The sequence below is a fragment of the Rhodamnia argentea genome, chromosome 6, assembly GCF_020921035.1.
Source record: "Rhodamnia argentea isolate NSW1041297 chromosome 6, ASM2092103v1, whole genome shotgun sequence".
Lineage (NCBI taxonomy): Eukaryota > Viridiplantae > Streptophyta > Magnoliopsida > Myrtales > Myrtaceae > Rhodamnia > Rhodamnia argentea.
The window spans coordinates 5,936,443-6,008,531 of NC_063155.1; the positions used below are offsets into that span (position 1 = coordinate 5,936,443).

At 39.0% G+C, this 72,089-nt stretch overlaps 3 protein-coding genes and 1 long non-coding RNA gene across 4 annotated transcripts; 1 reads left to right on the plus strand and 3 right to left on the minus strand.

The window, feature by feature from the left end:
- Positions 1-30,752: 30,752 nt before the first annotated feature.
- On the plus strand, positions 30,753-33,709 carry LOC115743702 (protein MOTHER of FT and TFL1). Its single transcript, XM_030678610.2, has 4 exons — positions 30,753-31,041; positions 31,326-31,387; positions 31,601-31,641; positions 33,472-33,709. Exons 1-4 carry the CDS (start codon positions 30,847-30,849, stop codon positions 33,690-33,692), a joined length of 519 nt encoding a protein of 172 aa, XP_030534470.1. The 5' UTR covers positions 30,753-30,846; the 3' UTR covers positions 33,693-33,709.
- A 7,268-nt stretch (positions 33,710-40,977) lies between these two features.
- LOC125315671 lies at positions 40,978-43,317 on the minus strand. The gene is made up of 2 exons (XR_007198951.1): positions 41,408-43,317; positions 40,978-41,354 (listed from the first exon to the last, which is right to left on the minus strand). It is a non-coding gene; the product is annotated as an uncharacterized LOC125315671 (long non-coding RNA).
- Positions 43,318-54,349: 11,032 nt separating this feature from the next.
- LOC115743273 (transcription factor MYB8-like) lies at positions 54,350-55,641 on the minus strand. The gene is made up of 3 exons (XM_030678002.2): positions 55,383-55,641; positions 55,023-55,152; positions 54,350-54,908 (listed from the first exon to the last, which is right to left on the minus strand). The coding sequence occupies exons 1-3, from the start codon at positions 55,618-55,620 to the stop codon at positions 54,581-54,583; spliced, it is 696 nt and encodes a 231-aa protein (XP_030533862.2). The 5' UTR covers positions 55,621-55,641; the 3' UTR covers positions 54,350-54,580.
- Positions 55,642-59,954: 4,313 nt separating this feature from the next.
- LOC115743265 (transcription factor MYB3-like) lies at positions 59,955-62,338 on the minus strand. The gene is made up of 3 exons (XM_030677992.2): positions 62,085-62,338; positions 61,642-61,771; positions 59,955-60,566 (listed from the first exon to the last, which is right to left on the minus strand). Exons 1-3 carry the CDS (start codon positions 62,215-62,217, stop codon positions 60,155-60,157), a joined length of 675 nt encoding a protein of 224 aa, XP_030533852.1. The 5' UTR covers positions 62,218-62,338; the 3' UTR covers positions 59,955-60,154.
- Positions 62,339-72,089: the final 9,751 nt, after the last annotated feature.

Genomic DNA, 72,089 nt, shown 5'->3' on the forward strand with positions numbered 1-72,089 from the left:
TGGTAACACTCAAACTCCAACCTCTCAATTTGCTTCAAAACAGAATAATGATATTGTGAAAGCCAAAGTTCTGAGGAATGCTATAAGGTGTGCTAGAGTAAGTCGTACTTCTGAAGAAACATTGAATCATTTTATTAGAGAAAGTGGTTTTGCTTCAGAAAAAAAGAATTATATGTTGTATTTTCTTTGCCTCTCCGGATAATTCAACCTAGTTCTGAGAATGTTGAAAATGAAAGTAGTATAGTGGCCTCCAAGAAAGGCAAAGAGAAAGTGGGTGAATCATCTGTATTTGAAGAGATTCTAACCTTGTGTCTAGAAAAAGAAGTTTGGTCGAGACCGAAGGTGGAGATTCTCAGTTAGTTAGTAAGAGAGAGGATGATGATAAGAGGCTATTCAATAACTTCAAAAGGATACTTGAAAGGTTTCTAATAGTAGGAAATCGAAAAGAAGAACTATTCAAGTCCAAGAGCATTATGATTACTACAAATCTATGTTGACTAGAGGAGTAATGAATAATAAAACAGTTGATTGTGTGTATTGTGATAACTTTCGTATTCCTCTTCAGCATCATCTTGCCAAATTGAATCCGAAAAGTTTGTGCTCTCTCACTTCCCCTGCCTATCCCGAACTTACAACTTACTTCTACTCCAACATATCAATTCTTTCCCTCACACACTATCCTATTCTTTTTCTTTTGTGTAAATATGTGAGTATCATTAATCAGATGAGGTACAAAAGATAAGGGGAATCCCTTAGCATTATAAAGAGACTAATTATGTGTGAATATAGAGGAGGAAGCCGCTATATAGTAGCTAGTAGGACATTTATTTGGGAAGGTTTAAAATTCTGGTAAAGTGATGCCCTACCCCTTACAACCCTACGAATTCGAGCCAATAGAAGATGAACCTCAATTGACTTGTTTTGAAACCGTCTATGGTTCCGCTCCATCCAAATGCAATAGATACTCACTAAGAAAGATAGCTTGAGGAGCATCGCCTCCAAGTTTTTGCTCTTGGTGGCCTTGATCATCCATTGGAGTTTTAGATTCCAACCTCTTGCAAAAAGTTAAATCCCATTTTTGTGGAAGGATATTGCGGTATATACTGCTGGTCCAAGTGCACTCAAAGAGTAAGTGATTTTTGTCTTCTATGCCAGTCGTACTAAAATTACACTCAATATCAACTAAAGATAGTCATCTTAATATGGTTATTGCTGTCGGTAGCGTATATCTACAAACAAGCCAGCTGATAAAGTTATGCTTGCTAATACCACTAGTCCAAATCAATTGATACCAGTCCACGGCCGGTCCCTCCTATCTAAATTCCTTGTATATCTCTTTGCAACAATATATTTGGCTGGAGATGCTAGACGCTAGAGCAATTTTCAGCTTGAGAATACATCTCCAACTCCAAGCCATGCTGCCCTTAATGTCGAGTTGTATGATTGAAGTACATCCGCATTTAACATGGTGAACCCAAGTACTTCATAGGGCTGAATACGGATGATTGATGAGGCTTTAGAGTATGCGGCCAACAATACTTTGTTCCATATTTTCAAATCAAGCGGGCGTAGTCCTCCTTCCTTCTTTGGTGAGTACACTACTTTTCATGTAACTTTGTAGGATTTGTGAGTTCATACGTTTCCTGCTCATAAGAACCGCCTAATCCGATTCTTTGTTTTTGATAATGTTTGTGCTCGCAAGTGTCCCGATCTTGTAAATACTCTAGGTGTAAAGAACTATGAATTTTCACCCATTCCTATTGAGCTCGATCATGCATACGGAACTTTCTCTAGTATCTTTATCTTCGCTAGAGCTCATGATGTTGAGAAAAACCCTTAATTGATTTTGAAGTTGATAAAACAATGCGTAATCTCTCGGATCTAAGTTAACGCAATAAAATGCTATTTTGCAGATTATCCAAAAGTGCATGGATCAAGATATATAGGATTGATTCTAGGAAGGTAGGCTCACACGATGTTACGAGGGACTTAGACGATGTATCGAGCTCGGACGTTGAGCGGACAGCTCAAACATTGGAATAACGCTCAAGCTCTGATTTCATGTACAATAGCTAGATTATCAAGAGATGTATTCAAAATGATGTACTTGAAATATTACATCATCACATCGACTAGCAATAAAGATGGATTCGTAATTGGAAATTCTCATGAAGATCAATCAAGGAAGAGGATTAAAGAGAGACAAGGATGATTCACCTAATGAAGTAACCTATCTATGGAAATTCAGGATCACAATTGTTTGGGCGATTTGATCTAAAGGGAGATTCTTTCCTTTGTCGACCTCAAAGACTATAAAATCCTTTGTATATAGTCTTGTCCAAATGGGGAAGTTTGTAAGGTGATCCTATGGAGATATTGTAACGGATAGTTGGAGATGGAAGAGTATAAAAGGACACTTCAAGGCTAAAGAACAGGAGGATGAGAGAATGGAATTCAAAATTCCAAGATCATGAGTGCTTCACATCTTTCACGTCCCTTTGATCATACACTGTAATACTTAGAGGAGAACATATGAGTGCAAGAGTGTTAAACAATAAGTGTACTCACTAAATTATAACCTCCGAGCTATTCACTAGGGGAATCCAGCCGATTGGCTGCCAGCGTAAAGAAATGGACTGCTTGAACAAAGCCGAACCACTATAAATCCTCTATGAACATTCTCTTTCCCTTACTCTCTCTGATTACATAATGTGATAGTAACACTATGGACATCACTGCATCCGAGGATATCTCGGATCTTTCTAGCTAACATCATTTGAACAAAGCTCTAAGCATACTTGTTTATATTCCGCATTAATTTCTTATAAACATTATAATCACCTATTCACCCCCTCTAGGTGATAACATTAGCCAAAACAATTGGTATTAAAGCCTGGTGCTCGAATTTTTATTAAAGTGTTAGTACTTCGAAGCTAACGATCTCTATAGCTAGTAATTTTTCTCCCACATGGATTGAAAGAGGAAGCAACAACAGATCATCTTACTTCGAAGGAAAGGAGTACAATTATTGATAGAATAAATTCAAAGCATATCTTAGATGTCAAGACTTGCAGATCTGGGACGTTGTTCAAGGAGGTGTTGATCCATTTGCAAGCACTTTAGGCAGTTCAAATGTAGAGGATAACACAAATACTACTCCCATTATTGCTCTATCTACCACTGAATTAGCAAAGAGAGATGCTCTAGATGCTAAAGCCATTTATTCATTGTATAGTGCATTATCTCCCACTGAATATAAACGTATTGTATATTATTCCTCTTCAAAAGCGATATGGAACAAGCTCTACGCAACCTACGAGGGAATAGACAGAGTTAAGGAGACCAAAGTTAACATACTCCTTGGCCAGTCTGAAGCTTTCAAAATGAAGCCTAATGAAACCAGGAAAGAAATATTTGATAGATTCACCAAAATAGTGAGTGGACTTACCTATCATGGGCAACATGTGTTTGGGCCGATGCGAGTGAACAAACTCCTAAGAGCACTCACAAAAGAATGGGATAATATCAAAACATCCATTCAAGAGACTTAGAGGATCTCACCCTTATCCAATGATGAACTCATTGGAACTCTTCAATCCTACGAGGATGAAAGAATCAATGAGGAAACTCATTCAAAAGGTAAGAAATCTATTGGTTTGAAATATATTGCTGATTTTGATGTCTTGGATTCTGAAGATGAAGACGATGAGGAACTAGCACTTATGGTTAAGAAGTTCAGAAGAATGGCTAAGAAATGCATAAATTATAAAGATAAAAGATATTTCAAATAATAAGATCAGAAAAGATTATCTAGTTGCAGAGGTGAGAGCAAAGATGATATTTGTTATGAATGCAAAAAGAGAGGACACATCTAGCCTAACTGTCCTCTCCTAAAGAAGAAAGGAAGGGATTAAAAATCCAAAAAGCTTTGAAGGTAGAAACTTGGAGCGACACGTAACGTGAAAGTGATGAGGAATATGCTAACATCTATTTAATGGTCAACTCGGAATCCGAGGATGAATATGAGGTACTAATGAAAAGAAGAAACAAATGGTACTTTGATAGTGGGTGTTTTAGACACATGATTGGAAACTCCAAAGTATTTATTAATCTTATTAAGTTTGATGGACATAGTGTCTCCTTTGGCGGCAACAATAAAGGAAAAATTATTGACAAAAGAACCGTGAAAATCGGTAATCTCTTCATCAATGACATCTCATTGGTTAAGGGTTTGAATTTCACCCTCATAAGTATAAGCCAATTATGTGATATTGGACATAAAATATCTTGTAGAGGATAAATGCTCAAGTATTAGTCGGGACAACACATGCTCATTCATAGGACATAGACATGGCAATATGTATCTTCTGGGCATATCATCTAAGGATGTGAAATGTTTAGCATCCGTCAAAGACGACTCGGAACTTTGGCATAAGAAGCTAGGACACATAAGTTTCAAACAAATCTCAAAGCTTTTCTAAAAAAAGCGTGTGAGAGGACTTCTAAATACTAGATTTGAGCAAACAAAGCTTTGTGACGCTTGCACTCTTGGGAAACACGTAAGAAACTCTTACAAATCAATAATCAAGTTTCTACTGGCCATGTTCTGCAGCTTTTACACATGGATGTGTTTAGACCTATGTGAACCCAGAGCATTGGAGGTAAAAAGTATTGTCTAGTAATAGTAGACGATTATACTATATTTACTTGGGTTTTCTTTCTTGCAACATAAAAATGATGCATTTTTATATTTTGAAAATTTCTCAAAGAAAGTTCAAAACGAAAAAGGTTATTCAATTTCATGTATCAAAACTAATCATGGGGGATAATTTAAAAATCAAATCTTTATATATTTCCATGATCAAAATGGTTTTCAGCATAATTTCTCTTCTCCCTATACTACTCAACAAAACGAAGTAATTGAAAGGAAAAATAGATCTTTTCAAGAAATGCAACGAATTCTTTTGATAGAAAGGAAAGCTGCTACTCATTTTTGGGCAGAAACTATTTCTGCTACATGTTACATCATAAATCCTGTTTTCCCGAGACCATTATTTGAGAAAACCCCCTATGAGCTTTACAAAGGCAAGAAACCAAACATATTATACTTTCATGTATTTGGATGTAAATCTTTTATCCTCAAAAACTCAAATGATCGTCCGGAAAAATTTGATGAAAGATTAAACGAAAGTGTATTTCTTGGTTATTCCACCTCAAGCAAGGCATACAAAGTCTTCAACAAAAGTGCCAGAATAGTTGAAAAATCAATGAACGTGAGGTTTGAAGATGGAAATGACACTCGGAACTCAGGCGCATAAATAACTGTTTCATCTAAGCAAAACCCATCAACTAAGTAGAATCCATCATCTAGCCAGTCTTCAACATCTGAAGACAAAAGATCATCTGAAGTTACTCAAAACATGGAAGACATTCAGATGATTGCATCTTCCGAAGATGTAAATAGAGGTAAATCTCCAAAAGATAAAAATGACAAATCCAATAAGAATTGGAAATACAAATCCAGTCATCATATAGATCTTATCATTGAAAAAATAGAAGATGGGATCGGAACCGGATCCAAACTCAAGAATGCCATAAATGGATTTGCATTTGTTTCAGAAGTTGAACCCAAAGAATTAAGGAGGCTTTCGCAGAAAAAATCTGGATAGAAGCAATGCAACAAGAGCTACATCGGTTCAAACTCGGTGAAGTTTGTGCCCAAACCCATTGATCATCCAATTATTGAAACCAAATGGGTATTCAGAAACAAATTCAATGATAAGGGGAAAGTTACAAGAAATAAGAGAAGACTTGTAGCAAAGGGACACTCTCAAGAAAAGGGAATTGACTACCACGAAATATATGCTCTAGTAGCAAAATTGAAATCTATCAGATTACTACTCGCCTATGCCTACTATGACGACTTCAAACTATATCGGATGGATGTCAAGAGTGCATTCTTGAATGGCTACATCAAAGAAGAAGTATACATGAAATAACCTCCAGGTTTTGAAGATCCAAAGAGCTCGGATTATTTTTACAAACTTAAGAAAGCTCTTTATGGACTCAAGCAAGCACCGCGAGCCTGGTATGAGAGGTTAAATAATTTCCTTATTGAAAAAGGTTTTGAAAAAGGTAAAGTAGATACAATTTTATTTACTAAGAGAGAAGGTAAAAAATATCTTGCTTATCCAAATATATATTGATGACATTATATTTGGTTCTTCCAACGAAAAATTTTGCAAGAATTTTTCTCGGATCATGCAGAGTGAATTCGAAATAAGCATGATGGGAGAAGTCACCTTCTTTTTTGGACTACAAGTAAATCAAACTAAATGGAGAACTTTCATTCATCAAGAGAAGTATGCGAAGGAAATTGTGAAGAAATTTGGTCAAGATAGCTTTAAGAAAACTAAATCACCAATGTCTTCTTCATCCAAACTAGTTAAGGATGAACATGGCAAATAGGTTGATTAGAAGTTATATAGAAGCATGATCGGTTCTTCATTATATATTACTACTTCTAGACTTGACATCATTTTCAGTGAGTGTATGTGTGCCAGATTCCAATTAGACCCTAAGGAATCATACCTCTCTGCAGTAAAGATGATTACAAAATATATTGATATCAATCCTAATCTAGGATTGTGGTATCCAAAGACATTAGACTTTACATTATATGGCTATTCAGATGTTGATCTTGTAAGTTGCAAATTAGACAGGAAAAGCACCTTAGGCACATGTCAACTTCTGGGATCGATGCTTGTGTCTTGGTTCTCAAAAAAACAAAACAACGTGACAATAGCAACTGCAGAAGCTAAGTATGTAGCATTAGGGAGTTGATGTGCTCGGATCTTATGGATGAGGTAACAATTGAGGGACTTTGGTATTGAAGCGTTAAACGTGGAAATCAAGTATGACAACACCAGTGCAATCAACCTCACAAAAAATCCAATTCTGCACTCTCGAGCTAAGCATATTGAAATTAAGCATCATTTCATTCGTGACCATGTGTATAATGGTGATGTTAATATTCAATTTGTTGATTCGAAACATCAATTAGCTGATATATTCCCAAGATCTCTTGAAAAGGATTCCTTTGAATATCTTGGACAAAAATTGGTAATCACTTCTATGCTTGTCTAAGTTACCTTCTAGATAGGTTAATATAGCTTTTGAGCAAAATGTAACATTTGAGGAAAGTATATGCATCTAAGATCAAAAGCATCATCTCAGGAGGTCATCATCCGAACAACACTCATATTAGGTTTGATCATTCAAATTTTTGATGTGTAAGTAGTTATATTTGGCAAACATAAGGTACGCACGATCTCAATCTTTTTATTATTCTGTGAAATATTATGATTAATGTGATTATCTTGATTGTATTGAGTATTTCATAACATATCTTTTTAAAATTTTTATTTTTGGAAATTAGATCTCAAAATCTCTTAGCTGTCAAAAGAAGTTTCCTTTTTAGTTTAAGATAAAATTTTTGCACTGAACAGTCGTTTCTTTTAAAACCTCTCTTGTAAAGATTCAATTTTTACATTCTTTGCTCAAAACCTCTCGTCGAAAGCTTTTCTCTCAAACTCTCTCTGCAATTTCACTCCCGAACCTTCATTCTCTCCAATCTCTAAACTCAATCCCAAAATCCTTTAATGGCACCCAAGAATTCCTCAACCGCGAAGACACACGTGACCGGTTCTCGTCGCTCGAGCAAACCGGAACAATGAGGCCCTGGGACTCTAATCGACACTCTTACTTAGTATGATCTCTCCAGTTCTTCAAATAAGGAAGTAGAGATCGGGGTCCTCGAGAAACAAACAATGCTCCTCAAGCAAATGCAGCATCCAGGCTCCCATCTCAGAACCTATCTTCACGCCCGCAATGCTGAAACCAATTGAAGAGTATGTAGGTAGGAAAGCTATCTCTGCTGCTCAATAGGCTGGTTATCCTAGAGATAGAAGGATTAAGCTAGCTAGGTTGATAACTAAGTTTATTCATTCTATGAGAAAGGATGGCAGTGACGAAAATACTACAAAGTTCATGATTTTGCCAGACGGCTTCTAGAATGAAAAGGAAGCGAATAGTCTTAACTCAATGCTAGCTGAGAAAAGCTATGGAGATGGAAAAGAATGCTAAAGAAGAGATGGTTAAGTCATCTGAGTTAATTAGAAAGGAAAAGAGAAGGTTGTTGAACCTTTAAGAGAGGAGGAAATGCAAATTACTTTGACTGAAGCAATATCTAAAGGTAATAAGACAGAATAGGAAGTAAGGCCCGAGATAGTACTGGTGAGTGATCATCTGAGGGAGGATGATGATGAGATGATATATGCTCATTTCAAGGGAATGGTGATGAAGTTTTTAGCCAAGGAACGCAATGCGGACATGATTTTCATATCCAAGGAGCATCATGAATGCTACAATTCTTTAATCACCATAACTTCTATGGAAAATAGGCCTGTTGACTTCAAGTATTTCGAGAAGAATGGTTTGTAGATCCTTTCTTTACTTTCCAATCTATATTTGCAAACTCTTTCTTCTTAAATACTCCATGTTATCCTGAGTTGACTACTTATTTTTATTCAAACTTCTTTATGATCTCTTGAGATGCCATTCAGTTTTCTTTCTTTGGGTAAAACATCATTATGATCGTTGCAGAACTTGCAAAGATTCTCATTTCTGAGCTGTCTGTTTTCACTTCCATCCCTATCTTAGAAGAAAATGCCCACAAAGTTCTGTCAAGAAATCCAAACCTCTCAAGAGAAAACAAAGCTCATGTGGAACATTATCACTTTCCTCCGAGAACTCTCATTATGCATAAGGTAGTCATCAACTGCCTTAGGCCTAAAGAATCCTCCAAAACTAATGTCTCTCAATTTGAACCTAAACTCATCTAGGCCATCCTAAATGGCAAGCGTTTCTCTCTTCCACATATCATTTCTCTGCACATGTGTAGAACTGTAAGGAAAAACAAGGGGCAGTTGCCATATGGGTCATTGATCACTAGGATCTATGATTATCCGAGAATAGACATTCCATAGAAGCTCGAATCTTTACAAATTCATAAGGTAGTACTGGTAAAGCAATGTTTGTCAAGATGGGTTTCAACTTTGAAGATGGTCGGTAGAGAGACGGGAAAAAGAAAGTGGTGTTGAAAGATCTTTCTTTGGCAGAAACTATAACAGCAGAGGCTACTCGGAATGAACCTTTGCCCGCTGAAAAGTTGACAGATGTTTTACCTGTAGGACCATCCTCTAAGTCCACTCGAAAGAGGAGGATGAAAATGTTGGCTCACAAGTCCACCAAGGCTAGACAGAAGAAGAGAAAACTCGCTAAGAAGCCGCTTGACACGATCATAAGTGAGTCGGATGTGCAAACATCCGAAAGTTCCGTAGTGAGTGATAGTGAAATTGAAGAAGTTATCCGGACCAATGTGGGGTCAACTTTTGAAGATGAGGTTGCAGCTCGGATGCACCAGAAGGGAGAGATGTGTTCTAATAGCTTGATTTTCATTTTATTTACTCTAAAAGAGATGATTACACTCAAAAAGTCATGCGAAACCCAAAAGATAAAAAATTGCTTCAAAGTTCGAAGAGAGCTTCGATCATACACATTTGTCTTTGTTCGAATATAAACTACAATCTTTGAGAGGTTTTTTTTAGAGTGATTGAGTGTGAGATGATGTGGTCTATCAACTCGAGTATCATTACTCATTGTAATCTTTGATCAATTGACTAGTGGAATCCAGCTAATATGCTATTAGCATGGAGAGTGGGTGTAAACTTGATCTAAGCCAAACCACTATAAATTTTGTGTGCAATTTGATAGTACATTATGCACAACCTGAATATGATCACTATTTCTATTCGGACTCAAACTTGGTTCCAAATCTATTTATAAATGACCAAATTATGCTCTCATCAACTAAATCTATTACATTTCGATAATATCCAAAAATTAGTCACTATTTGGTGCAAATAATAAAATTATGTTCGGAGAGAAAACTTAGAGAGAGAGAGAGAGAGAGAGAGAGAGAGAGAGAGAGAGAAGTCCCAAGTATACTCTGTGACACCTTGACCCGACCTTGACTCTACGTAAGAAGCCGAAGGTCTTGGTGTCGCGAGGGAGGTTTATTAACGTCCTAGGTACGTCAACCTCATTTCGTCCCTTTTTTTCTTATATTTAATGATTCATTTATAGGGAAGCGTAGACATACTACTACTAATGAAAGAGCACTCAATTTACATAACATGCCATTTCATTAGTAGGTTAATCCCTCCTATTACAATATTTAACTTTTCGGATCGGATCTAGCATTTATAGTATAAAAAATATCCATACATATAATTATATTGATAAGACTCGATTACACCTAACGCCTCTAGTGGCGATGGTATCTCAAAAGTCAGCTTCCAAAAAGATCATCTTCTTCCTTTAATCCAAAAAGAGCAGATCCTTTATCTTCATCTCATGCATCGCGAGGCCACCCGCCGTCATTGAAATCGGGCGGTCCGTCGAAGTCGTGGATATGACCTAGCAAATCTTCTGCAAGCTTCACATACCATGCCACATAACGGTGAGGGACCTAGCGATCTAGTTCCTCCTCCACAAACAAAGTAGTGAGATAGCGCCCAAAGGTGGTATCGCTATCCAAATCTACAACATTGATATGAGTAACTTCCATGGACATTATGAGACCAAAATGTGGGGGTGGAACAGTTGCCATGCCTACAAGTCCGAAAGGTTAAAGGAATGAGAAACAACTTCTTAGCAAGTAAATGTCGAAACCCAAGTGAGGAGATTAGCTAACAAACAACTCATGTAACATGCAACTAGATCATAGCGAGCAAGATAGCTTCTTTCTCTCAATTCGATAAGCAATTGTAAGCAAGCATGCAATCACCATCGGTTTAGTTTGTCTCGTGCTTTTCGCAGGCCCACCTATCCATTCTCGGACGAGGCATCTCAATGTCCATCTTACAAATATATCGAGGCATCCCGTAGGGTAACCCATTCATGACTCAAATAAATACTTCCGTCGTTCCAATCAATTTGTCCCATACCAAATCTTATAGTCGAGATGCATATATTTGCCCATGAATGAGACAGTTCGGTTACATCATATCATTTCAGTAACCTCGACCACCATAGGTGGTGAGTCATCGATAAAAGCATGCAAGATCACAAATTTTCATGCAAGTACACAAGTTGAGCACTAGCCGCACATACTAATGAAGGTTTAAAAATTTACTTACCTATCTTATTGGCAAGAACAATAAAAAAGAAAAATGAGAAGTTGATGTACGAACAATGGTCGGCAGTCCGATGTGGACGTGAGGATGGCGGCGTGATGGTGGTGGCGGTGAAATGGTGGAGCCGAGAAAGAGAGTAGAGAAGGGAAGAGAGAGTGAACTGTGAATGGAGTGCAAATGAGAGGGTGCTTGCCTATTTATAGGCTCTCTTGACTTATTCCCCAAGTCAACAATATCCACATGTCGCTTTCTCATGCTAACTTATTCCCCAAGCCAATTTTATCCTATTCACTTTCCACGTGGCACTTTCTTATTCTAACTTGTTCCCCAAGCTAGCCTAATCATCACATGCTTTTCACTTGTCATTCTCTTGCTTGATACATAATCTCAATCATTAGAAGAGGTAATGATGGTAGTCCACATGTCATGATAGTAGCTCACCTACTTAGCCACCTAATGATGAATCTAGGGTATTAGACTAGGTATGTGTCACATGGCTATTGGTCCATGTGGCTTGGTTTATCTTCAACCATCTAGCTAGGTCTACGGAGCCTATGGTCCTAGGTGAGTGATTTATTCAATGGAAGTTTCTAGTAACACCACACGGCCCCCTATTATGTGTCCTATTTTGTGCCACTCAACTATGTGCCTAGAATTTTCTTTATCATGCCACATGCCCCATGAGGTGTTAGCCTATTATTGGTGCCTAACTAATCCAATTTTTTTTTTCTCTAATGACACTTAAGGTCCTCTAATGATTTAAGATTACCACTAATGGCAATTTTGGCATTCTAATGATATGAATCATGACTAGTAAAAAATTTGCCTAATCATTGGTTTTTAATCATTGACCATGATTTCTCTCAAGTTTCGAACCAATGAAGTGGCATAGAGTAGGCGTGGCACTCATCTCGCATTAATCAAGGCTGAATTGAGTGCTATATCACAACTCTTGGTCAGCTCACAATCGAACCACATTGGGCGTCAATGGCATCTCATCTTGCTCATTCAAATGCACTTAGTGACATAGCCAAACACATGGCTTGGCGTGTCCTAAAAATGGTCCCACTACTATTGAGGTCAATCTCTGGGTGATTAATTTGATTTGCATTGGTTTCAAGGTCATTTCACGCTTGACCTATGGTTATTGTGCCATTGGCGTTATAACCGGTTGACTTCTAGATATGGTCACCTATAGTCCTTATATGTTCAAATATCTAGCTAAACTATACCTTGTTCTTAGGTTAGTGAACTAGCTTTGATTCTAGTTATCTATTATTTCAGGTTATAGAATATCTACTACCTATGTTCAAATTAGCCCTAAAATCTAGGGTGTCACAACTCTCCCCCCTAATAAAATTTTGTCCTCGAAATTTACGGCGTACTTGATTATTAGGACAAATGTGGGTATTCTTGCCTCATTGTATCTTTGCTTTCCCACGTCACTTCTTCTATGCCGTGGTATTACCATAGGACTTTCACAAGGAGAATGGTCTTATTCCATAAGACTTGCTCCTTTCTATCCATGATCCGCACCGATTTTTAAATATATGCGTTTCTGTCATCTATCTTGATCGTTTCATAATCAAGCACGTGTGTCGGATCGGGCTCATATTTTCTTAACATTGAGACGTGAAACATGTCATGAATGTTAGCAAGTCGTAGAGGTAATGCCAATCTGTATGCTAATTCCCCGATCCTTTCTAGGATCTCAAATGGTCCTATGTACCTCGGACTTATATTACTTTTCTTTCGAAGGTGCGATACACCTTTCATAGGCGATAGCTTCAGAAATATATAGTCGCCTTCCGGAAACTCTAATGGCTTTCATCGTTTATCAGCATAACTCTTTTGTTGGCTTTGAGCTGTTCATAGTCAGCCCCTAATGGTCTGTATAGCTTCTGCAGATTGTACCAATCCTGGGCCTGTCAATTTTCTTTCCCCGACTTTATCCCAACAGACCGGAGTTCTGCAAGCCTTTCCATATAACGCCTCAAATGGACCCATTCCTATGCTTTGCTGGTAACTGTTGTTATAGGCAAATTCTGCTAAATATTAATGTTACGTCGTGACCCTCCTTCGATTTGGAATGCGAGAGGTTAATGAGCCGCGCTTCCGACCTAGTTGATAGTGGATCTTCGGTGCGCGGGTCTCTCCCAAGACCCATTACTCAAATCGCGATGTGAAGAAAATTTTATCGAGGTTGACCTTAGTGTGGTCATGTGACATGTGCATAGTGTACATGCATATGGAGTTACCACCGATCATTTTCTGGAGGGTATGATCGGGAACCCTATCGAGCGGTCGGGAGAAACCGTTCGATTTTACGAGAACCAGAGATTTGGGTCCGGGGACTTGGTTACGCCAAGATTTGCATTGACGCCCTTTCGGTTACCGAAGTTGAGTGATTTTCTAACCTAAGAATTCATGCAGATGAAATTTTGAGTGAGCTAGGCTCTAATGATCTAAGGTATCATGCAGACAGGAATTTTCTACCCTAACAGTCACAATCAGGAATTTAAATTCGCAATCAAGATAATCACAACCAAATCGAACAATCAATCAAGTAGACGCGTCTAATATGGCCCTATCGACCCACAGAATAAACTTAATTAAGTGTTGGAATGGTTCGGGAAAATTTGGGGCGGAAGGCTTAGAAAGGGTAAAATGGTAATTTTTGAGGTTCGGGACCCGAAAATCACAAAATTGGGGTCGGGCCAGTTGAATGTGGCCATTTCCTATTTTTTTTGTGATTTTTTAGAATTTTTCTAACTTTTCTAATTTTTTTGGATTTTTTATTTATTTTCCAAAAGTTGGGAATTTTTTGGATCGGTGTAGACCGACCCTTAAAACTTCAAAATTTTTCGATCCGGACTATAAGAGTCCCGAATCGACCTAAACATTTTTTAGAAAATTTTTGGGAAAATCTGGGAATTTTTATGAATTTTCTATTAATTTTGCAAATTTTTTGGATTTTTAGAAATTTTTTATTAATTTTTTATTAATATTTTCGGACCGGGTCAACCCGATCAACGACCGGTCAACCTGGTCCAAACCCGGCTCGGACTCACCCACACAGATACGGCAACGTTTTCTATTTATTGAATTTCTAAACTAATTTCTGAATATTCAGAAATATTAAAAATGAATGGACGGCCGACATCAATCCTATAATCGATCTCAACCGTCGACTCGCTCTAACTAAAAACGACGCCGCATCTGCTAATTATATGGACGGCCACGATTACACCCGAGAATCGATCTGGATCGTCGACTCACCTTTAGACAAAACGACACCGCATTGATCAATAAATGAACGGCCACGATCACACCTAAGACTCAATCTGGGCCACTCATTCCTTATAAGCCTAAAACGACGACGCATTCGGCCTGTGTCCTAAATGATGACTACTAATCAAAACGGCACCGTTTTTGCATTATTGTATTTTCTATCTAATAAAGCTAATATCCGAAAATACAAAATAAAGATCCAACGGTCCAGAATCAAACCTATCTATTTATCGCGGCCGTCGGATCAAATCCGAGTCGGCTCATTCGCACCAACGGCCGAGCCGACTTGGACGTGAACCGGACCAACCAGAGCTCGACACCTAAGCATGTTGACCCGCTGACTTGCCACCTCAGCATCGTCGTCTTCCTCGCGACGATGACGCAATGAATGGCCGAGGTTTCCCGGCGAGATCTAACGGTGAGATCTCGCCGGAATGACACGAAACCACCGCCAATCGACTCGACTCGACGTCCGGATTAACATACTCAAGAATCACACAATTTCAATCAATATGAATCGAATTCACACAGGCCTCGGCCATGAACAATGAAACAATCGAATCAGAGCATAACTATTTAATCAAAGCTTCATGGATACTCAAATCAAGTTTAGGATGCTTACCTCGAGCTCTGATTGAGCTTGCGAAGGCTAGAAAAGCCTGGCCGAAATCCGACCGGACCGAGGTATGTTGAAGGCTCGATTCGAGGTATTGGAGTAAAATCAATGCGGGAATCAAGTGCGATTATGGTTAGTGATGTTTAAGAACAAAAACGCACACACTAATTGATAGAAATATGTTCGCGAAGATGAGATGCCATTGATGCTCGGTGATGAATTTCGAAGCTCGACTTACCGATTCAGGTGGTCTTTGGCGGCGAGGTCGATGGCGATCGCTTCCTTGATCCTCGGGCGAACTTCCGGTGGTGATCTTCAAGCTCGATATGGCCTGGATCGGCCGGACGAAGAACTCACAATCTTCACCCGAACTCTCGTCAATGGAGGACGACGAGAGCTTCTCTCTCTATCTAACTCACACTCTCTCTATTTCGTTAGTTCTCGCGAGCACGAATGAACCTCTTCCTCTCTCGAATCTTCTCACCCCTTTTATACTAAGTTTTTCGAAATTTGGCTCGTCGGGCGAGAGCTCGCCGAGCTTCATTCACGTGCAATCATGTGCCAATAGGTTGCCGGACGGTGACGGAATCGGTTATGATTCCGTCCAAGTCCGTTAGGCCTTCCGTCGAGCACAAACGAGCACAAATTGTTCGCGGTTTCAAGAATGTTGACTTTCTGAGCACTGGGGCTTTGATCGGCTCCTCGGCTGTGTTCCGGCGACCATTGGCCGTGCCAATGGTGGCAATCGTCTGACACTGGGTTGAGGAACAAGACGCCCACACCAATTAACTTGATTAGGCTGAATTGCCCTTCAATTTGACCATTGAATCTAGGCCTTCAAACCTGCAACTCACGCCTCTCAATTGGGGAAGACGACACTGTTTGGTCTAGTTCGACCGGTTCGACCGGTGGTCAGACCGGTCCGAACCGGTTCAGACATTGAATTTTCAAAATTAATTAAAATTGGTGGGGAATTTTCACAATTAAACCTCAAAATTGAACTTAGGGGCCTAAATATTATCTAGAAATGTGATTTTGCCCAAAATTTTTCTATAATTGCAAATTGGGGAAAAGTTCAATTGAGTGCCAAATTGATCAAATTGGACGAAACCACCCCTGCCAATCAATTCAGAATGTATGAAAACCTAGGGAGACAGTCCAATTTTGCCACAAAAGTCCCTCAATTAAAAGTAATTTCAAGAATTAAAAGGTTGAGGGACTAAATTGCAAGAATTTTAGGAATTTTTGCCCAATTTATGCAATTCGTGCAATTGGAGGTGCAATTGATCAAATTGAAGCTAGATAGGGTTGCAATTGAATGTCTAGACTCAAAATGTGCCAAAATTGTAAATAAAAAGACTCAAATTGTATTTTTTAGGCAAATTCAATCTTTAGTGTTGTGAAGGAACACCTAAAATTGAATTCAATTTTTGATTTTTCTTGAGGTCAATATGAAGAGGGAATTAAAATAAAAATATGGAACATTTTTCTATATTTTTTTTACCTCAAGAAGTATTTTTTTTATGAATTTTCTAGTATTTTTTTATTTTCCGAAAATATTAAAAAATGTGAAAAATTATTTTTTGTTCAAAATTGGTTCCTTATGCTTGGCCAAGGCTACCAAACTTGATTTTTCAATTTTTTGATTTTTTGTGAATTTTTGGTGAATTTTAGAAAATAAAACTAAGGAAAACTTGATTAAAAATCGGGTGTCAACATTTTCATCCCAATTTCCTTTGAAATCCATAACACACGCTCGTAGCATATCCTCTAATGTCTGAATAGTCCTTTCTAATTAACCATTACTTTGCGGGTGATATGCTATACTAAATTGAAGTTTGATTCCCAATACCGTTTGAAGACTTCTCCAAAAAGTAGCGATGAATTTAGGATCATGGTCTGATGTGACCGTAATTAGAACCCCATGTAAATAGATTATCTGCTTGACATATAAATCGCATACCTTTCTAATGAGTAGTTTTTCCATACCGGTAGGAAATGGGCAGATTTTGTCAATCGATCTACTACCACCCGGATCGAATCATTTCCCTTTTGTGTCTTTGGTAATCCCAAGATAAAGTCCATCGTAACATGTTCCCATTTCCACTCCGATATTTCCAGTGGTCATAGCAATCCCCCTGGTTTACAATGCTGAGCTTTTACTTGTTGGCATGTCAAACATTTGGCAACGTGCCTTGTGATGTCCGCCTTCATACCACTCCACCAATCGTGTTTACGGAGATTCTGATACATCTTAGTGCTTCCCGGGTGGATACTATAATGGCTACGATGTGCTTCTAATATAATTTCTTCATTGAGTTTGTCATCTTTAGGTACGTACAATCGTCCTCGGAACGTGAGAGTGCCATCATTAGTTACTTGAAATTCAGGTTCTTTACCTTCTTCAATTCTTTTCGGAGTATTCGTCAATTCCGCATTTGCCAATTGTAAAGATTTGATCTTTTGCTGTATGTCCGACTCGATGCGCAACGTAGCAAACAATCTGCACAAATTTTCCCCATTGAATTTAAATTTTGAATCTCGAACTTTGGTAAGTAATGTCCATTCCCTAACCATCAATGTTGCAATGGCAGATTTGCGATTGAGAGCATCGGCGACTCTATTCACCTTCCCAAGACGATAGATTATTTCGTAGTCATAATCCTTAAGCAACTCCTGCCATCATCGCCGCCGCATGTTCAATTATTTCTGAGAAAATAAGTATTTAAGACTCTGATGGTCGGTGTATATCTAAAACTTCTCTCCATATAAATAGTGTCTTCAAATTTTCAAATTTTCAAAGAAAAGATGATCGCAACGAGCTCCAAATCATGAGCTGGATAGTTAAGTTCATAAAGCTTGAGTTGTCCTAATCCGTAAACTACTACCTTGTCATGCTGCATTAGGACACAACTCAATCCTTTATGTGAAGATCGCTATAAATAACGAATCCACTTGATCCCGATGGAACAGTCAACACAGGCGCAGAAGTTCGCTTTCGTTTGAGTTCTTGAAAACTCCGCTCACATTCCTCTATCCATTCAAACTTAACATCCTTCCTTGTTAATCGGGTCAACGGGGCGGCGATATTGGAAAATCGCTCTACAAATTTTCAACAATATCCTGCCAATCTCAAGAAACTATGTACTTCTGCAATTGTCTTTGGTGCTTAATTAATCCAAAAATTATTCTCTAATGACACTTACGGTCCTCTAACGACTTAAGATTACCACTAATGGCAATTTGGACATTCTAATGGCATGAATCATGACTAGTCAAAAAGTTGCCCAATCATTGGTTTTTAATCCTTGACCATGATTTCTCTCAAGTTTCGAACCAATGAAGTGGCATAGAGTAGACGTGGCACTCATCTTGCATTAATCGGGGCTGAATTGAGTGCTATGTCGCCACTCTTGATCAGCTCATAACTGAACCATATTGGGTGCCAATGGCATCTCATCTTGCTCATGCAAACGCACTTAGTCACATGGCTAAACACATGGCTTGACATGTCCTAAAAATGGTCCCCCTACTATTGAGGTCAATCCCTAGCTAATTAATTTGATTTGCATTGGTTTCAAGGTCATTTCACGCTCGACCTATGGTTACTGCACCATTGGGGTTATAATCGGTTGACTTCTAGATGCAGCAACCTATAGTCCTTATATGTTCAAATATCTAGCTAAACTATACCTTGTTCTTAGGTTAGTGAACTAGCTTTGATTCTAGTTATCTATGATTTCAGGTTATAGACTATCTACTACCTATATTCGGATTAGCCCTAAAATTTAAGGTGTCACATACTCTCTCTTGGAAAAATCTTGATTTGTGCCTTACTTTTACATAGTTGATAAGAATTACTACTTTTGCAAGTAGAGTTTGTGGAGTGTAAATTGTACCATAAATGGATGGATTAGTGGCTTTTTTGTGATTCCGATCTCTCTTGCATCAAGAATATCATGCATTAAATATCTAAAAAAAGGAGCGACTGATCATCAAGTTATTTGACATCTCAATAAATTCAATTTTTTGAGTGAAATTGAGTTCAACAATTATAATAGCGAGTTTCAGTCCTCTTTTACCCTCTCTTGCCTCAAGGTACAAGGGATTTTTTGTGCTTTAACACGTAGCTTCGAAAGTAAGAGCACTCAATTTTTGGAATAGTTTCCTGTTTTCTCCCCTCAAAATTTGGAGGATTGATACTATAAAAAATTTCCAAACCGATAACCACATTTCATATTTGCCTTAAATTAATTTTCGTCTTGCAAAAAAAAAACCCTCAAATTAGTACCTCTAACCCAAAATATACCATTCACGTCATGTCTCAAACTCATAACTACAAGTGGATTTCAGTCAACAACAACAGTTTGAGAATTTTTGCGAGACACATTAATTTGAAGTGAATATATCATGAGGTATCAGTTTGTGATGTTTTGTGAGATAAAAATAGGAAAAATTACCAATAAACATCTTAGACCTATTGTACATATGCCAATTTAGTCCTAAAGCTTTTAATTTGGTCAATTTTTTTGCTCGAAAATGTTGACATCAAATTTTAATCATTTTTATTTTTGTATATTAACAAAGAATCAAGAAAAATTCATAAAAGTCAAAAATCAACTTCGGAACCCTTGGCCAAGTATAAGAAACCAATTTTGAGCAAAATAATATTTTTTTCACTTTTGTGGAATTTTTGAAATTTCTTTTTATTTTAAAATAGCTGAAAATTAGAAAAGAAATACTGAATGAGGTTAAAAAAATCTGGAAAAATAGACAAAAATTCTCTTTTAATTCAATTTTGGTCATAGGCAAACTCCAGTTCACACTTAATTTGGTCAAAAAAGATGTTGGATTTCACAAAATTTGAAGTTGATCGAGCAAGGTCGCTGCCACGGTAAGGTCCTAAGCGTTGTCTAGGTTAACGAATCCTTTTCATCTTTACCTAAACTTGTCTAGATCGAGGCGAGCCAGTCTGATTTTGAACCGGACCGAGCAGAGTGCGAAAACGCGGAGAGCAAGAGTGGAAAGAGTAGGCGTCTCCTTTCTTCTTCCTCCCATGCCATTGATGCAGTGGGAACGGGAAAAAGGGAGAGAGCCAAAATGTGAGCACCAAGGGGAGCTTTGACTAGCGGAGTACCAAAGGGCGAAGACCGAGAGCTGAAGGAGAGAGAGAGCCACTGGCGTTTTTATGAGAAAGGAACAAAGGGAAGAAGAAGAAGTAAAACGTGCAAAGGAGGAGTCCATTCGGTTCTAGAGGAGCGTTAAGGTCTCCATGAAGCCCGAGTCACCTTCATTGTCACGCAGATCTTTTCGGTAAGTTGGGTTTGGACACGTTCTTTTTAGGCCTATAATCGCCGGTTAGTTGCATCGATGGTGGACCGACAGAGTCCACGTTGATGTTTTGGGCGTCCACAAAGAAAGAGGGCGTTGACTAGAGGGTGGAGGTTTTGTTAGGATGAAGCCCAGTGGAGGAGGACGACGGGAAGAAAAGAGAATATATAAAATAAAAAAATAGAACATACCACCTAAGAGAAAAGGAGTTTGGGCTTAACTCTTTAGGTTTTGGTTTTTTTTTACCTTTTAAAATCACTAAGAAAACGCAAAAGATTGGGCCTAGCCCAAGAGGTTGGTTTTTTGCCTTAGACCTTAAGGCCCAAGTTGGGCGCCTCTGACGTGGGTTGGGTCTACCGACCCGGTCCGGACAAGGAATCCCATAAAATAAAAAAAATTAAGAAAAATTCCAGAAAATCTTTTAAAAAAAAATAGGAAATGGCCAGACTAACCTTATTTCCTAGTTCGACCTTTAAAACTTCCGAAAATGACGATTTTGCCCCTATGAGAAAATTGTCCCGAAATCGTTTCAAACTTTAATCACACCATTCTTTAAGCCCTTACGGTTTTACTAGAGATACCATGTTTGATTTGATGCATTTTATTTGCACATCATTGACTCCTTGATTGTGCACACTACACGCTTTAATTGTGATTGACAGGATAGATTCACTCTTGCACGAGCATTTTAGAAAAACACCCAATTTCGGTACCGAAGGGGCATTAGTAGCAACACCAATGTAATCAAGTTCTCGGACCCTTAATCTCTGGTTACGTAGAATCGAACGGCATCTCCCGACCGCTCGATAAGGTTTCCGGTCTACCTTCTCTAAAGATTAGTGGCGACTCCTTTTTGAATGTACATATACATATGCTACTCGATCACACAAGATCGAATTCGATATGTCCCGCTGCGATTTGGTATGGGCCCGGGAGGGCTCGAGCTAAGCTTGTCCTGGAGGCTTAGTAATCCACTAACCCGATTTTTGAGATCGGGTCGCAACAAAAAAATTGGTCAATTTAGTCATATACCTTTCAACAATTTATTAATACAGTCATTTTGATCAATTTTGGTAGAAAATTACTAACATGAATGCTGACTATCCTATGTGGCAAGCCAACATTGACGTGGACACTATGTACAAATTTTTTTTTTTTTATGGTGATAGGTGAGGGCTTGGCCAAGGGCTTGCAGGCCCTCATATGCCACAATGAAATAAAAAAGAAAAGAGCATAATAAAAAATTTAACCAAACATCAATTTTTCTTAATCAAAGTTATAAAATTTGTCCATGTCAGCACCGACTATGCCACTTAAGATAGCTAGCATCTACGTCGGTGATTTTCTACCAAAATCGGCTGAAATGACTGCATTGGCAATTATTAACAAGTTGAGAACTGAATTGACATACGTATAATAGATTTAGATCTTTTATATATGTCTTGATGAAAATTAGTTGAGAGTAAATGTATCACGAGCACACCAGTTTAGGACTTGCATTGATTCACAAATATTAAATACCTACTTGTAATTTGATGTAAGCATAGCATATGGGTCTTCTCTAATGCGCAGCAAGTGACAACAGTTTAAGCCGTTGCAAGTAGAATCAATGCAAATACTTGGCATGAATTTCACATTTGCATGGGTCATGCACGCCACAACCCCTAATTTATCTTGTTGAAATATGTCTCGAGTGTGAGCTCACGAACGATATCCGATTCGAGATTATATTGTTATTTGCGGACTAAAAAAAAAGAAAGAAAGAGGGGCGTCGTTTCTTTTTCTTTTTTTAAGTCAGTGGAGTCGGTCAAGGATAATAACGAAAGGAAAGCTGAGTTTGTATTTTTACTTGGTCAGCAAGAGAAAGAATAAAAGGAAATAAAAGCAAAAGGATCTTGGACTTTTGTTGGCAGAATTCTGTTGGATATCTAGTGCATGGAGTTTCCTCTTCACGTTGATGTCGTCCAAGAATCCCAAATCTTGATATATGTTCACGTGGCCCAAAGGATGTCCATTAACGAGAAATCATTCTTGAAGCGCCGGTTCTTTACTGTGTGCTTGGCATTGGACATTCTCGTGGAATTACATCAAGTATGAAAGTGTTACAGCTGATTAAATCTTGTAGTAAGATTTATGTTAATTCTTTTGCGAGATTGAGAGATTATTTCATGACGAATTGGGGGGCTAAACACCGATACGTTATTTGATGTAATTGAGACTGTGAAGTATTGAAAGTATTTGAGTGACTCGAGTGTGGTTTGTAATCTCCATGTATCGCTTGATCTAAAGTGACATTAGTTGCTGATCTTCCTATGGACATAAGTCTCTACAACCGAACCACGTACATCCGGTATTCGATTTATTTTCTTATTCAATCTATTTTGTTATTCGATCACTTGTTCTGCGCAACAATTGGTATCAGAGTTAGGCTTGCTTGAGTTGAAGCGAATCAATGACAAGAGAAGAAGTTAAAGTGAAAATCGACAGATTTGATGGAAAGGATTTCGATTTCTGAAAAATGCAAATTGAGGATTATCTGTATCGGATGAAATTGCTTTTACTCTTGTATGGGGAGAAGCCAAATACGATAAAGCAAGCTAACTGGAAATTGCTGCATAAATGAGTGATGGGTGTTATTCGAGCGACGTTGGCTTATAACGTCGCTTTTAACATTGTGAAAGAGAAGACCATTGCGGGTTTGATGAAAGCCCTATCAAATATATACAAGAAGTCCTCTACGATCAACAAGGTCTATTTGATGTGACGTCTATTTAACTTAAAGATGAGCGAAGGTGCGTTAGTTGCTAATTATATTAATGAATTAAATGTGATCGTTTGTTAATTGAGTTCAATTGATATTGATTTTGAAGATGATGTATGTGCTTTGATTCTATTATCCCCAATGCCCGATAGTTGGAATACTGTTGTTATAGATATTAGTAATTCTTCTCGATCAACAAGTTTGACGTTTGATGGTATTCGAGATTTGATTCTAAGTGAGAACATCCGTAGAATAGAATCTAGCGAATATGTATTTACTGCTTTAGTAGGTGAAAATAGAGGAAGAGCTGGTATCCGTATTAGCAAAAGTAGTGTAAACTTGAACAGATGTAGTCAATCTAGAACTAGCGGTGCTGTTTGTTGGAATTGTGGCAAGAGGAGGCATCTTAAAAGGAATTGCCTTAAGCTGAAAAATGAAAAGGGTAAGGAAATTCGAGTTGAATCTACATATGATGTTGCAGCTATAATTGACGGTAATTCGGATAATGATGATTTTATTTTGTCCATCACTGAGTATTCGTCGGTTGATGGATGGATTATGGATTTTGGTTGTTCGTTTCATGCTACACCAAACGAGAGCTGGTTTACTACTTATCGGTGCAAGTGTAGTTAGGGAACAATGCTAAATGAGATGTTGTAGGTATTGGTGATGCTAGAATCGGAATACATAATGGCACCGTGAGGGCATTGATTGGAGCATGGCATGTTCTAGAATTGAAGAAAAATCTAATTTCCTTGCGTGCCCTGGATTCAACTGGGTGTTCGTATTCTTCAAAATGTGGAATTTTGAAAATTATTCGAGATGCTTTGGTGATAATGAAAGGAATAAAGCACAATGACATGTATGAGCTTCAAAGTGAAACAAGAATGGAATTCGCTACGAAGGCGTTTGATGCATCAATTCGAGAGTCTAAATTGTGGCATATGCGTTTGGGGCACATTAGCTAGAGAAAACTAAAGGTTCTAAGTGAAAAAAACTTGTTATGTGGTTATATTGCTGACGAACTGAATGTATGCGGGTATTGTGATTTAAATCAACGGTGAAAAGTACAATTTAGTGCGATTGCCGGAGAAATCACAGAAATTGCAGAATTACTTCACTTAGATGTTCACAGGTTGTCACCGGTTTCCTTTGAGGAAGAGTGCCATATTTATATTAACGGTTGTTGATGACCACTCGATGAGGACCTATTGTTTGTACTTAGGCACAAGTTTGATACTATTGTCAAAATCAAGTGGTTGAGAGCTTTGAACGAAAATGAGACTAGTAAAATGATCAAACATATGCAAACCGACAAAAGCATGAAGTTTTGCTTGGAGTTATTAAATGAATTCTTCATGAAAGAAGGCATAGTTAAACACCACACTAGTGCCCATGAACCACATAATATTGTAGAATTGATGAGCTGAACATTACTAGAGACGGCCCATAAAATGCTCTCTAGTGTTGGTATGGTTAGGAGATTTCTAGCGGATGCGCTTGGTATGGCGAGCTACCCGAAGAATAGATCCCCATCGACTGTAATTGGATGTCGGACTCCCGAAGAAGTGTAGTCAGGTAACGTTGCTAATTATTCTGTTGTTAGAATATTTGGTTGCCCATGTTATGTTCGAGTTAATGATGGTAAGCTCGATGGCAAGGTAAGAAAGTGCATATTCCTAGGTTATGCATAAGGTGAACGTGATTATCGATTATGTTGCCCGAAATTAAATTCACTTGTTATTAGCAAAGAAGTTACATTTGACAAGTCTCTAGTACTTTTAACTTGGAGTGATTATAGCAGTGTTCATACGGATCCGGACGGTGTTCAGCTTGAGGTGGAGTTGCAACTAGAAACTCCCGAGATAGCGAGTACTAGCGAAGTAATCAACACCGATAGTGCTTGTGGCGAGGTGGAGCCTGAAAAATTAATAGTTGCTGTAACTGCTGATATTGACAAGATATGTATTCGGACTCCTGACGGATACGGATGCAACAACGGTTTGCTTTATCCGTGGTAGATGAGATTGTGTCGGAAAGTCCTTGTGGAATAGTTAAAGATGCACGTGCAGTTGGTATTATGATGAAGTCTATTGTTATGACAAAGTTCAAGCGGGCTTAGACTTGGATGATGTACGTGGCGGTAAAGCCTATTGAAACTGTTGGGAGAATAGTAGCAAAGTTCGAAGTTATATCTAAGCGTTTGTGACATGGTTCAAATGTCAAACCAAGGTGGAGATTGTTGAAATATGTCTCGAGTATGAGCCCGCAACGGAATCCGATTCGAGATTAAATGTTATTTGCCGACTAAAAAAACAAGAAAGAAAGAGGGGCGCTGTTTCTTTTCTTTTTTTTAGTCAGTGGGAGTCGGTCAAGGATAATAACGAAATGAAAGTTGAGTTTGGATTTTTTACTTGGTCAGCAAGAGAAAGAATAAAAGGAAATAAAAGCAAAAGGATCTTGGCCTTTTGTTGGCAGAGTTATATTGGACATCTAGTGCATGGAGTTTCCTCTTCACGTTGATGTCCAAGAAATTAAAATATTGATATATATTCACGTGGCTCAAGAAATCGTTCTTGAAGCGTCATTTCTTTGCGAGTTCTTGGCATTGGACATTCTTATGGAATTACATTAAGTATTTAAGTATCGAAGTTGATTAAATTTTATAGTAAAATTCGTGTTAATTCATTTATGAGATTGAGAGATTATCTCGTGAGAAATTGCGGCGCTAAACACTTGTGGGTTATTTGATGTAATTGGAGCCGTGAAATACTGAAAGTATTTGAATGACTCGAGTATGGTTTGTAATCTATATATATCACTTGATCTATAATTGAATGTGTTACTGCTCTTCCTATAGACGTAGGTTTCCACAACTGAACCACGTACATCTAATATTTGATTTATTTTCTGGTTCTGTCTATTTTATTGTTCGATCGCCTATTTCGTGCATCATATGCATTGGGTCTGGTCACGCCATTTCTCTCACTAACCAACCGCCCATTATTGTGACATGACAGCCAATCACCTTTGAGAATTCATGGGCTTCGATTTTGACTCTTTTGTTTTCTGGTCTGCCAATTTGATGTCTTTTTAGATTCCAAATTTCCCCTTTCCAAGATAGTATCAAGACTTTCGGCTGCGAAGTGAAATTATTTTGGAACGATGAAGTACACTATTGTAATAAGACAAGAATGACTATGTCGGCATATTTAGATATGAAATAGCATTTTCATTTGACAAATTAAGTTTTTAAAATAGGGACGGTAATCCCATAAAATCTCACATGATATCAAAGCATAAGGTATTGAGTTCAAATTTTTATAGGCCATTTTAAGTTTAAGCTAAAATTCAGCCTACGCATAAAGGAGTGTTAAAATATTTAAATGTTTACCTACGTTGTTGACGAAGCTTTGGATCTGAAAGAACCCAGTGTTAAACATGTACTATGGAATTGCAGCACAGCCTTTTAGCTTGTCCGCACCTAGTTCGTCCTCTTTTTTGTTTATCTGTACTATTAGTGATTCAGTGTTGTTAATTATAGAGTTTCTTCGATCTTACATATGATTATGTAACTTTTGTTTTCTATTATACAGTTCTTTGACAATAATTTGACTTTTTTTTTTTTTTTTAAGATAGGTCAGGTGATTTCATTGTAAAATCATCAAACCATGAGAGGAACATCAAATTTTATGCCTATCCGTAAATGGAAACATGCCTCCTTAAACTTCTAAAAAATGAATATCCCAAGATGATTCCTGACCACTCATCGTACCTGGCAAACAAAAAAAAAGTGAATAAAAAGGTTTCTTGAACTGTCTCAACTCTCAAGGAATATAGAAGAGGAGGACGCTTTTAAGAAAGGAAAAGGGAGTGAATAAAGAGATCTAGGCTTTTCTCCACAATCAAGGCCGTCTTGCAATAAATATGAAGGCGCAAGAATGAGTTTTCTTCCTTGTTCGTCTGTAACGTTACAGTAAGCTTCAAGCGTATTATGTGAATCTCCTTTCACTCTTGATGATCAATAATGCTGTAAAGTACCTCACATCTCTTGTCCACAAGATTCATTTACTCGTTATATGCAAATGGTCTTCCTTTCCCTCTTAGTTTAAGATTTTGAATATGACATTCTAACACAATTCATGTGCGGCTTGACTATGGGAGGAATATTGAAATATCTCACATCGCTCGTTTATGGTCCATTTGCGTCATGTATTTCCCTCGGCGAATTCTAAATTATAGCTTGGGTTGTTATCATGGTTGTTATCGGTGCTTAACTTGGTTGAATTCCACTATCATACGTTTGAGGGGTCAAAGTGCATTCTCCTCGAAAGAAGATGCAAACTATCATTGTTCCATTAAGCAATGATTTCCCTCAACCTATCGGTACGTGACAACCTTAAACCTTTTCTCCATGAAAACGAAACGCCCCACTTGCCAAAATCGGTGTTTGTCCTTCAACTTTTGCGCAAGATACTATAAGATCTCTTAAATTTGCGCCTATGGCTTTATATATTCCATTCCACAACGTGGGTAGTACTTTGTTTACATAGATATGTATGGCACGATTACAGAGTGCTCTTCTCGAGCGCTTTGTAGAATGGGAATCCACTTTCTTTGCCATTCATGTGAACGATATCAATTTACGCATATGGTGTGGATCCAACAAGAAAGCAATTTTTTCTTTTTCTTTTTTCCGTTCTGTTGCATTGGGGACGACTCTTCTTTTCAATCTGGAATCTCTTTGCATGATGCAGCATGTCTCGATCTCTCAGAGTTTCTTTGTGCCCCCATTGGTGCGTCCCACGACCAGAAATCGCTTGTTCGTTTTTGTACCCTTGCCCTTTGCCTTTTACTCCAAAAGAAGAACACCATGAGAACCAAAAGATGCTTGTGCCATGGTGCACCAACCCAAAAAGCCAAAGGAATGAGAGAGCTTTGCTTCAGTGCTTCAAACTCATGCCATGCCAACGTACATCTCCATCCGGAAGCCCCTCATCTTGTCCTCACCATAGTGCAAAGAGTCTGGGATCTTTGCTGGATAAGCACAGTATCAGTACCAAAGCTGAAGTTGATTTTGGTACCAAAACTTTTCAAAAGATTATTTAAGTGCCAACACTTTAAGATCGACCACTTAAGTGACTCCGACTACGGAACACCCGATGTGGCTTAGCCGAATAGCTTAAATAGATGACTTTGACACTAAACTAATTGTTTATACAATTTTGACACTGAATTGACCGTTCTTAAAGTTTTGACACTAAATATTTAAAAATTGTGTGGTGTGTTTATGTATCAAATAATGTTGTTAAATGTATCAACTTTTCACAAGTCGAGAAATTGGGGTTAAATTTGTTCCAATACATTTCCTAGAATTGATCAAAGATAAGTAGTTCATTTCCACAGGGCCCGAGCTCTGTTGTTTAATCTCAAAACAGAGCAAGATCAGTGAAGTAACAAATGCGAAGTTATGAAAGATGGAAAAAAACTTTGCTTCTTCTTTTTTTTTTAGGAAAAGAAATAGATCTCTGTGATTTTGAATGAAATTATTTGGAGAGAATGTTTGCTCCATATTTTGCTTTTGAGTCTAAGTAAAAACAAAATAGGCAAGTCATTTTCTGGTGTCGAGATATACGTGTAAATTGTATTGGAGAAGTCTCACATTGAAGAATTGGCTGTGTTGTAGAGCAATTAATATATCATAATTGGTTCATAACTCATTGACTTACACTTTTGAATAAAGATGAGTCTAACTTGATATATTAACTAGCTCAGATTAGGGCTCCCTCTTGGTGGAGTCTCGCGCAAAAAGCTTAAGCTACTAGGAGGATAACTGCATAAGCTTTTAAACAAAGGGAAATGGTAGCATCAAGGCGATGTGAGACTCCCTTACATGGGGGCTTAACATACTCCCCTAGCACCGGAACCTAGCTTTGATACTAATCATGGGGTCTTGCACTAAAGGCTTAAGCTTTTGAGTAAATGTGAGTCTAGTTGGATATATTGGCATGCTCGGACTTAGGTTCATTCTTGGTGATCTCTCCGAATGAAGGTATCGAGCTTCTATTGCGCGCTTTTAACAAATAGTATTAGAGCCAAGTTAATTGATATTGCACCCCAATCTGTTTTGATGTTTGGTGAATATCTCATCTCATGATTGGCATTTGTTTTGGGGTGAAAGTTGCCAGCACGGTTGATCTAGCAAGAAGAGACCATAGACGGTTGGTCCGGTGGTCCCGTGACGTGAGATAGAAAACATAGGTGATGTAATCCCAATTTAGTAGTCGATGATGGTTGCGTGAATAATTGTGGTGCATTGTAAAGATGTGGAGATTTAACTTAAGATAAGTTGATGTAGAAGGATACCAAAAGTAAGGGGAAGCATATCTAACACTAAGTTCACACATGAGGAGGAGATTGTTGATATATATATATATATATATATATATATATGAGTTGTATTAGAAAAGTCCCACATCGAAGAATTAGTATGGTGTGGAGTCCTTGAACTTTTGGCGGTAGAATTAGGTCATTCGGATATGTAGTGAGAAAGTAATGACTATCCTCTCGAGTTAGTGTAGAACTGAAATCCCTACTTATTATCGAAACGAAATCTCCACATACAAAGTCAATCTTCCGATCTTCGACATCTTCAATAGGAATTTGTCCTCCACAAGGCTTGATGCTCCCGCACCAGGTGGGTGGTGTTGTGGTGTAGCAATGCGGGCCCAATGGCAACTTTCATGGATTAATGTGGCGAAAGAGATTAAGGATGAAGGTGAGCATTGATGCATATTCAAGTTGAGAAATGTTGGTGCAAAAAGATACATGAATAAAGGGAGAACATACCTAACACGAAGCTCACATGTAAGGGGTAGATTGTTAGGATGTATGCAGGAATTGTGTTAAAAAAGCTCCACATCGAAAAAAGATATGTTGATAAGTTTGGACTTAAGATTCCTCTTGACGTTCTCCCCGAATAAAGATATGAGACTTCTGCTGCGTGCTCTCAACAACTTTAGCTAATGAGTTGAGTCGAAAACTGAAGTCAGCCAAAGCTCAATCGGGTCGAGCTCAAACTCCAAGAGATTAGTTTGATCGAGCTAGAAACAAATTTCAGTCCCGAGTGAAAATTTGAATGATATTCAATTTGGGTGATCACAGGCCCATTTTGTGGGCTCATCCTCATGCTCGTGCTTATCTCAAGGGTCGTAACGATTTCGTGAAACGGACCATATCTCTCTCTCCAAAAGTGAGGGGTCCGGATCATCTTTAACGGACGGCGGAAAGGGAAACACATGTTGCACTGTAAGAAAAGGGATGGTGATCTATCTCTCTCTGGGGAGCCTCACACGTGGAGCCCTCTGGCCCTCCATGCCCTTTGATGCCCTATGCATGGCTTATAGATTACACAATTCCATGATCCTACTCGCTATTCTTTTATATAAATATATCCCAAGCCCTTTGTGCCCAAATTTATCCATACATCCCAAAGCGTTAAGTCTTTCTCAGTGTCTGTGTGTGTGTGTGTGTTCTTGGAGGTTCTTTGGACCCCAAAATTCGAGCTGCATTCCCGTGGGGTAATCCGAATGGCTTCGTCCGTCGATCCTCTGGTGGTGGGCCGCGTGATCGGTGATGTGGTCGACATGTTCGTGCCGAGCGTGAACATGTCCGTGAGCTACGGCTCAAAGCATGTCACCAACGGCTGCGACATCAAGCCCTCCATCGCGGCCAGCGGCCCCAAGATCAGCATCTCCGGCCACCTGGATGAGCTCTACACCTTGGTACGTCGTCCCCGCCTGCCCCCGCGTTAGCCCGGTCGCCGCATCTCGGAGGGTAGGTTATCGCATGGACCGGGTGCATGCATCCTTGTCGACCGAGATTCCCCGGCAAGAATGCATGCAGCTGGTGCATGTGATAACGGAATTCTCAACCCGGAGGGAGTCTTTGATCGCATGCATTCTCAGCCATGGGAGAAAACATTAGCCTCGGAACTGATTAAAATGCATGCGAATCGCTTCAAGGGTCGTCTTCTAAATTTTTGTTTCTCCCATCTTCTGCGGCGCAGGTGATGGTGGATCCTGATGCACCGAGCCCTAGCGAGCCAAGCCTGCGAGAGTGGATTCACTGGTGTGTCCAACTTGCTCACGTTAATAACAATAAAACGCGTGTTTCTTCAACTCTCTCGTAGTTCCGACAAATGTGTCCGAGGACCAAATCCCCTCTTGCGAGTCACAAGTCCTAATTATGATGTCATTGGTCCCTTTGCCTTGTCTGTTTCTCCGTTTGCCACTCCACTGACTTTGTGTGACTGTGTTATCTTTCTTGTTTTCCGGTTATCAGGATCGTGGTTGACATCCCTGGAGGCACAAATCCTAACCGAGGTAAAAAAACAAAAAACAAACAACAAAAAACAAAAAAACAAAAGGATTTTTATTTGAGCTCTAATCTTTTGGGTCGTCATAAATGGAAAAAATAATGAGAAATCCGCATGAATTTGACGCCCTCTTGATTCCTGGAGAGTCTTTGTTATGTTCAAAGCCGGTATAATTTGGACGTGCATTCTAATCCTGCGCTTGCGTGTGTTGATGATGAGATTTTATGTGGGATGGCGAAGATTAGATTGATTGAAACATCTTTTAACTCTGTGCTTTCTAGTTTTGAGTTCCATAGGTAAAAACTTTTACATCGACCATGTCAATTTCTTATTTTCCTCAAAATAATACTTCTTATTTGATTATAAGTAAAACAGTTGTGACATCACCATGTCCTTAAAAGTCTAAAGTTGAAAGTTTAGATTCTCAGATGATGGTGAGATGTAAATATGCGAACAATAACTAACCATACATGCAATTAGAAATGGATTTTAGAGGGATAAAGATCTAATTGGATGTAAGTCGACAACAGTTGGATGATAAATTATCCTAAAGTTTAGATTGTTAGATTAATCTAAATTTTATATTTGTCCTAAAGTTTAGTGTTAGGTATGCTCACCAAGAAGATATGGCGGTTGGCCAAGAAAAGTAACTTCATTTCACACTACAGTATCTGTTTCGTTCGTGGGAATTCACGAAGCTGTTGTCTTTGCATTAAACATCGCATCGTCTCATGCCCCATTTTGCGCATGGAAAGTTTAAAAAGACAGGAGAAAAAAGAACAGAAAAGTTCAAAAGTCAGTCTCTGCGTCCAGACACGGATTAGGCAGGTTCTTCTCCTTTGCTCCTTTTGTTTTATAGCGCAGGTGTACTTTGCGCACGCACCACGTGTCGTGTATGCAGACTCATGTTCCTATGATCTTTCTTCGCTTCTTCCTCTGTCTCTCTGTAAATCTCCCTATGTTTTTTTCTGGTTTTTCTTATGTGGTCTCTGCAATTAGCGAAGAGCCACTTGGCTGCGGGATGAAGAACCAAGTATCGTGCGCGCTGGCCTGTCTAATCTGGCACGTGTGCGCCGCTTGTCATCCGTTTCACAGCACGGCATCTCCGACTGAGAATGTTTGCCTGCTGATTTTGATCGGATATAGACATAATTTTGCATAGAACTTTGAGTTTCATGAGGTTTTATTCGAGCGAGGGTCGTGCATCTTTGAGTCTGAAATTGATTGTATTCTACTAGGAAAATGACGCGATGAAGTATTCACCAAATCAAATTCTCCAAGCTCATTCAAAGGTTTATGGTATATTATATGATGCACATAATTAATCCCAGTTTAGATTCAACGATCTTCATTTCTTGGTAAACAGGTCCGAAACGTTTTGCCTCTAGTAAAATCAAAAGGGTAACTTTTTTTCCTAATTAAAAGATAATTTATCTGACATGTTTATCGTTTCATGTAAATTTATACTTGTAAATTTAAGGAAAAACGATGGTCGGTTATATTTCTATTTGAGAGGGCTTTCTCCAATTACGACGATGGAGAACATATGTCTAATAATACGAATAAATTCACGGAGTACCTTTTTCTAGAAAATCACTGACCTTACGAATCTTGTTTTCCTTTGATTGAGAGGTTTATCTTTCTTTTTAAAAGAAAAGATAGATTATATCATGACATGTGTCGAGTAAGCCGAGTTATACACACATGATGAGATTGACCATTCTTGGGCAAAAAAGAAAATAATAAAGACTAATTTGGAAAGGATGTGAACCCTAAAGAAATGAATATCGAATAATATGGCATCAACCTTTTGTTCTCATTCCTTCCGTTTGGGCAGGAAAAGAGATATTAACCTATGTGGGGCCACGCCCTCCGGTGGGGATCCACCGATTCATCCTGGTGCTGTTCCAGCAGAAGACTCCCATCGGCCACATCGACCACCCCAACTCGCGCGCCAACTTCAACACCCGCCTCTTCGCCGCCCACCTCGACCTCGGCCTCCCCGTGGCGACCGTCTACTTCAACTCCCAGAAGGAGCCTGCCAACCGCCGCCGCTGACATCTGAACCGAGGTGGCGACCGTCTACTTCAACTCCCAGAAGGAGCCCGCCAACCGCCGCCGCTGACATCTGAACCGAGAAGAGTGGGGAGGGTTATGGTTATGGAGTCTTTAATTAAGCTTTGAAAGTTTTAATGTATGGCCTGTTTGTTTGCGTATTAGTGCTATATATGTCTAGGCGTCCTTATTACTATGAAGAAGTGAACGAAGAAGAGAGGGGGAGATGGGGAGAGAGAGTGAGAAGGACAGATTGTTTATGACATTTGAAGTGTGTATTAAGCAGTGAAGTCTTCTTGCGCTCTGTGAGTTTAGGCAATTGAGCGAAAAAAGAAGAAAGGAGCTATGGATTTCTATATAAATCCAATCCATAATTTCCATATAAATAAAATTATATTATAGTTGCACAGACTATTTGGATATCGTGGATCTCGTGTTTTCATAAGTTTAGATATGGCGGTTTTCGTCCTTTCATGCGTCTATTATAACGAGCTCCAAGTTAGATTATTCAATTAGCGATATTTGCTAGGTGATATTAACTAGATAAGAAAGGAGTTATGGATTTCTAAAAAAAAATCCAATCATATTACAAGTGTGCATGCTATTTAGATGTCGCGAATTTTGGGTTTTCTACGCGTCTATGAGCTCCAAGGTAAATTATCGATTTATTGTTATTTTCTTGTTGATATTGAATAAATAAGATTATTCTATAAGTTCTAAAATCGGTCCGCAAAACTAGTTCATTGAGCAGTGTGCTATATTGCGATGAGGTATTCAGGCGGCCAAACCACATTTAGGAACTCAATATTAGATAGCACATTACTTATAAATCTGTTGTTATTGATATCTAAATTTTGACGACCCATTTTATCATTGACTGGATAAAAAAATTGGGGTTCAACCCCCTTCCCTAACCAAAACAAAATATTGTTAGATTGTATCTGCATATTAGGCGCATTTTCATGAATCCCACATAAATTACATTAGGCTGGAATTAATGGACTTAAGCTGGGAGGCCTTGAATTTAGTTAAAATCACTGGACTACGGCCCATAAGTAAAGAATTCGGTCAAGTCCATTGAATACCCCACATGGCAAAAAATTGCATGTGCCTAGCACAAGTGTTCTAAATTGGAAAGATTGCATTCTTGATTAAACTTTGAAATCAAAAGAGCATATTCTTTGATAATTGTGAGTCTTGTCAGATTGTTAGGCTAGCATCTTCCTATTATTTATAGTTCTCAGCCATGAGAAAAAAAGGAAAAGACATGGCAAATATGTGGTCCGAGTATATGTGGTGGTTGGCAAATAAAAAATATTGGGCATGTGACTGAATCGACAAAAGAGAAAAGGAAAAATTGGTGGAACTTTAAAGGAAAAAGAATATTAGAGATTGGCTATGGATAATTTGAAAGGGGGAATTCTAAGTTGGTGAAAGATATGAAAAGGAAAAGTGAAGCTTGAGGAAAGATACACAATGAGATGGAACAACGGCATTGAAAGCTCTAAAACTCGTCAAGAAAGTGTAATTGAGTCTTAAAACTTTTTAAAAAATGCAACCAAGTCCTAAGCTTATCACAAAAAGTGCAATTAAGAGTATAAACTTTTGAAAAGTACAATTAAGTCCTAAAACTTATTAACATTTTCCGTTTATCAAGTTGGATGGAGTCAATGACAGTGCTTAATTACACCAACTTGATCAGTTTTAAGACTTGATTACATTTTTTGAAAATTTTATGACTCAACTGCTCTTTTCATGATAAGTCTATAGATGCCAATAGTGCTCAAGCAAAGCTTGAGCTTCGCCAAAGAAACAGGCTTAGTCATCATGTTTGTTGGGTTCTCTGTTGTAGCAATCTTTTTTACAACAACCTTATATTTTACTAAGACATCTCGGATAAAGTGGTATCTGATATTGCTATGCTCCGTCCGCTCGTAATAAACTGGATTATATGCCGCCTAAATCGCACCTTGGTTGTCACAATGTATATCAACACTTTTCTGATCTAACCTAAAGTCCAAAAGCAAACCTTGTAACCATATTGCCTTTTTCACTATAAAGGTCGGTGCCATGTACTCCGCCTCAATCGACGACAAGACTACGTGGTCCTGTAAGGAGACCTTCCAACTAAGCGCACACCCGCCAGCATAAATACGTACTCTGCTAAAGATCCGCACTCATCCAAGTCACCCGCATGATCGGAATCCACAAAATCAGTGGTCTCACTACCATTATTGTCCCTCCGGTATACTATACCAACATCTGATGTCCCGTTCAAATATTCGAGGATCCATTTCATGACTTTCCAATGAGTTTCACCAAGATGCTTCATATAACGATTAACTACACTGACGGCTTGTGAAATATCGGGCCTAGTGCATACCATAGCATACATAATACTACCCATTACACTAGAATAAGGAACACGAGATATATGCTCCTCTTCCTCCTTAGTCTACGGTGATAACTTAACCGAAAGTTTAAAGTGCTTCGTAAATGATGTACTCACGGACTTCATTGATTGCATATTAAATCGTGCAACAATCTTTTCAATATATTTATTTTGAGACAAACATAATAGTCCTGTAGTCCTGTCACGCAAAATCTCTATACCCACAATTTTATTTATGACACATAAATCTTTCATCTCAAATTCAGCACTTAACTACTTCTTCAACACATCAATATCGGACATATTTTTCGTTGCTATCAACATATCATCAACATATAATAGTAGATATATCAAAAACCCGTCATCCAATCTCCTAAAATAAACACAGCTATCCGTCCGACTCTTTGAATAGTCTTGACTAGCCATGAAAGCATCAAAACGCTTAAATCATTGCCTAGGAGATTGTTTCAGCTCATATAATGATTTCTTTAACAAGAAAACATGATCTTCCTTACCCAAAATAGCAAATCCCTCTGACCGCCTCATGTAAATTTGCTCCTCCAATTCACCTTGAAGAAATGCCATTTTCACATCAAGCTGCTCCAACTTTAGATCGTGTGCAAGAACTAAGGCAAGTAAAACATGAATAGAAGTATGCCTTACCACATGAAAAAACACCTCATTGTAGTCAATGTCCTCCCGCCGAGTATATCCCTTCGCAACAAGTCTCGCATTATACCTTGCTGCCTCGACACCTAGAATGCCCTCTTTCCATTTATAGACGCATTTACTTCCGACAATTTTCTGACTCTTAGGTACTTTAACTAGCTCCCATATTTGATTTCGATAGAGTGATTCCATCTCTTCACTCATAGCCCCTAGCCACTACGGTGACTCAAAACTTGCCATCACTTGAGAATAAGACGAAAGCTCATCTGTCTCTACCTCGTCTCCTATAGTCAAACCATAAGCAAAATATGTATAAGCATAACGTACGGGTGGTTTAATTTGCCTTTTTCGTCTTTTTACGACTATACTACGCTGCGGCTGCACTGATTGTTCACTATCACCGACTTTAGGAACTGCAGTCTCATCTGCAATCTCAACATCTATTTCCTCCGAGGTCTCCACCTAAAGCTCAACCTTACTACCGACACCATAATTTGTCTGCTCTGCTGGTTGTGTCTCAAAACCCCTCTATCGAAGCATCGCAGTCTCATCGAAGATTATATCTCTGCTGATTAGAAAATGGGGTGATCTAGGATCGGTGCACCACAACTTGTAGCCTTTTACCCCATATGCATAACCTAGAAATATGCACTTCTTCGACCTCGGCTCAAGCTTACCATTACTCATATGAGTGTATACGGGACATTCGAATGTTCGTAATCTAGAGTAATCAACAGGTTTCCCCGACCATACGTCCTCCGGAGTCTTCCAATCGATAGCAGATGATGGAGATCGATTAATCGGGTAACATGTCATGTTCACCGCTTCGACCTAAAATTCCTTGCCTATTCCAACCGAGCCCGCTCAAGTAAAGTTCTATTCTTCCGTTCTGCCACGCCATTCTGCTGTAGTATTCCAGGTGCTGTGCGGTGTCTTACAATTCCCTCTCTCTCGCAGAACTCGGTAAAATCTTTACCACATAACTCCATGTCATTATCTGTTGTTAGGCACTTGATCTATTTATTTGACTATTTTTCAATCAATGCTTTAAATTTCTTGAACCAATCAAACACGTCAAATTTGTACTTTAGAAAGTACATCCATACCTTCTTGGAATGGTCGTCGATAAATGTCAGCATATAATGGGTACTTCTTTTCGAAGAAATCAGAGACGGGCCCCAGACGTCTAAATGAATATATTTTATCGGTTGCTTGGTCGAATGAATACCTATAGCAAACTTAATCATGCGATGCTTCCCAAAGATGCAGTTCTCACATAAATCTAACTTACTTGTCTTTTGACTTTTTAACAACCGCCTAGACACATATGCCATAAATGAGTTAAATCAGAATATGACTCACCCGATGAAACTACAGCAGCTCCTGTCATGGTCCTTCCCAGTAGATGATAGAGATAACTTACTTTCTTCCCTTTCATCATTGTCATGGCACCTCGAGAGATCCGTAGTACTCCACCTTCAGCGATGTACTTACACCAAATATCATCGAGTGTTCCTAGAGAAATAAGGTTCTTTTTGAGCTCCGGTACATGTCTCACGCCTGTCAATGTGCGTACTACACCATCATGCATCCGAATCTGAATTGTCCATATCCCCACAATCTTATAGGCTGCGTTATTCCCCAATAGAACTCTATCACCATCTGCATGCCGGTAAGTAGTAAACCGGTTCCTATGAGGCGTCATATGATAAGAACACCTCGAATCTAGCACACATTCGTCTTCTAACAAACCTATAGCTACACATAAGATAACCTCTACATTACTAATGCTCTCCTTAGCAATGTTTGCCACACTTGCTTGTGGCTTTACGCTATCACATCTGTTTCTCAACTTAGGACAATCTATCGTGATGTGCCTCTCCTCGTGACACTCAAAGCATTTTACATATCCCTTGGACTTTCTATCGTGTGATTTAGACCTATTTTTACCTCTTTTGCTCTTGGATCCTCACTGTTGCTCTCTACCTCGAATCACTAGTCCTCGCACTACATCCTGCGCCAGTCTGTCATCACGCAACTTTTTTTGCCACTTCTTAGAAAATAAGGCGGATTGTACCTCTTCCGAAGTGATCGTAGTATGCTCCCGCAAGAGTGAATCAGTAAAATGCTCCCATGACTCTAGTAAAGAAGCCAACAACATCATGCCATGCTCTTCATCATTAAGTATCGTATCGACATTCTTCAAATCCATCAAGAGTTTATTAAATTCATCTAGGTGGGTTCTAATAAACATATCTTGAGTATATCTAAACCGCAACATCCTCTTCAACATATATAAGCGATTGTTCGAACCTTTCGGTACATAGAGCGCCTAAAGTTTTGCCCACAATACTGCGGTATCCTTTTCCTCGCCTACATCTATTAATAGGTTTAAACTTCTAGCTTTCCTCATTAACGCATCCTTTTCAGCATCTGTCATTGTTTCGGGCAATTCAGCATTACCCTCTAATGCTTCTGCTAAACCTTGAGTTGTCAATAACGCCTCCATCTTGAGGCTCTATAACCCAAAGTTGTTCATCTTGTTAAACTTCTCAATTTCAGCTTTCACTCCATAAATAATTGCAATCATAGGATATCCAGATAATAATCGGACAAGCAAAAGCCCCCAATCACAATCCGAATATCTCGAACCTAGCTTTGATATCAATTGTTGTAATATTAACGCGCATAAATTAATTACGATCTTGCAAATAAGTCAATGAGAAAAGCCTAGAGAAATAACGATTAACGATAAAGGACACCAGAGATTATGTGGTTCGCTCCGAATATCGGTACCTACATCCACGGGGAGAGCCAGTAAGAACAATTCACTATAATCGGAGAATCGAAATTACGATCGTTCAATACACTCGTGTTTCCCGCACCTAGATTATATCCAAATCCAAAATATTTATAAATAAATAACTTAATTAGATATAATAAAACTCACGATGCACAAAACTTTCGATGTGTCCGCCACTCGTATTCGCGGCGAAGAACCCCAAAAAGAGCGTCGTCCTCTTTTCCTCACGTCGCGAACCTGCAGTGCAGCTCTTGTCCTCTCTGTTTGTTTTAAAAACAAGCCCACAAAGGTTCCTTTCCTTTCCTTTTGTACGGCTTCTACGGGCAACGTTAGTGGAAGCCACAAAAAGTAAAACCCTACTTTTTACTTTCCTTTTCTTCCTCCATCATAAAGACTCTTTTGCCCCCACACATTAAAGAAAGAATATGTGAGTCCCCTTCTTTTTTTGTGTCCTGTAGCGCCAATACCAATCTGCAGCAGAAGTCGTCCACCGCACACCAATTAAAAGATATCCGAAGTCGAATAGTTCAACATGTGAATATCTTCTTCAACAGAATAAAAATATATCCTTTGATTAATTGTTTTGGGCTCAAATTCGAGACATAGTTTTAACAACCCCTTTGCCGTATCTGATTTAGCTGAGAATAGAGTTGAAGAAATTGTACATGCGGACGCAGGCTGCTGGAACTTGACTGATATCCAACGTCTCTTAAATGTGCAAGAGAAGAGAACCATTTTTAGCATCCAGTTTGTAGAGAGAGGGGTTCTGACAAATTTTTGTGGCCTTGGGAGAAGAATGGCATCCTCTCAGTCAGATCAGACTATCACCTCCTTAGGAAATCAGCTTCCCTGGAGTCTCATTTTGCAGCTTCCAGCTCTGTGCAGATTGTTAGTAACTCTGTTCTGGAGCAATTGCAACCTCAGGAAACGTACCCCGAAGATGGATCCGTTCATCCCTAAATGTGCATTTCGTGATAAATCTGAGTCTGTGGAGCACCTTATTATACCGTGTCATTGGACCGGAGCTGTTTTGTTTAGTTATTTCGCGTATAAACAGCAGGAGAGAATAACTCCTATTTGTCAATGGCTGCAATAAAGTGTCTTGGGTATAGGTGAAGGAACACTAGGTATCCTCAGAAGGTGTGTTTTCATCTGTGGCCATGTCTGGAAGGGGAGAAAAAAAAGGGCTTTCTAATGTGAATTGAGCCTTCTCTGAAGTCATTGAACTTTCTGTAAAACCCAGAGCAGAGAATAAAGACAGTCCCAACTTCTCCAGGAATTAAATGTTGGCAGAAGCCTAATGGTGATTTGAGTTAAAAATGATTTTGATGGAGCTTTTGTTTGTGACAATATAAAAGCTACAATTGGAGTCATTGCCGGAGATCGTTTTTAACCTTCACTTCAAGTGAACTTCAATCTGGTAATGGAGAAAAAAGATTCTCTGTGGATTGTACACAATCTCTGGACTTTATATAGCGACATGCAGTCACTTGGCTTAAGATAGCCAGAAAGGTGGGTGAAATTTCTCATGCACACTTCACTTCATCTCTAATTGGTGCCCTAAACTTCTCATAGATCAAATGTCCACCATAATAACAATGACAATGGGAAAAAACGATGGAAAATCCACCAAACAATAAAACCCCACGGCAATTGACGAGGCATTTCTAAAGAACTATAGTGCATAAATTCATTAGCTATACATGAAACACAATCATATCACAGTCATTAATCAAGTTAGTTTTTTTTTTTTTTTTTCAGACATAGCCGTCCCATAAGTTGAAATCCTGGTTTAGCTTCACTTGACAGATCGAATCCATCCACAGCACATCCAATTTGTGCAGTGAAATACACTGTCATCAATGTTGGGACTTGAGAACTTACAAGGATTTAGCTCCTAATTAGCACAACTCATGAAGATTCCTCCGAGCTAGAGCTGCACTTAATTTGTGCGAGCAAAAAAACCCACACATGCGATCACGCTCACACCCAGAAATACCTGGACATAGATGCATTTCAGAAGGCAATTACCGGGACGATAGACCGAGCGCTTGAAAAGTGGAGTGTTTTTGGTGTCCATGCAAAACCCTTGTCGAGCAAACAGTTCTTGCTTGTACCTCAATTTCGCTGTCTGTCCAACCTTGGTCTTCGCTCTAACAACTCACTCTCACATTAAACCTTTCAGTAGTTTTATAGTTGAATCGACTCAACTCGATTCGATGGTAATTATTTGTTTCTCCTGTCTTCCGGAAAACTATATGGTTGAGCAGATATTTTTGCCTTAACATTTTACGACATTAGCCCAGTACAGGAGCGACACCGGTTCAAGTTAAATTGAAGCTAATACCCAATTATCCTCTCAAGAACGGACACACGAAATTTGGAGAAGTTATTTAATGCAAAGTACATGAAGCTAACCAAAATTCAACATCTTCTGCGGTCAGATAATGCCACAATAAATTTCTATGCATTAACTTGTAGTACTCAGATTGTCAGATGATGTGCTTGTAGTAAATATCATGTGATGCATGAGATAGTAAGTACTATGATCTTTCTAAATTTTGGTATATTTTGAAACCTTATAACACCAACTGAGAAAAGAACGAACATTGGGATCGCCAAAGAAACTTCCGTATTCCTAGTGGCAAAATGTTTGACTATCTACATTCCAAAGGGATCCAAAAACTGTTTGCAAAGATTTCACCTTTCTACATTGAACGCTAAGCGACAAGTCCATCCTGGTATTCATGGCTAGTTTTTAAATCAAGCCCTCAAGCTTAAGAAGAGGTGAAATTCCATTCCAGGTAGAGAAGTTAGGTATAATTCTAGCTACTTACAATATGTACACACCACAGTTGGCAGAAAGCTAATATCATCAAAGTACATTCCAAAGGGATCCAATATCGCATCATTCTAGGTATCAAGCACGCGAATCCTTAATTTCCAGACTTTCACTAGATGCTTAAAGATATTCTTCCACTAGCAGAACGTTGGAAATGAAAGGAGAGCATAGAAATGCAAAGGCACAAAAAATTAGCTCAAAATTGCAGTTCCTAGTGAATGAGCGGCTCATTTCTTCTACTAGGGCAAAAGAACAGACACAAAAGAAAGAGGGGCTCATCCAAAAGAAGTGTCAAATAAACCCTTTTTTTTATCCGAGATCCAATCATGAGAAGATTCATCCATGCGAAGAAATGGTTTCCGTTAGGCAGACGCAAATCCAATGCCGGCTTAGTGCATTACCTCGTAAGCATGAAAAACAGCATGAGCCGGATGATGCTCAAGTACAGTTCAAGGTCGAACAGACAACGAAATAAAGGATCACCCACAAGCCAACTGTTCACTCGCCAAGGGACAGCATGGAAACCACTCTCACCGACGGATTAAAAGCACATGAAAGATGACATTTTCTTCCCATGTAGTGGAAAGAGTTTCAAGCTAAGTCTGCCATCAAACCCCATAGAAACTCTCCAAACGAAATTGAACACAATGGAATCAGAATCAGAGCGAGGACATGTCAATGACAACAGAAAAAGAGTTTGAACAGGAGCTCATTTGCTCCTAGTGGGAACTTCACCTTATCTTATAGAAACACAGAGGGTATGACTGCCCATTAGAGAGGAGCATTTGACTTTCAGATGAGGAAAGGGGTGTGGAGAGAGAGAGAGAGAGAGAGAGAGAGAGAGAGAGAGAGAGAATGGAGGGTTGAGTTAGAACCAAGAATTCCAAGGGTAGCTGTGCTCGTGAGAGAGAGGGAGGGAGAGATCTTTTAGGGCTCTCGTTGAAGAGTAATCGTGAGGAAACGATACAGTTTTTAAGCCTCATGTGCATGGAGTTTGCTGCCGTGTGCCCATTTTCCACCTAACCTTTTGGATCTCAACCAATGGCAAACTTACTATTAAAATCTATAGAATTGATCCTTCATTGTAAGTACGTATGGGCATGGACAAATCCGGGGCAATCACTGAATGAAATGGTTTCGTCCAACTTCTCAAAATGGTTACAGCCACTTTTCATTGTTTCAATTCAAAGAGGCAAAAAGGACAAGACTTGAACTTGGTGGAAGCCACTTGTGTAATGACCGAATTTTACCAGCTGCAACAAGAACTAAATTAGGTTGGGAGTTATACTCTCTTTTCCAACAATCATTATGATCGGTGACAACAATTTCTTCTATAATCTCTGCACTTAAATGGGGAAAATTCTTCAAAAAGTCATAACCATATTACGGTTACGCCAATTCAATTCTTAATTTTTTAATTATGTCGGTTGAGTCATGAATATTTTCACAATTTCTTCTATCGTCCTACGTGACTTTGTTTGGCCCGACATGGAGATTTTTAATAATCTTTTAATATGTTCTAAATTTTCTCTTAATCTTTTATACTTTTCTTTTCTTTTCTTTACTTTTCTTCTTCCACCACCGGTCAACGAGCTTCGACCATGGCCAACGACCGGCCAAAAGCAACTATCGGCAAAGGTCGTCCTCATTGGCCTTAAGCAAGGCCACCCTTGTCAAGATCTGGCAAGGGGCAACCTCGCTAGCCTCTAGATCGGGCAAGGCTCGCCCTCGCTAGAGGCCACCGAGGGACTGCCTCCCCGGCCTTCGATGTTAACCTGTGATCGCTCTTGCTCGAGCTAAGAAACCACCTTGTCTTCAATGCCTCCGAGACTTCCAAACTAGTACGGTGGGACCAAAGTGCCAGTTCATGGAGCAGATAACATTCAAGGACAACCCCGTCGTCAATCTGCGGCGGAATCGACGTCATCGAGTCTCTTTAGGCTCGAGTTCCTTCGGAGCCTGAACTTAGCTTTCAATGACTTTAACTATGCGGCGATTCCGCCGACCCTCGCTAGCCTCGTCTACTTCGGGTGAGACTCGATCTCGCCGGGTCCGGCGAGGGTGACCCTAGCCGATAGTTGCCTTTGGCCGATCGCTATTCATGGCCGAGACTCGGCGACCGATGGAGGAAGAAAGAAAAAAAAATTAATAAAAAATTCTAAAAAATATTAAATGTTATTAGAAATTATCCACCTCGGTGCCGGCCGAGCCACGTAAAATGGCCGGCATCCACACCAGCAATTTCCATTCAAAATTAATTGAATGGACTCTATTGACGCAGCGTGCAAAGGTTTAAGATCAAATTGATAAAAGTGCAATAGGTTTAAGACTTTTTGATAATTTTTTCGCACTTAAAGTAACACGATGAATCATGCATAGTTCAAGAAGCTCGAAGATCAAAGCCAGACGTCTTTATACAATTGTTAGTTTCAAAAGCATTATTGTTGTTAGAGAAAAGATAGGGTTCCCTTAATTTATGCTAAAAGAGGATTTGAGATGTGAAACTGTTCATCCATACTTTCGTCTTATTCCTTCTACTTTTCGAATGATATGCGCGAGTTCATCACGATGAGTTTTGCAATACACCCGACAGACTCGAGAGTTCAGAATGTACAAATGATGAAGCAATACTAGAGAATTAAGAATGTCCACTATCATCTGATTGATGATGAGATAGTTAATAGATTAATATTCAAACAAATTGTCACACCCATTAATTAGTAACTTGTAGTAATCTGTTTTTGGTCAATCACCTATTTTGGTCAGTAATATATACCACAGTAGCCGTGTAATTATCATGTGGTGCTAAGCTCCATACAGGAAACTTAGGAGAATCAGAATCAAATTAGGTAATAACAGAGGGAGGCGGCATCCGTGGTTGGCTTTACCAAGCAAACGCTCTTTTGCTTTGAAAATTAGGGTTAGTCCAATGGGATAAACCAGTTCTCTTGGGAAATGAGTACACAGTCCGCTTCGTGTTTCAGACGACACGGTAAAGAGTGACTAATGACTAATGGCATCATTGCGAGAATCAAATCGATCATCTTCAACTGATGTGAGCTGTTCGCCGGCCCCCCAGGGGTTGGTTTAGTGTTAAATGCGAGTGCCATCGAGACACTGGTTAAGTATACTTTCTATGAAAAAGAGTTCACGATTCTCTTTAGGTTTCAAACGACATGGTAAAGAGTGGTTGGTGACAAATGGCATCTGCACGAGAATCGAATCGATCCTCCTCAACCAATGTCATTCTTTAGAGGGCGTTTTAGTATCAAATGTAAGGTGTTGTTAGCAAGTGCTTTCGAAGGATGGATTAATCTTAATTCATTTGAAATATTCCAATTTGAATTTCAACGCACTAATTCTGCATAATACAATGACAATAGTGTATTACATACTATGAAGTCAATTAATTTTACTTAACAAGTACCGTTAGGTTTCAAACCACACTTTCTCGAATCAATATTCTGATTTGTGTACTACAAACATTGATAACATTCGCATTTACGTTAAGTTTGCATGTGAATGATGTCCATCCTTCTTAATATCTCAATATAAGGGTTCTCTAATTAGAGATGGAGATTAAAAAAAAATTAGAGATGGAGAAAGTGTGGTCATCCTATAGTTTAAGGCAAGGGAGTGTCCCGGTCCTAAGTGTAGGGGAGAAAAAAGAAACAAATTATAAAGAAATCAAAATATAATTAAAAAATATCCACGTCACCATTGATCATGCCATGTATGATGATATTTGTCTATGTTAGCGATTTGCGAACAAAATTGGCCGGATTGACTGAAGTAGCACAAATATAAAAAGTTTAGGATTGAATTTGCAAAAAAAAAATGTGGAACTAAATTAGCACAATTATAATAGGTTGAAGATTTTTTTTATAATTTTTCCCCGATAAATCCGTATACACACTCAATCTCAAGAAATCATTAAAGAAATTTGTCCATGTTTACGTGAAACATCACGCAAGCTCGGCTGGAAAAATCTGATTGGCAGGGAGAAAGGCAACACGCAAGGAAAGTGACAATTATAAGAGAAAGGGGGATAGGAGATAGAAACATGGTTATAGTGAGTAATTTTACTCATTACTTAAGCGAGTATTGATGGCATGAGGATGTCTTTGTACTTTAAACCAAAAGGGATGATTTTCATCCAAAATGGGAGTGGAAATAGGCTCGTTATGACACATAGAACAAATACAACGAACAGCAAGCGAATGTGCATGTGTGTATCAAAGAGGACTTCTAGTTTTACATTTGCAAATAGAAGTAATAAGTTGAGCCGAGTTCAGGTTAGGCCTTAAGCTCGAGCCTAATCTATTGCCCAAGCCCATCTCATCACCGAAAGGAACATGTAGTGTTCTTTAGGTAGATTCCGGCTGGTCTCGGGGCCAATCGAGCCAAGCATCATAACTAAAAACATATTTTCCAAGACCGTTCACATTACTCTCTAGACCTACTTGGCTCTGTCCAATCCGGCCTATCTTGTACGTAAGCAAGTCATTTGAATGGTTTTGGAAAAGGTTTAGGCTCGTCAAGAATACGAACTTTATAAAAATCCTTCATGAATTGTGGGCACGCATGGCAACATTTTTGCTTTAAAAATCAATTTCTAACTAGGAGTTGATTTTTCTACTTCTAGAGAAAATGCCAAAAGTTGATTTTTCTACATCTGGATAAAAGTAAATTTTTTTTTTTTTACTTCTTCAAATGGCTCCAGAATTACTTTTGGAACAAAAATAATGCTCCACAAGTAGAAAAATGAAGTTGCGTAATCAAACGAATTTTTGCTTTAGAAATTATGTTATCAAACGAATTTCTATTCCAAATGTACTGTCATGAACAACCGTATTTACCAATTGCGATGTCTCAATCAATTGTCTCAATCAGTTTAAGGGAGAGACTAGCCCCACTTGTCAACATCTAAGTCGGACCACTCATGAAGCAGTCTGTCGCCCGCGTATGTTGTTGGGATCTGATTGGCCATTACGATGGTCCCGGTAGGTCATTTTTCCCTTATTTGCTTCACAAGTTTGTAAAGCCTTCCTTATTCGGTCGTACCCACTGTTCCAAGCGCAAGTACATGCAAGAGGAGTAACAGGAGAGTGGACTCAATTTGTAGCCTTGGCAACTAGAAAGGAAAAAAGGTTTCATTCGTAGCTGGAAAGCTTCCAATTACATTTGATATTCCACGCGACGAAAAAGAGAAAACAAAAGGATGATTCACATGTCTTCCTTTATGCCGTGGTCGCGCAATGTTTCGGACAACGTATAGAGCATTGCATTGGATTCGATACTTGCGTGCACGTCGTGATAAATCGTGACCGGCTTTCGGAAGTCCATTTCTCGGCCGGTTGCAATTGCAAAGCGCCCGGATTGAAGACAATTAGAAGGTTTGAAGTAGCCAGCAAAGTAGGACTGGAAGTTTGCGGTCAATGCTTCGAGTCTCTAAAAGTTTAACGACGATTTTGTTAGATTTCTCGGAAGCAACAATCTCGGAGTTGGATAACTAGGATTGTGTTTTCCTCCATCCACGATAGGAGAAAATTTCTTCCAGCTAGTTTTCCAATTATCGAGTTACAAACATGGCATCAATCGCAATTATGTCCATTAATTTTATCCCATCGATCCGTGGTATTGTTGGGCATGAAATTCCCTCCAACCAGGACAACCTGCGAATTGGGAATATTTTTTTTTTCTTTTTTTTGGTCTGTCCTATTCTAACTCTCCTCTTTCTAACTTTTGCTCAACCTCTTTTGTAAAGCGTGAGAGTCAAACCCCACATCTGTGATATTAGCGTCTTCACCTCTCTCAATCTCTTTACCAATAAGACCGCATGCCTATTAGCTCAAATCGGGAATGTTCAATCTCTCATGTTCTTTGATTTCCTCTTTCTAAGGTTACTTTTGCAAGAGCAGGCCTTCAAAGCTTTCAAAACATGACGAGCCCATGTTTTCAAGCCCAAAACAAGTGAGAACAACTAGCCTAAGAATTGAATCTAAAGTCTAAGGTGAGGCCCAAATTGCTAATGAAGAAGCCTGATTTTCTTTTTCGTTTTATCTCTTTTTTTAGGAGCGCATAAAAAATGTGAAAAATCCCCTTTGTGGGGCCTTAATAAAGTTAAGCCGAGAAGCCGAATTTAGAACCAATTAGGGCTTATTGGCCGACATAACATTTAGGAGGGAAGAGGCTGACTTTCTTTATTTTCTGGTTGTGCTGAATTATTTGGCCTAAGCTCCAACAAAATGCAAAATGAGAAGGGAAATGCCTTACCTTTGCGTGCGGTCTGAATTTCAATTTTCGGCATAATTGGTAGTACCCAATTAAGTTTAAGACCAAACCAAGAAGCAAAGGGCTTTTTTTTTTTATTCGAAAAGTCGGTATGAAGTTTCCATGGTGACATACGATACCGAGGGGTGTAGGGATCTTTGCACCCGAGATGTTATTGGATGCTTCATGTATATACTTTATTCTCTCAAGTAATGGTAGGTCTTACTTGAGTATCCACGATACATATGAGGGGAGTTGAGAGTGTTTTCTCGAGCATCTCATTAATTTCCATTTGCACCACCTTAAATTGGTGTGTCAGATACAAATAAAGAAAAATAAATTGCAGATGTTTTCATGCATGATGGCTAGTACATCGACATAGTAGACTCCGCGAACTTAATTATGCAAGAACCATGTTTTGTCCAACCATCCATTCGTAGATTTGATAGGTGAGTTATAAGGATGAACATCATCAGCATTTTACGTGCATTGGAAGTCATAAACTTGTTAGTGCAATTGAATCATAAAATTTGCAAAAATGTAATCAAATCTTAAAACTTGTCAATTTGGTATAATTAAGTCCTTCCGTTAACTCCGTCCTATTTGGCCGATAGAAAATGTTGATGTGGCTTTTTTTTAATATTTTATATTTCGTATGTGGTGATTACATGGTAAAAATGATGTCGTTTTGGCTAAAAATCGACTTTTATGTAAATTTTATTTAAATAAAATTAAAAATTAATTTAAACAAAGAAAGTAAAAAAAAAAAAAGTTGGAAACCAAGCGACAAGGCTGCAAAGCCCCCCATTGTCGCCGAGAATTTTCGGCGACGACAAGAGAATGTCTTCGACTGCAAGCAAGGGTCGCGGCCCTCACCCAAATCTAGTGAAAGCCAGCCCTTGCCAAGTTTTGGCCTAGGGCCGCCACTAGAGTGGGCCAGTTGCCTATGGTGGCCCTCGGCCAGAACTGTGCTAGGCTGAAGACCCTAGCTTGATTTGGATGAGGGCTACAATGAGGGCTTGCGGCCAACAAGGATTGCCAGCTCCTAGCTGGGGACCGGCGATCCCGCCAACCATTCCCCCATGATCGTCGGCCCTTCCTAGTGATGGTGGGGCGACAATGGTGAGGGCTTTGTAGCCATGCCGCGTGGTTTTCAATTTCTTCTTTTTTTTAGTTAAGCTTATTTTTTATTTAATTCAAGTAAAATTTGTACAAAGAAAACATATTTGGACGAAAATGTGGTTTTGGCATTATGTTTCATGTTTTAGCCACGTCATCGCCACGTAGGAGAGAGAAAATATTAAAAAAAAAAGTCACGACAGTATTTTCTATCAATCAAGTTGGATGGATCTAACGAAAGGACTTGATTGCACTAATTTGGTAAGTTTTAGGACTTGATTGCACTTTTTGCATGTTTTATGACTCAAACACACTTTCGTGATAAATTTGAAGACTATTAGTGCACATGTCTCTTTAATTCAAGTTAAGTTCTCATGTAAGTGGCGTCAATAACCATATCTTATAAAACCCATCAAGCGGGAGTATGGTCGAAGAGGGTTTTCTTCAACCAGGGTTGAAGGCTAATATCGCTCAGTTATGAAATGACTTCTGAATAGCGGATGCAATCAACAATATACAGTTGTGTAGGGACCAATTGCAAACCCTCTTCTCCCCCCTCTCCTTGGCTAGCCATTGTTTAGCTTACAAACTTCTTGGCTATGCTCTATATGTCAAACTGAAAGCCAACCCTCAAACAATCTCCCTCCTGTAGGCGCTATTATTTTTCTGTGCTAGTCTTGAAATGCAAGGAAGGTCGGGGAATCCAAGTCAAAAAAAGCACCCTGAGGACCAAACTGATAAAAGCACAAGAAGTTCAGGGACCACAAATCGTAGTCAAATGCAAAGACAATTTTGTCCAAAAAGGCATTTAGCTGTTGCTATTGACATTATCGTCCTCAAAATCAAACTCGTGTCTCAAGCTTACACCAAGAAATCGTTTTTCCACGGCTGCCACCTTCATTATCCTCGACTTAATCAATGTCCTTGCAACCCAAATGGTAAGTATTTATCGATTTAATCAACCCTATCAAATATGTAATGTGTGTTTAAACTATTCTAAAGTGAGTCCCATAATCTAAGTATGAATAGGTCCGTCGGATGGAATTGCAATCAACCCATGCACACACGGACATGTTCATCTTGAATGGTAGATGAAAAGTGAAGTCTCTCTCTCCTGAGTGGCTAAAAATCACATGCAACTACCACTGAAGACTCGAAACCGAAGGTGCAAATTGAATAACGAGCAAAAAAAAAAAAAAAAAAAAATACTCTCACCAAATTCATCTCGCATCCCCTTTCCACTTGATGGAATGTTTGGTGGACCAAGGCACGGTCCTTATAGTTCCAACCATCTTCCACTGCGCGAGCCCTATTGGGTTGTCTGGGAATATGTGGTGCTCTCTCGATGAGCTCGCCAAGGACCTTCTAGTGTCTGAACTTTACTCTGCTTATATCCACACATACAAGTAGAAATCGACATATCTAAGCTGTACACCGGAGTCCGATCGGGCGTTCGATATGACCTTTTTGCTTAAAAATCTCTGATGCTTCATTTGATAGCGTGCTGAAGATTGTCGGCTTTCCCTAGTTATCTATTTACAAAGAAGCTCAGCTAGGGAACTCTGATTCTTGAATGGAAAAATGAAGTAGAAGGAACATGAGAGCAAGAGAATGTCATAGTCATGGATGGCCTGAAACACAATTTGGGCACAAAAAGTAATCAAACATCATTTACAACCTCTTTGAAAAATGGTGTGAAGCCAGAAGAAAGGGTTGGAACTTACAAGATAGGGTTTATAGAGAGGTCTCAGAAGATTCGGCGATCATCTTAATAGTCAAAAAGCGATGAAACTGCACATATTAGTTAGTATTACCACATTATTTTCCATGAATTCATGTGGTTCTTACCAACAAAGACGGCAATTCGGTTGACAGTACTTCGTTTCCTGGCCAGAAGGATCCCTCTTTCCTTGCTCGATCTTCCTGATATTTAGTGAGAAAAGTCGGTGATCGATAGAACATCTCGCTCTTCTAATGAGGTCAAGCGGACTTTCCGTCTCCATTGTCACGGAAAAAGCTGCAAAAAACTCACTGCAGATCCACTTTGAGTTGACACCCATTTATGTTCTGTGCAGAAAATTGCCCAAGGAACATCCACCTCTGCTGGTCTGATAAGACTACCTCCATGAAATGGCAGCTACCCACCAACCGGAAGCACTCAAACAAAGTTAAAACGAAGCCTTGAGATAAAAGATTGATTTAAGCAGATTCCAGTGGTTAAGGGCCATAATTGTTCTAAGTTGATGACTAATAAAGCCTAAATTTTTCATGACGGACTTGTCGAGCACTAGACCGTAATCTGTAGTCTGGTAGATTTTAAGATGAATCCATACGAAAAAGACTTGTCCGAGCCTTGGACGTTAGTGCGCCAACAAATTTTAAAAAAATTGGACCTTTAGATAAAATGTGACTTATGAGAGTCACTGGGCCATCATCTCATAGTGAAAAAAGACTACTTGCCCTCATATTTACGATCATGCATGCGTAACTGCTGCTAGGTAGCCCGCTAGTTCTCAGCCCACAATTACAAGTTTCAGCAAAAGCAAAGTGTTCTGGTAGGCACAAGCAATGTGGAGGTATCGAGGAGGACAAGCAAGGTCACTCTCTCCAACCTCTCGTGGTTGTAATTTTTTCTTCTTGCAAGTATATAATATAATCTACAATATGGCACGTAAGTTTATAATTTTTTCTCGTCGTAATCATAGGGCGCCCATGACAATACTTACGGAGTAGAATTTCTATTCCACGAGTGCTTCCGAGACAGAAATCTATTTGGTAACGCAACTTATGGAGTAGAAATCCGTTTGATTACACAACTTTATTTTCTAATTTCATAACAATCTTTTGCTCCAGGAGTAGTTTTGGAGCCATTTGAAGAAATATAAAAAAAATTATTCTCTTCAAAAGTAGAAAAATCAACTTATGGCCATAAGTTGATTTTTAGAGCACAAGTGTTGCCATGCGTACCTCTTTACTTGTTTCGCAAAAAATGAATTATTGAAAAAATATATTTCTAATTTAGTCGTTTGTGTCGCTTGAAATAATTAATCAGTAGACAATAATTTATGTTTAAATATTTTCGTGATAGAAAATATTTCATTTCCATTTATTTTACAAGCAATAGAAGTGATCATTTTCAGGAAAATATTTTTTAAATCATTCATTTTACACGAAATAAACGGAACGTTAATCACCATATGACAAGTAAAAGACTTGCATGGATATGTAGAACACACATAGGAACTGATAAAGAGACTTGTGGTACCCTAGAAAGACATCACGATTCATATTAGTTGCCTAGTATTAGGTACCGATACTTGTAAATTTACAATATTGCACTCATTATCGGTTACTAAAGTGATAATTACTATGATAATATTCATTCCCATGTAATCACATGTTTTCAGATTAACTGTAGTTATAATCATAAATGAATTATTGCAACAAAATAAATATTCAAATATAGAAGATTATCTATCTAATGATTTATATGTGGTGTTAAACTCATGACAATGACGATTGACTATTAAATTAATAATCGTTATATTCCCTCTAAGGTGATTTTGAGGGTAATTTGGCGGAAATCTTATACTATTTCCCCTTTATTCCATATGTCATTCATGATACCATATAGTGCAAAAGATATTGCATTACCTAAGCAAGCTCAATAATTATATCAACTCTAGTACATTACAACATCACAATTATTACATGACAATCTCATTATATATCGGACTTTGCTAGCACAACAGTCTTTAGGTGATTATGAAAATAACAGTCTGTTGTGAGCCACAAATATTTAAAAAAGTTGGACCACACGACAATTTAAAATCAATTATTATTTATTTTTTTGTGACAAAAAACAGACTGTTATAAGAACTGTCATCCAAAAACTGTCACATAATCAATTTCCAAATACAGTTGTACTGTCAAACCGGCAGTAAATGCACTTTTACTACAAGCCCCTTATTACTCTTTTGTTGTTTGTTGTGCAACGCAACTCCTTTTCTCTTCACCTACTGCCGCGGTCAAAAGAATGATTTTCCTGTCCTCAAGTCATCACCAATTTGGCTTTTGCTCGGCTCATTGGATGGAAACAATTGTGAGACATTTTCCTTTGCATCCACAAATGGGTTTATAATCATGAATGCGAAGACTTTACAGAAATTTTAATAACAAATCAATAGTGGATGAAAATGCACTTTTATCTTTTATTTATCTTTTTTTTAACTAAAATATCTCAGAACACGAGCGATAAATATTCGGTTATCCGGAGGATCATAGAACATCCTACAAACTATATGAAATATTTAAGTTCGAGTCTTTAATCTTTTCAGGTGTTCCTACGAGAATAGTCTGAATTGGACAAATAACTTCAGAATTCTGATTTGGAAATCTCCTAAAACCCCAATTAACTACGCTACCCTTTGAGGGTTCACTATGCACATTTCTCATTCACCTATCTCTACGCGCACCATCCTACAAAAATCAAAAGATCAATATGTCATCTCCTTGGAAAAAAGGAATTTTGTACCATGCACGTGCATGGACCGATCAGCGTGCAGCACAAGAATTTCCTTGCAAACTTGGAATTCGAGATTCACATCAAACACACAGCCATTACAATAATATTGCCTCTAAGATCCCACATGCTCTAGCTCCATCCTCTGCAATATTTGTGGAAGGAGGAAGCATGCAAATAACTTACACACATGTTGGGTCAAACTTGTAGATAAGGGAAGCACACTAAAACCTCAACCCATATCTCAGGTCATGAAGCCTATGCAAAGCCATCATTTAAACAATAGTAGCGTCGTATGCGGTTTCCGCCCATTAACCGCCTTGTTTTGACCATGCTTCGCGCGCTTTGCCGGACGGCCGGATGCCCCGAGGTTGAGGTTCAAAGGATCATCGTCCGGTGACGCATGTTCTTCTTCGACAGAGATCGCTGCGCTCGAGCATTGAACCGCCTTATCATCGGTCGAGGATTTGGTATTTGCTGCTGACGGTCGGCGGAGGATGATGCCTTTGTTCAGTAGCTTTCGCCGGAGATGAGAGTTCCAATAGTTCTTCACTTCATTATCCGTCCTTCCCGGCAATCTTCCGGCGATGAGAGACCACCTAGAAAGATATATCACATTCGATTTCGGATCAACCAATCATCTCGGTGTCAACTTTAGTATGATCGGAACGAATTTGATTTCGATTTTTCTAGGGCTGATAATCAAAACCAACCTGTTTCCTAGAAGAGCATGGAGCTTGATGATGAGGTCATCTTCGTCCTCACCGAAGTTCCCTCTTTTGAGGTCGGGCCTCAGATAGTTCAGCCATCTGAGCCTACAACTTTTTCCACAACGAAGCAAACCTATTCGAATCAAAACGAGAGTGCTCACAAAAACTGACCGATCTTGTCTGAATGGCATAATTAAGGTAAGTATGATTAGGGCTAGTGACAAAGAAAACGATTTATCGAACTTCTCATCGACCGATATCTCAGTACGCTCGCACAATCGTACAAACACGGACCATTTTTTCCTTTTCCATTTTTGTTTCTTATTTTCGGCTTCGTCCATTCTATTGGAGACAGAAGCTTACCTGCAGCTCTTGGTAGGGAATTCCAGTTACCCTCGCCGTGATTTCGGACATAGTCTATGAGCTTCTGGTCTTCTTGCTCGGACCAGGCACCTTTGTTGGTCTTTTGCTTGTCGCAACAAGGTTTCCTCATACTCTTAAGAGAGAGAGAGAGAGAGAGAGAGAGAGAGAGAGAGAGAAAGAGTGGTGGGTGTGTGTTCTTGTGAAGAGAAAGAAAGCAGGAGAGGTTAGGGGGAAGCATATGATTTCCAACTAAATTGAAGGTTGGGGGTTGAAAAAGTTAGCACAGAACACAAGGCATCCTGAAGTACATGAAGTTGACTTGTCAATTGGAGATTTTTCAGATATATGTGAAGACATATGGTGGAAAAATCCTTAAATATACAGAGGAGAGAGAGAGAGAGAGAGATACGCTTGATCCCGGTTGATGGTACACCCAATTAAATGGACCGCTTGATCCCGGTTGATGGTACACCCAATTAAATGGACCACCCTTGTCAAATCCGATCAATTTTCATGCTTTATGCTTGTCTAATATTATCTACTTTGAGCGTGCCATTCTGTTCAAATAAGTTAAGCTATTAGATGAAATAGTGATCTAATATTTAACTATTCTAATATTCCCCCTCACGCATAGCCTGAACTTTGACTTAATCCTAAAGTGTAGAAACATATAATTAGGAATGCAAATAGAGGTCTCGAAGATTTGAAGTCGCGAATAGAATATTTAAAAATTAAATTGTGCCTTTCTCCGATAGCCTAAGTTTTTCAGAGTAGTCGGCAATGTTTTCACAAATCTCACATGATATTAGAGCAAAGGTCCTGAGTTCAAATTTCGAATCTTTCCAAGCCTTATTATTTACACGCTTAATACTAGGCAAAAAGATTAGACTAAGTGTAAGGGAGAGTGATATAATGTTTACATACTAAACAACACCTTCCTCCAATAGGTTAAGTTTTTAGAGCAGTTGATAGTGGTTCTATAAAATTTCACCATAAGTACACAATATGGGTAATCAGTGAGGTTGTTGCACGTATATGCAATGATCATGCGAGGTCTAGAGGACCACAAAATCTTTAACGCATCTGATTGATCCTGAAAACAGGAATTTTACCTTTGCGAGTAGGTCAATTGTATCTCAAGACTTAATCTTTTCATGCGCGGACCGCGTGTAACATAGCCCTAATTATGGAGGAACCTATGTTTGAGTGTTTCTACGAGAATTATTCTGCTGCACAACATTAATTAATCACTCATCAACATGATAATGATGTTAATAAGAACATATTAATCACTAGGATGAACACCCTGAATCGGTAGGATAAAATTTTCTAGCCAAAATAAATTGAAAAAGCGTTCATTCATCCCATGGAGAAAATTAGTTGGGAAAACTTCAGTAGCCATTTTTTTCTGGTATTTTCTACATCATTTTTCAACTACTTTGGTGGAAGGAAATTACTCATGGATAACGTTAAGGACAATGAGGAGAATACATAGCAATTGATCTCCTTCGGAATCCTTATCACTTCATTAGCCCAACTATGGAATCTATAGGCAAAATCATAACTTTGTGTCCCAAATGTTGAAAGACTGAAACCAACTTAAAAGGTACATCGAAAAAACACAAATCGACTGCAACGTTCGTGGAAATTGAGTCCGATGGCGGATCGTATATTTCTCTCCATAGCTCCCTACATAACTTGAAAAATCAAGAATAACCCACAATTACACTTCATTGATACTGTCTACAAGATAAATTTTCTAGAAGATTTTCGAATAATTAATAGATAAAGGGGAAAAAAGTAAAGAAGGGATCATGAAAGATGCATAAGTATGGCCACGTGCTATCTCCAAAAATGAAATCCAACTGTCATCTGTATTCCAAACCCTAACTATACAGAACGGATTTGTGGACCAATGTCTGGGGGAAAATCTTGCGTCACATTTATTATCTTTGCCAAAAACTGTAGCTTAGCTAGGGCTGCACCCTCCATATTTAAAAACCCTAAAAGCGTCGAAGCAAGAACGACCAAAGAAAACGCAAGAAAATGGCTTCAAACGTTAAATCCAAAAATCAAGAGAAACGGCAAGAATCGCAGAGAAAGGAACAACTGGTGCGGCCCGACGCTTTTCAATCTTGAACGGTAGCTGGGCATTCCCCCATTTCCCAGGCCAGGTGGCATTTAATGCGAATTTCGAATATGCAAAGAGGGTTTAATTCTTCGGAAAGAACCGTGGTTGGTCGCGAGATTTTCAAACGAACAGGAGGGGCAGAGTCTCTATCGGCTGTCCCATTCACGAGTTCTCGAAGCGACATCGAAGAACTGCTACGCACGAACTGTTCCTAACACCTTCATGTGAAGTAGGAAGCTGTTCCTTTGAACGTCTGGTTAAAAATGTCTCTGACCTTCGCCGCGAAATGTTAAAAAATTAGGGTTTCAAGAGCATCCCTTCTCTACCCCCTCTAAACTTTGACGTTAAACCCTCGTGACAATCTGCTGATTTAATTAACGAGTGCCGTTAAAACATCGATCGAGCTGTTTTACATTCTATAACCGCGTCACTTTTGCGCATTTCGTTGGGAAAATTTCCAAAAAAATTTTAAACTTATTGCAATTGTTTCAAATCGGTCCTAATTTTTTTTTTTACCGATTCAGTCCTAAATATTTTACAATTATATCATTTTAGTTCATCCGGCGAATTTGGCTAGCCGGGGCTGACGTGGATGCCGGCCTGCCAAGAACCCAATATTTTAATATTTTTTGAATTTTTTTATATTCTTTTTCTTTTCTTTTCTTTTTTTCCTTCCCCCCACCTCACCTCCAACCGGTTGCCATAATGCGTCGACCGGGTAGAGGGGCGACCGGAGAGGCCGACTCGCCTTGCCACGGTGGGGGTCGACCTCGGAGTCATCGGGCCGAGGCGACGACGGCGAGGTTGAGCCCCGCTACGGTCGGGCGAGGCTCGACCTCGCAAGCCACGGCCGTTTGGGCTTGCAAGGTCGAGCCTCGCTCGGCCATGGCCGGGTGTGACCTCGCTCGGCCAAAGCGAGGGTCGACCTCATTGTCATTTGGGCGAGGCGGCGACGGCGAGGTCGACCCCCGCCGTAGCGGGGGCGGTCGGCCTCTCCGGTCGCCCCTCGGGCTGGTCGCCGGACTACGGCAAGCGGCTAGAGGTGGGAAGGGGAGGGGGAAGAAAAAAAAAGAATAAAGAATAAGAAAAAGAATAAAAAATTATAAAAAAAAATTAAAAAATTCGATAGCCGGCCGGCGTCCACGTCAACGCCCGCTTACCAAAATTAGCCGGATGGACTGAAATGACACAATTGCAAAAGGTTTATGACTGAATTGGTAAAAAAAAAAGGAGGTTTAGGATTGAATTGGCATAATTACAATAGGTTTAAGACTTTTTTAGTAATTTCCTCCCATGTCGTTTGTAATTGCCGTCTTGAATATCAAAATATTTCTCGTTAGAAAATGTTGAGAAAGTGATTTGTAGCTCTACTTAATAATGCGTATGTCTTTGTGGCAATGTCATTAGAATTGAAATTCGATTTACCAAATCAACTATGAAGTGATGTAACGCTTTATAAGTACATAACTAAGCTCTGGTGAGCTTAAGAATCTGACAAGAACCTGCAAAAAAATGTTTAATAGATGATTTTAACATACGATTTCCAATTGTTCCGGTCCCACCCAAGAATCAAGAACCAAACTAAAAGGATTGATTTTCAGTTTTTGGGACTGGACTGGATTAGGGGATCCAATAGAACTTGTGAATTATTAGTAAATACATACAACAAATGAAAACAATAATTAAAAAATAATCGATTGGAAATTGAGGGCTTGATTTTTGTTTTTTTTGGTTTTTTTTTGTTTTTGTCAGATCGAGAGCCTGATTGACACCCTTGATAACCGGACCGAACCGGTGGTCCATTCCGAACATTTCTCAATCCGATCTATTCCTCTTGCATACGCCTCTGTGACCACGTATTGAAATGGGCTATTTTATTAGTTCCATGGAGGGGATGCGAAACCCCGACCTAGATTTTCGTTGCAGTCTTTTGGCTCGCAAACCCATGAGACAGTTATTTATTTCCCTCTCTTTTTTCTGACAATATTTCCAACAAACTTCCAGATCTGCCCCTTATCTTCAAAAAGGTTTCATATTCATTGACTTGAGGAGCAACATTCGATTTTTTCCTAGGAGGGGGGGTTTTTCCGAGCTAAGCAAAAAGCTGGTCTGACAACCCCCTCCATGTTTACACAATTGCTTGGAATATGTTGCTCCTTTTTTTTTTTTTTTTGTCTTTGCTCTTGTGTCTATATGGGAATCAAGAATATATATTGAGGGGAGGGGAAGAAAATATTTTTGCGTATTTAAAAACACAAATGAAATTTAAAAAAAAAACACTAATTGGTTCGTACATCATTGATTTAAATTTTTTAAGGAAGATAAGTCCCACAAATATGTGAATAGGGTCGAACTTAAATTCCCTCTTAACAATCTCTCCGAACGAAATTATTGAAGTTCTACCGCACCCTTCTAACAAAACATTAGTCGATGTGCACGTCACTCGTCACGAGAGAATGTCTCCACGTTTCAATTCGACTAAGGGGTCTTCATCCTCAACCCTAACAGGAACGTGTTGCAAGGAACTATGTCCAAAACTTCTTCTACCATGTTTCCAACCTCGTGATTGATGTGAGCGAATCGTTTTGTTAACAAAAGACTCATCAGATGATCTCAAATTGGTGCCGAAACAATTTAGCCATCAGCTTACACTAGTTGGAAAATTCGAGAAACTAAGTTGAGCAGACTCCACGTGCGACAAATGTCGTTGCTCTTCGATCAACGGGGGGCCTATCGTGAGTTCGAGATTCAGGTCGGGCAGGAAGCTGGTAGCGCTCTTGGGTTTGCTCGAGCATTGCAGCAAGGACCCCGCTTCTTCTTCTTCTTCTTCTTCTTCTTCTTCTTCTTCTTCTTCTTCCTGTGAGTTCTCAGGTTTACACGTCGAGCTACTGTTCGATCCGAGCGATTTGTTCAGACCAGAGACGGCAGGTCGGGGCCGATGATTGTTGGGATCAATCCCCATCTGCATGAGCTTTCTTCTCAAGTGGGTGTTCCAATGATTCTTCACTTCATTGTCCGTCCGTCCCGGCAATCTTCCGGCGATGAGAGACCACCTGAGTCAACAGAACATAGCCGTCGCACCGGGCTCAGTACGTTTTGTACAAATAGATTGCTCAACAATCAGGAGAACAAGGATTTTTTGCTCTCTGTTTGAAAAGAAACACAACACAATGCTCGAGATGATATTCATAGTTAAGTCATTGGAGGCCAGTGTACTTTCTTTTTCTGTCTCTGCTAAGGCAGAGAAATACTAGAGTTTCTCTTTTGTTCTGCCGTTTGAACTGTCGATTAATGATTTTTTTCCAAGCCGACCTTGTAAATTTAGCAGGGAAGCTCTTTTAAGAGTTGATACTTACGAAGACCAAATGCCACTTTTGTCTAATGAAACACCACCTAAGTATGGCGACCTTCTAATATTAGCAGTGAAGCTCTTTAAGAGTTGATGCAAAGTATGCTACTTATCAAGCAAAGAATATCAAAGCAAGTCTACCATAGGCGTTCATTTCTTCCCTCTTGAAATGTCTGACATTATTTCTTTTGTTTTGGGTCACCTCCTATGGAAACCAAAAAGATCCCTCTCATTCTTTACAGGAAAAACGCCGCCAAAAAATTCAAACTACGCCCACTTAGATATCTTTACTCTGAATTTTGTTTGTGATATCAAATATCTCATGCTATGCCTACTGTCAAGAATTTACTTTAAACATTTTCTTGTAAAATGAAAAAAAAATCAAAAATTTGTACTTATGTGAGACATTTACTCTCCGTCAAAATTCCCGTCGAATGATTTTCAGACAAGACAACATTGTTTTTGTTTTACTTATGTCAACGCTGTTTGCATTTTGGCTTCTATATAGACATATTTTCAATTGTGCTCATTGACTAAAGACAAATGCATCATGTAAGTTTGCAATTTTTTGATGTCACGGAAAAAAATTTAGCATAAATGTGTCTATAATTTGGGATTTTTGGTATCTTTTGTCCCATCTTTATACAAAACTACATAAGCATGAGCAGCGAAATGACCAAACATGCGTTGCAGAAAACATCATTAAATACTCAAAAGACCAAAGCTGTGCATGAAGAGAAAGTGTCATCTCTCTCTCTCTCTCTCTCTCTAGTTCTCACCTATTCCCGAGGAGTGCATGCAGCCTGATGATGAGGTCTTCTTCATCCTCGCCGAAGTTGCCACGTTTAAGGTCTGGTCTCAAGTAGTTGACCCATCTCAGTCGACAGCTCTTCCCACAACGAAGCAAACCTGGCACCACCCAAACATAAATATAAAACCCCCCCAAAAAAGAGCCAGAAAAAAGCTAAAATAAAAAAAAAACTCAACAACACATTACATGACTTTCAAAAGCTTCGACAATTACATGCATTGCAACATCTTTCACGTGTATCATGGATTTCATTTCAGTTGTCTCGGTGCTATTCTTTCGCAAAACATGAATAATTTCTACGATACTCGCCCTTAAAATGTCCCCCGCTCGTGACCGAAGTCTCTGAGTAAGCCACTGGTTTCAAAGGCGACGCGGAGTGGGAATAGCAAAAAGAGGCGTGCGGGAAAGTACCTGCGGCTTGAGGGAGAGAGCGCCAGCAACCTTCGCCATGTTTGTGGATGTAGTCAACGAGCTTCTGGTCTTCTTGCTTCGTCCACGCTCCTTTGTTCATCCCCCCTTTCTTCTCGCAACAGGGCTTCCTCATTTTCTCTTCCAGGCCAGAGAGAAAGAGAGAGAGAGAGAGAGAGAGATTCTGATAGCAGGGAGAGAGTGACCCTTGGTGAGAAATATAAGAGAGATTAAGCTGGTCAAACGACAAAAGCTTGGACTGACCGTTGAAGGGAAAAAGTAGAGGGAGACTTCAGAAGAAGATGCAGAAGAGTAGAGAGAGAGTTGATGGGGGGAGACTAATATTTTCTTGCATGTCAGGGCATGCCACGTAGGCCTCCCTTCCAATATTTCGATGCCAGCGACACCTGCGTCTCTCAGCAAATGGCTGACACGTGTCATATCCGCAGGCCTGAAAGCAGAATGTGGGGAGATGATCCAACATGTACATAAGAGGGTAATGCTTCCAGTAGCCCCTAGGGTTTACACAATTATCTTGGAAGCTCATTTCTTTGGAACTTGGGATTAAAGGACTGAACATGTTATCAACTATTACTTTCTTTTAGTGTTACCGTAAATTACTGCGTTATGTACGGACAACGTGATAATTTTTTAGGAACGGTTGATGAAACCTTTGAAACGGCTACTTCACCCCAAGAGCACAAATTTGTTCTAGGAACTTTTTTTTCTTGTGTCTAATGTTCCTCTTTATGGGACATAAGACATATTAGTTGTTATTATCTACTTTTTGATGTACTATACAGCTTTGTCAGGCGTTTCAAGCAGAAAAACCAATCCATTTTATAATGACTATAGCCAATTAGTTCCTCGAGGCATCATGGAAGCCCTAAAATTTGTTAAATATTGCTTGGAGACTTGCTTTTAACATCATTTTCCAAGATTTGATAAAGTTATACATCGTTTCCAAGATTTTTACATAAAGTTGAGTGGCAAAATATGTTGAGAATCCTAACAACCTTTCATTCACCGAGTCAGCATTATGGAATCATGATGATCCATCATGACGCGCTTTGCAAACCCTGAATTACCCTTTAAACCTTATTGGTGTATTTCATGAAAGGGTCACAATCCCTCTAAAGTAACATAACTCCATAAATCCTAGAGAGAGAGAGATGAGTCGTTAGGGTTTGAGAGCTGATTCGGTGTCTTTAATGAGGACATGAAAAATGCTAGCGCCTGATGAGAGAGGGACTTAGGCGTGTGATTGCGCTCACAATTGAGGTAGAGGATTCTCATCCAGTAACTTGATAATTGAAATTTTCAAGGAGAGACCCTTTATGGTTTTGGTAGAGTGTCCGTAGAACTTTTAGCTCCAATTGTGATTCCATCCATAATGACCGGACTTGACTCAACTCATGGTCGTACCATGAAATTGGACTTTACCTCTATAATGTTACTGCAACGGAAGTTAAAAACTGACAAACCCTAACTAAACTTATTGCTGCAAATTGGAATTTACGTTGGACTGTTTGTGACTTTCAGTTAAGTACCCTGAAAATGTAATCTTCTATCCCGCACACATCAAGTAGATTCTAGGCCTCTCACTTAGATTTTTAGGCTATTATTATAACATACATACAGATTACTCCAACAATTGGCCATTATAATATTTGGTGAAATCCACCATAAAGACCAGAACTAGGGAAGATACTAGGGTTTGGGTTTCCAGTGGCGATTCCTACCAAGCAGAATCATCAGATGTTGGTGGAGTGGAATCACATGTTTCTCCGGTTGACTGTTAGATCTGAAACATGTTCTTGACGACCTGAAAACAGTTGAGGATAAGCCGATGGTGCACACGTGTAGGAAGCAGCTACAGTTTGATCTTGTCCTGGGACGAGACGAAAAGGGAAGTTAATGAGCTGACAGATTGGGATTTGTCCGGTCTGTGAGAAAAATGGAGATAGAAATGCAGCCTGCCACGTGTCTCTGAATGGATGGTCAAGCTGAATTTCTTAAGGAGCACGCACTTTCCCTCCTAAAAGGTAGAGGAAAAGTGAGCATCAAGAAAAAAAAAAGTCAACAGAAAGTCGAGGCAAAATATTCACAGAAAGACCCTCCTCGGCCTCTGGTCCAATCTTTCAAATGCACGGGCCGGAAGGAGAAAGATTGCAAAAACAGGATGATTCCTAGAGGCTTGCAAAATAGGAGTGTCTTGAACAGCTAGGGTCATTTCGAATTGAATCTAATCGAGATCCGAGAATATGACTCGAACTAAAAATTTGATTTGGTTTGGGTCGGGTTTTCGATTTTTCCTCCCCTCTTCTTCTTCCTTTGCCCTTGATCACAAGGGGTAAAGTTAGTAATGCAATTGTGTCTCATCATTGCTATGGCTTGCTATCATATACCATAGCGGTATTTTTCCCATAAACATGATGATTTTCACCTAGACAAGAGATCACACGTCCAATATCCTATAGCAAGCATGCAATTGTTGGTTTAACGAAAACAATTTTCTTCGACCCTTCAATAAAATAAAATATTAGTAAATTAATAAACATATAGTAGAAGCCGATGCATAGATATTTTTCTCTTTTGGACCCCAAAAGATGCATTTGTCTTACCTCGGTGGGGAAAAATACCAAAAAAGTCATAAACCTATTGCATTTATACCAATTAAGTTCTAAACCTTTTAATAAAATCAATTTAATCATAAATCTTTTCATATTTGTACCAATTCGGTCTATCCGATTAATTTTGATCGGAAAAAAGCGACGTGGACGGTGGTCATCTTATGTGGCGTGGCTAGCACTATCGTGAACCTTTTCTAAAATTTTTTTAAAAATATAATTTTATTTTTTAAAAAAACTTTTTAATTATCTTTTTCTTTAAATCATTCTTTTATTTTTGGGTTAATACCATAAAAAAAAAACTCAAGATGGTATACCTGTGATAAATTTACCCCAAATTATTTTTTCACCATAAAGAACCCTAAAGCGATACACATGTGACGAATTTACCTCGAACAATTTCTTTTCTATCACTAAAAACTCTAAAACCGATACTTTGTGATAAATGTATCCCAAACTGGTACACTTACAATAAATTTACCATTCATTAGTTTTTTTGTTAAATTTTACTATCAAATTGTTTAGTTAGATGACATGTGATAGTTAAAAATTATACCATTTTGGGGTTTTTACCCTCTGTTCGTCACATATGTTTTAGTTTGAAATTTTCGTGGTATTACCCTAATTTAACAGGAACTAACAAAAAGTAAATTTGTCACATGTTTATCAATTTGAAATTTTTTTGGTGGTTAAAATATTTAGTTTGGGATAAATTGGTGTACCAGTTTAGGATTTTTGTGGTCAACAAAATAGTTTTGGGTAAATTTATCATATGTGTATCGGTTTATGGTCTATTGAGGTTAAAAAAATAGTTTGGGGTAAAATTATCATAAGTGTACCAGTTAAGATTTTTTATGGTAAAAAAATAGTCTGGGACAAATTTGTCATAGATGTACAAGTTTGAAATTTTTCGTGATATTAGCCTTTTATTTTTCTATTTAGTTTAACCGACGAAGGTCACCGACAACCCTTGCCGGCCATTGGGTGAGGGCCAGCCGAAGATCTAGGCGAGGGCCTTTGAGGCCGCGATGGCCTCACTCAAGGCCACCACGGCCTCTCCGGCCGCACACGAGGCAACCTTCCTCTAGATTTAGCAAGGGTTAGCCAGCCCTCACCGGCGGCCAACGAGGATTGCTGGCGGCTCTCACTAGCCAAATAGAAAAGAAGAGAAAAGGAATGAAAGAAAGAAAAAATAATTATAAAATAGCTTTTTTAAAAAATTTTATTTTATTTTCTAAAAAAATATTTAAAAATGTCCACGTCGGCACTAGTCATGCCATGTAGGACAACCGGTATTCACGTTAGCGATTTCCAGTCAAAATTAGCTTAATGGACTGAATTGGTACAAAAGCAAAAAAGATTTAGGACTAAATTGATTCAATTGAAAGGTTGAGAACTGAATTAGTGTCAATGTAATAGGATTTAGCACTATGCAAGGAAAAAGAAGTCTCACTAGCAATCAATCATATAGGGTATATGACAATCACTAGAATATGATAAAGTTTCATCAACAAGCAACTACTCATAACTTTGACTTTTCCTTCCACTACTCATCAACTGTGGTAATGTGATTTGCTTTATTACTAGATTCTCACGAAATCAACCAGCGAGAGAAGAAGAAAGCATTTGGACTTTAGGCTTTATTACTAGATTATCCCGAACTGAATCACGAGTAATATCCGAATTTTAAGACTGTTACCTAAACCGGAGGGCAACCTAACCAAAAATGCCCGAAAATTTCGGTTTGGTTTGGTTTTTGACGCCCCTAAATAGCTGCCTTCTTTATCGATTGAGCAAAATTGATATAAGTATGCTGCAAATACTTGACATTTCTCTTGTTCTCTCCGCTACAGAAATTACCCAACCCATTCTCTTTTCTTTGCATGCAACTCAATTCAAACATAGTATAGGGTCATAACATATCAGAACCAAATTCATACATCACGAGAGAATTGAACAACGCTAAAGCTACTACTTGTTCCGTTTCCGAGTTTTTGGTGTGCTTATCCTTATACTTGCTTTAAGCATTTAGGATTGTGCGCACTTTGCACTTGGAAAGTGATAGTTATCCACCCCAAGAAAGGACAAATGAGCCAGAGGTTCATAATTACACTTCAATGTTTTCTTTCTCAATAAATATTTTGATTTATAGCTTGCGTTACAAAAAAAAAATTATCAAACTTATCCTAAAGTTATCACACTTGTACCAATTCAGTTATAAATATGTCAATTTGACTAATTTAATCCTAAATATTTTAACAATTTTCCAATTAGTCTTAAACCATTTTAATTATGTCAATTTAGTCATAAATTTTTTGACAATATACCAATTTAGCCATTCTGGCCAATTTGGGCCAAAAATCAATGACTTGGCAGCCTAGTTAGCGTTGGCCATCCTATATGGCATAACTAGTGCTGATGTTTGTAAATTTTTTTTCTATTCCTTTTTTTTTTTTTTTGTAACCCTAGGCCGACGAAGGCCACGACGCCCTCCCTCACTTGATTTGGGTGAGGGTCTCAACCTCCTCACCCGTCAAACGGCGAGAGTGTTGTAGCCCTTGCCTGGATGTGGGCAAGTCTAAGCAAGGGCTGATGCCTTGTCCATGCCCGGCGAGGGCACTAAGGCCCTCGGTCGTGGCGGGCGAACGCCGCAATGCCTCGCACGTGGCAAGCAAGGATTGCCTGACTACCTCGGCCCCTAGTGCTAGGAAAAAAATAAAAAATTAAAGAGTTTAAAATGTTTTTAAAAAATTATCCACTTTAACGTCGGTCTTCTTACTTGACTCGGCCAGGATCGATGTGGACAATATTTTTGGTTTCTAATCTTTTTAATTTTTGTATGATTATTTCTTCTTTTTTTTCTTATTTCTTTTTTATTTCTAACCCTAGGCTAGCGATGTCCCTCAATGCTGGCCGAGGGTCTCAACACCCTCGCCTATGATTGGTGAGGGCACTAAGGCCCTCGCCCGTGGCAGGCGAGGACCGATATTTTCTTACCTTGAGGCCGGATAGCCGACCTTCGATTAGGAAAAGAAAATAAAATAAAATATGGAAAAAATGAGTTGCATTTAGTTTAAAGAACAAGCTTAAATGGGTCATAAGCGGGTTACTTAACAACTTAATGTGTTTAGTAAACAAAAAAAATAACTTAATGTGTCTTAAATGAGTTACCAAAAAATCTTAAATAAGTCATAAATAATTTTTTTGATTTTTTGATTTTTTTTTATAAATTCTTATTTACTTTCTTTTTTCTTCTATGAAATCCAGGGAGGATCGCCGGTCACCGAAGGTTGCTTATCGGTCGCCGGACTTTGGTTGGTCGTCGATCGGCGGCCGGTCATAGAAGGAAAAAAGGGGAAAGAAAAAGAAAGAAAGAAAAATAAAATAACATAAATTACAAAAATATAAAAGGTCATAATTTTTAAATAATTATAAAAAAATGTCCACTAAATTTGTAGTGCATGCAAGGGTTTTAACAATATAATTTCTCTAAAAACTCATAAGAAACAAGTTTTCCTAGATCGATAAATATGGAGGTGTTTCAACAACATGAGTCAGGTTGAGCATGGGTTGAGAAATTTGCAGTACACATAAATAGGTCCATTTAGGTAGGACCATTCATGACTTGACCCATCCGTTTGATAGGTTTACTAAGTACACTTAATATAGATAACACAACTACTACGCTCTAACAAAGAACCTTATTTATAATGAACTGTCATCTTTGCCCTTACGCGTATTGCTAATCAATCCATGCTGCAAAATTGATTTTTGTCAAATCCTACAGCTCACAACACCTTAAACTATCATTTCCATATATATCTACAGTTCGTTAGCTCCTTAGTCGAACCTCATAGTTCGAAATTGATATAACTTCGGATTTAGGAACTAACTTCGAAAATTTCTCCCACTAAACAAATGATGGGCTCGAATACTAATCAGGCATTACAATTCGGAGTTGATTCGGCTTGTCGGGACGTTTGAAATAGCTACATGCGAAAAATTCTCTCCTCTCTTTTCACCTCTTTCCCTTCTCCACGGACGAGCCCTTCTATTCCGTTGTTTTCCTCCGCTGGCTCCAACGCTTCATCTGTAGAAGTGGAAGTTAAATGGTTGGGCTTGGGCTTTTTTAAGACATGGCCTGGAGATGACGACAATCCTTCGCTCAACTGGTTAATGATCATCCATGAGTGTGCCGTCGAATTGTTGACGTGATAATGATGAATTCCAAAAGAGATGGGAGGCGTGATAGTGATACGAATAAATTCAAAGGTGTTCACGTGTAATGAGTCCATTTTTTTTCCCCTTTTAAACTTCACTGATGATTTTGTTGCTCCCTTTTTTTTGTTTGTAAGATATAATCCCCAGCCAAATCTCTCAAAACTTCAACAAAGCTGTCTCCCACTCAAATTGCGGTTGAACCTCATCTCCTGTAACATGCTTGATGCAAACAATCTAGTCCTAAATGTCATTAATAACTAACTGCAATATAATAGAATCCATAATCCTTAATGTAGTTTTAATTTATTTATTTTTTGTTTGGGGGTCGAGGACGATTCTTAAATTTTTTATGTAATGCATAGTTAAATGGGTTGCCAAAATTTAAGTCTCAATAGGTTAATATTTATGGCGAAACGCTTAACACTCTCTATCGCAAGTAAACTGTACTTTACCACATGCGCAAAACACGATATGAACAGAATCATATTAATGGAACATGACTCTGGAAAAAAGAAAAAACAGAGTACAGTGTGTCAGCATTCAAACTCTTTACATATTACACTTGGATACCATGTTGTACGGACAGCTTTTTTTCTAAAAAATTTGAATTATCAAGAAACTAGCCAATAATACATCTACATAGGGAAAAGTGCCAAAAAAGTCTTAAACCTCTTGCATTGGTACCAATTTAGTCATAAACCTTTCAATTAGATCAATTCAACCTAAATTTTTAAAATTAATGTCAATTTTAGCCAGAAATTACCGACATGGACAATAGCCATCTTATGTGACTCTTTCGACGCTAATGTGGATATTTTTTTTATAGTTTTTTTAAATTTTTTCTTCTTCTTTTTCCTTTCATTTTGGCCACGGGGACCCTCCCCGGAGTCCCCTAGTCAAGGCCGTGGTGGCAAGGGCTAGTAAGCACTCGCTCGCCCTAGCAATGGTCGCCTTGCCCACTGCCAACAGAGCCACAAAGGTCCTCACCCGGGGCCAGCGCAAGCCCATTGGCCATTGGTGAGGCCACGAAGTCCCTCGTCGGTGGTGGGTGAGGCAACAAAGGCCCTTGTTCGGATCTAGCCGATGACCCTTCTTGCCAAAATGAACTAAAAAAAGTAAGGAAAAAAAATTAAAAATTCTAATATTTTCAAAATTGTAAAAAAAAAAAATTTCATGTCAATGTTGGTCATGCCACGTAAGGCGATTGTGTCCATGTTAGGGATTTCCTCTTGAAATTGATCGGATTGACTCAATTGGTACAAATACAAAAAGTTTAGAACTACATTGATCAAATTGAAAAGTTTATGATTAAACTGATACAAACACAACAAATTTAGAGCTTTTTAGGAATTTTTCCTCATCTACACCAGTCAGTCGGAACGGATTGGATAGAGATCGAAAATGGTCAATTTCATGGAATCTCGCGCTCTTCTTCTGAGGCCCATTCATGCTTTTCGAGTGAATTTCACGGGGGGACACGAGCATGACGAAGGAGCTGAGGAAGATATTTTTGTTTCTGCAATCATACTAGGGCTTGGAGGGGCTAAATTTCGAGGGCATGCCTGCCCTCAGTTGAAACATTTGGCCTTTCATCATCAACCTCACGCTTTTGAGCCCATGACAAAGCAGTCCATCATTGAATGAAGACTGACAATATAGTGTTGTCCTTGCCATTGAATATGGCCTTCTTCCTAATTATTCACTTACAATATGGCTTTTCGGAATCGGTCCGAATGGGCCATAAAAACCGGTCCAATTTCAAGGTCTTGCAGTTATCGTTTTGATTCCTAGTTTAAAATATAAAAAAAAAAAGTGGAACCGGCACCACGGGATTCGGTTCCCGGTTCCTGAACAACCGGGAACTAAAGAATAGGAACGGAAATCGGGAAATCATGGATCGTGGTTATGTGCTTTGAACTTTTTATCCTTTATTTTAGTTTACGTGTTCATCTTTTATGGAGTGTTCCTATTGACAAGTGGGGATTATTGTTATTGCGTTCACCTTCATTTTGCTTAACTAAAACAAAAAACAAAAAAAAAATGGTCTGTTCTCGGATAGATATCAGAATCGACCGTGAAATCGATTGACATGGTAGGTTCTAAGATCCACGGTATATAAGGTAGATTTCAGATTTCAAAAATTAGAAAATTAGTTTCGACAAGATACGTTCCAGATTTAGGGAGAAACCTGAATTGATCCTGAAGACATGAAATGGCTCATCCCCACTTATCATCGTATTTGTACCATAACAGCAACCCACCATTCTGAATTCACGTCAATGGGGGACATACTCTTATTGTTCGAATTTCTCACCGAAAGGGAAAAAAAAAAGTCGTATTGTCTTGGGCAATAACGAGGATTGATCAGATGACGATGAAACTCTAACGTTCAAGATTTCTTTCACTATCCTTGCTCTATATATGAGCACTCACTCTCCTTCACAAGGCAAAAACTGAACACACGCTCTCCCTCTCTCCGGATCTGGATCTCGATCTCGAGTGTTGAATTGTGAAGATGAGAACCCAAGTCCCATTTATTTTCCTGTTGTGGTCGCTATTGGGCCTCGTGGCGAGGTCGACAATGTCCGAAGAGATGGTGGTCACCGAAACGATGTGTCTCGACATTGGCAGGCTGAGCCAATCAGCCTTCCCGAGGGGCTTCGTTTGGAGGATTGCGACCTCGGCTTATGAGTTCGAAGGCATGGCCGAGAAAGAAGGACGCGAGCCTAGCATCCGGGATCCGGATCGCCTAACATTGGGATTTCCATGACATACGTGACATTACTCAAATCAGGCTGTCCAAATGAAAATAAACGGCCTGATTTGAGCCATATTTGGAATTCAAAATTTTTCAAATCCCAAAATAATTCCTGCCCACTTTTTTTCCCTCTCTTTCAACACATAATGTGGCTCAAATCAAGCCGTCCATTTTCATTTGAACGGCCTGATTTGAGTAATGTCATGCATGTCACGGAAATCTCAATATTAGACGATCCAAATCCTAACATCTGCAACTTCTTTGTCAAAATTTCAGGTACTTCTTGTATCTTTTCCATCCGTTAATGCTTGTGAAACCAAATCTTCTCTTGTCAAGCGATGAGAAGTAATGAGGTTTCACTCCAAATGCCATTGCACCTTGGTGTAATCAACGAGAGGA

Excerpts from the sequence above, each read along its gene's own strand:
- LOC115743702 (XM_030678610.2), top strand. The coding sequence starts at position 30,847 with ATGGCTTCGTCCGTCGATCCTCTGGTGGTGGGCCGCGTGATCGGTGAT. Across the intron at positions 31,042-31,325 it reads TGGATGAGCTCTACACCTTG|GTGATGGTGGATCCTGATGC; the intron begins GTACGTCGTCCC and ends TCTGCGGCGCAG. Across the intron at positions 31,642-33,471 it reads AGGCACAAATCCTAACCGAG|GAAAAGAGATATTAACCTAT; the intron begins GTAAAAAAACAA and ends CCGTTTGGGCAG.
- LOC115743273 (XM_030678002.2), bottom strand. The coding sequence starts at position 55,620 with ATGCTTCCCCCTAACCTCTCCTGCTTTCTTTCTCTTCACAAGAACACA. Across the intron at positions 55,153-55,382 it reads TTCCCTACCAAGAGCTGCAG|GTTTGCTTCGTTGTGGAAAA; the intron begins GTAAGCTTCTGT and ends TGATTCGAATAG. Across the intron at positions 54,909-55,022 it reads CATGCTCTTCTAGGAAACAG|GTGGTCTCTCATCGCCGGAA; the intron begins GTTGGTTTTGAT and ends ATATCTTTCTAG.
- LOC115743265 (XM_030677992.2), bottom strand. The coding sequence starts at position 62,217 with ATGAGGAAGCCCTGTTGCGAGAAGAAAGGGGGGATGAACAAAGGAGCG. Across the intron at positions 61,772-62,084 it reads CTCTCTCCCTCAAGCCGCAG|GTTTGCTTCGTTGTGGGAAG; the intron begins GTACTTTCCCGC and ends GGGTGGTGCCAG. Across the intron at positions 60,567-61,641 it reads CATGCACTCCTCGGGAATAG|GTGGTCTCTCATCGCCGGAA; the intron begins GTGAGAACTAGA and ends CTGTTGACTCAG.